This window comes from Botryllus schlosseri, chromosome 12 (assembly GCF_051294905.1).
Source record: "Botryllus schlosseri isolate E-star chromosome 12, Bs_hap1, whole genome shotgun sequence".
Lineage (NCBI taxonomy): Eukaryota > Metazoa > Chordata > Ascidiacea > Stolidobranchia > Styelidae > Botryllus > Botryllus schlosseri.
Window position 1 is genome coordinate 21,930,699 of NC_137247.1, and position 72,089 is coordinate 22,002,787.

General features: G+C 40.5%; 3 protein-coding genes across 7 annotated transcripts in view; all 3 read left to right on the plus strand.

Annotated features, from left to right (window-relative positions):
- The first annotated feature begins 536 nt into the window (after nucleotides 1-536).
- Nucleotides 537-8,826, plus strand: LOC145452460 (uncharacterized). Of its 3 annotated transcripts, none has more exons than XM_080330642.1 (10): nucleotides 537-1,485; nucleotides 3,622-5,095; nucleotides 5,163-5,300; nucleotides 5,363-5,443; nucleotides 5,486-5,602; nucleotides 5,970-6,063; nucleotides 6,120-6,319; nucleotides 6,859-6,972; nucleotides 7,179-7,283; nucleotides 7,631-8,826. In XM_080330642.1, the coding sequence occupies exons 2-10, from the start codon at nucleotides 4,820-4,822 to the stop codon at nucleotides 7,943-7,945; spliced, it is 1,440 nt and encodes a 479-aa protein (XP_080186768.1). In that variant the 5' UTR covers nucleotides 537-1,485; nucleotides 3,622-4,819; the 3' UTR covers nucleotides 7,946-8,826. The 3 variants fall into 3 exon arrangements, with proteins under 3 accessions (XP_080186768.1, XP_080186769.1, XP_080186770.1); XM_080330643.1 differs by having other exon boundaries at nucleotides 5,498-5,602; XM_080330644.1 differs by having other exon boundaries at nucleotides 537-1,356; nucleotides 4,989-5,095.
- A 2,759-nt stretch (nucleotides 8,827-11,585) lies between these two features.
- Nucleotides 11,586-31,218, plus strand: LOC145452461 (microfibril-associated glycoprotein 4-like). Of its 3 annotated transcripts, none has more exons than XM_080330645.1 (6): nucleotides 11,586-12,444; nucleotides 23,205-23,267; nucleotides 25,108-25,262; nucleotides 25,325-25,421; nucleotides 26,594-26,690; nucleotides 29,496-31,218. In XM_080330645.1, exons 1-6 carry the CDS (start codon nucleotides 12,201-12,203, stop codon nucleotides 29,812-29,814), a joined length of 975 nt encoding a protein of 324 aa, XP_080186771.1. In that variant the 5' UTR covers nucleotides 11,586-12,200; the 3' UTR covers nucleotides 29,815-31,218. The 3 variants fall into 3 exon arrangements, with proteins under 3 accessions (XP_080186771.1, XP_080186772.1, XP_080186773.1); XM_080330646.1 differs by having other exon boundaries at nucleotides 25,334-25,421; XM_080330647.1 differs by lacking the exon at nucleotides 23,205-23,267 and having other exon boundaries at nucleotides 11,587-12,444.
- A 36,622-nt stretch (nucleotides 31,219-67,840) lies between these two features.
- The window catches only part of LOC145452156 (uncharacterized), a 10,774-nt gene continuing 6,525 nt past the window's right edge, over nucleotides 67,841-72,089 (plus strand). The window contains exons 1-2 of the mRNA XM_080330382.1: nucleotides 67,841-68,018; nucleotides 69,841-70,020. Coding sequence (XP_080186508.1) covers nucleotides 67,947-68,018; nucleotides 69,841-70,020 — 252 coding nt within the window. The 5' untranslated portion in view covers nucleotides 67,841-67,946. The remainder of the gene's footprint in view (nucleotides 68,019-69,840; nucleotides 70,021-72,089) is intronic.

Below are 72,089 nucleotides of genomic sequence, written 5' to 3' on the forward strand. Positions count from 1 at the left end.
ACTGCACTAATTCTCATTTTAATGTCTTGCTGTCAATTCTAATAATTTATTAATGTCTATACCAGTGCCGCCACTCAAATGTTTTGTTCTCTGTACACAATATTGTTAGGTCTTCAGCTTTCCAGGCAGAGTATCATTCCACTTTCTAGACTTGAGTATATATCTCTCCAACTAGCTGCCAAATAACTGATTCATTTGGATTGTTGAATTGATCATTTTGGACAGAATGTGAAGAAATTTTAGTCAAGAATTCTTTTTGTGTTAGTGGCTGTTTTCAAAGAGTGCTGAAGTAGTCATCGTTGATCTTGATAATCAAGTAGAAGTGACGATTGAAGTCAGTTCTCTAGTCATATAATATTAAAAAATATAATAATAAAACTTGAAAACTTGAGTGGAAATAGTTCAGAATCGAATCCATTTTAGTAAGTATGGGCGAAAAAAATGTAGGAGTCATTCGTTAGTCGCTACCTCTGCCATTTTCACAGTACGAATGTCTTAGCTATTAATCATTATTTTCATTTTATTTCTGCAGCGTGTTGAAAAAAATGGCCGCATGCTGGTTATTTAACTGGCTCATCAGAAGATGAAACCTGATGATAAGGACTGTTTTCACTTTCTTTCTAAAGACATTCGTTCGTTTGTTCGTTTTATTTTTTACAACGGCATTATTGCCAATTCGTTTGAAATTAAATTATCACAAATGTGATTGATATGTAGTAAATAATGTGGTGTGTGTACGCAGCCGTGATCAGGTTAAGCCCATAGTGGTAGAAAACAGGTTATTATATCAGGATCTTCTTCTTCTAACGTAGGATCTACATTCTACTCACCATGTTTAAAGGCTGTAGCATCTGCATAATATTTACATTATTGAAGGACATGGAAAAGACGTTGAATTGAGTCGACACAAAATCCCCCTTTCTACGACCTGCCGAGATCTAATATCTACTATATCGGCTCGGCTTTTCTACATCTTTGGTCTGCACTGTGTTTGCTGGGCTTTTCCAAACTACTGCAGCTAACTTTCAATATAATACTACACTATATTTCACAATCACTTTTAGTATCAGTAGGTTCGTGAAATACATAAGATTGTAGCACGTGAATGTGAGTTTAATTCGAAAGTTCTAATCACTACGCATATTTGCAGTATTTGAGGTGAATTGGTTAGACTTCCTAATTTTAATCAGCCACTCTCGTTACGGTACAGCGCGTTCGTAGTCCCTTTCTAAGCATTCGCGTTAGGCGATCGTCGGTGCACGTGGTAACTAAGCAGGCTTGGCGTAATGGACGGTCCTTTGAAGCAGTTTCTGTTGTTAAAAAGCGTGAAGGAACATCATATCCATATACTGGAAGGTACGGAAACACTTTGAATGTTACTGAATGTATTTAGCGTGAGAATACACGTAAACTGAGCTGGTTTTGACATTGCAGCATCATGAATATATGCATGTATGTTATACCATATTGCTATCTGCTATTCCAGTGTTTCCCAACCCCGAGTCCGCGGACTCATTTGAGTCCGCGGAAGGTCCTTGGTGAGTCCGCGAACACAGGAATTTTCAGTAACTTAATCGGCTCGGCACACTTTTTCTTCCACTTCCGATACGATTTCGGAACATGTAATTGACAGACCTACGGGGCTCGTTCACTTTCGGACCAAAGTCATTGCAGCCTTACGGAGAAAATAGCTTTTTGGTCCGAAAGTGAATGAGCCCCGTCCTGGTCCGGTTTCGTCCAATTCCGATTTGAGAATTAGGCCGAGTGATTTGCAAAATACCCATTTTGAAATGTTAGTAACCTTAATAGCTGTCATAGAAAATGCATAGATACCTCAAATATGTGACTGGCGGCACTCAACTTCAATAGTGCTTTCAGAACTACATTCATTGCAGTAGAATTTATTACCTCGGTGACTTTTCGGGTTTCCCTTATCAAGAATTACCGGCACCATAAAAAGGATAAAGAGTTTGTATACAATCTTTCAATATTCCATTAATATATTCCCCTAATTGTCTGTGTAACGTCTTCTGAGTATCGTATAATTTGATTCTCTATTATCCCTTTATTATGACTACCGGAGTACCGGTACAGCTGACTTTGGCCAGCTACCGTTCCTTTTTATCATTGCATTGTTACGTCATATTTCGCCAATTTGGATTTTGTTTGAATCTCTTTCTATATGCTTCTTATTGTGCCGTTACCTCTTGTTGATAAGGGGCATACGAAATTCCTGTAAGTTAATAAATTATACTGCAGTGAATGTAGTTTTGGAAGCAATATTAGAGATATACCTCAACAAGCGATGTTTGGCCACGTATATTTCAAACGCAAGAACAACGAAACAGCACCACTACAAATTGATCAGCATTCCAAGCATTATTGGTTCTCCTGATATTTTCTGTGTCTTGGGCAAACCAGTTGGTTGCACGTATCACAGGTAAAACGGGTATGCTTTGCACATCTGTCGCATCATCCTGGTTTGATACCAATCACGCCAGGTATAAAACGCCAATTATCGCCAACTGGAATTTTTCAAAATGCCCTACATTTATGTTCGAGGTATAGCCTATTGCTAAAATTGTCATAAGTAATTTTATCACGGTCATAAACTCTACAATTTTAGTCGGATTCACTTGAATTTAGTACGGCCGGACTCGGAATTTAATGCCGCGTGTTCACTATTAACAATTCACATACAGAATATGCCAGGTATAAACCCCTGGGACAGCTCTTTATACACTACACACGTATGCGGGACCGTAACTGCCGTACACCAAACCCCCATAATTGAGGGGGGGGACCTCGAAGGGGGGCCAAAATTATTCGTGAATTAACATAAATTATAGAGTGTTTTTTGAAAATTTATGCAACTTTTTAGAAAAATTATATTATTATATCATGTTCCGAAACGTCTCGCTCAGCTCGACCGATAAATCTGAATGCATGAGCAGAGATAGCATAAAAAATTTACTACTAGATGCAATCCCCGATCATGTCGACCGATTCAATCATGATTATGGAATATATTTTCACGCCTCGCGCGGTTTATTCGAAACAAAACGACTGAACGAACGGTGCAAAAATTTCGCCGAGAAGTAGCGGTAAAAACGTATCGGAAGGGGGGTCTGGGGGTGAAGCCCACCAGAAGGTAGGTTTAAGGCCTGTGTGGCCCAAGACCAACGTTTTGTTATTGAGGGGGGGCTGAAGAAGTGCTGTTACGGTCCTGCACGTAGGCACATTGCACAGGTTTCCGGTGCGATATACGCTGAGTGCTGGTGATTGATTATGGCGACTTGTTCACTTACAGACTATTTAGGAAATTACAAATAGTAGGGACATGTGCTAATCACAGAAACAATCTATAGTTGTCTAATATAAGTGGAAATCGAGATGTGGTCTGCATTACTGAAAAGTTGCTTGAATTGCAACGCCGACAGATGTGGAAAGACAGATTTAAGAAAGCTTCCTTGACTCAATTTTAGCTCATTTTTTGTTGATACCGTATTACACTCCCTTGGAAAAAAAATTCAGTAATATATAGCTTGAGTCCGCGGGTATACTGGCGAGCTTGAGATGAGTCCGCGGGTAAAAAAGGTTGAGAACCACTGTGCTATTCAGTAGCGGTCAATTTCACCGAATGTACTTAGTGTGAGAATACTTATAAACTGAGCTGGTTTTTACACTTTGACATTGCAACAGCGTGATACCGTATGTTATTTTATAAACGTGTAGTCAGGCTATTGCTTGCATGTTACGGTACCCCTTATTGATGTCTCCTATTCAGTAACGGTAAATGCTGCTTGATGTATTTAGCGTTAGAATACTGTTAGCTGGTTTTGACATTGAGACAGCATGGATATGCTATCCACGTTTCGGTATGCTGCAAATGTTTCGATAATCTACTGCTTGTGCTTGTATGTTATCTGATGGTATTCAGTAGCTGTAAATGTATATAGTGTGAGAATACTAAATAATCTGAGCTGGTTTTGACGTATTGACATTGTAACAGTCAGCGTCAATATGATATGTTTTGATAGGCTGTGCCTCTGTGTTATCCTTTTTGATAGCATTTATTCAGTAGTATAGGCCTACTACTAGGAAACTTTTAGGCTCGAGCATCCATCAATGAGATAGCATATTCCTCCCATCCATCCTGGTGGTAACGGGGGAGCCAGGTAAAGCCCCCAATATTAAAAACACATGCCTATGTATTAGTATTATCTGATGCTATAAGTTGCACCTCCGTTACTGCTATACGTTGCACCTCCGTTACTGCTATAAGAAGGATGGCATGAATGAGCAATCATATTGGTGAATGCTCGAGCCCCAAAGTTTAGGAAACCAGTACGGTACGATATTATTGTAGCACTACTAGTGACCTGCATTTGAACAATGCTGAAAATCCACTCGTTTATAAAATATAAAGGAGGATTGTTGTGGTCCATTGTAGACAATGACAACAGGGTAAACAAATGAGTAGCGGTATTGCTTCGCGTAGCTCGTTTAACGGTGGTGTTGCAACAATTTGAAGATGTACAGTACTATGTTTCGAGCAAATCTCAAAAATATTTTACATTGTAATATTTGTTTTAAGTGTAAGGTACTAGAACTAAATAATTCTCAGTTCATCTTGGAATCGTGATGGAATACGTCACTTTATTGTAGGCTTTGTGTCATTCAGGTGGGTAACATTTATGAAAACTAAATACACTGTAATGCATAGCAGGGGAGGGTACGCCTTTCAGCTCGTGGACCGCATTTAACATCTTGATCCATTTGCGGGGCGCACTTTATAAAATTATGGTGATAAACAAAAATGCAAACGTTGGTGGAATTTCATGAGCTGGTCAATCTTGATAGCTTGACCTTGGTTCGAAGGATTTCAGTGTGCAGTGGAATTAATTTGAAATGTCCCAGAGCAGCTTCAGAACGAACTGATTGTATTGTGACTATACATTTGCCTTATATTGCTCAATTTCTTTCAGAAAATGAGGTTGATTCTGCTGCGTTCAGTTTACTTCTTGAAAAGGATTTTTTTGATATGTTTGCTGGCAAAGTGGGTGTTGCACGAAAATTAATGGCCATACAGGAAGTATGATGCCTGCATATGTAGATAATTTGCACCGCCAATATTTGAAATCGTTTATCTTTCTTGACAGTCTTGGATTAGACTAAATATTGGCCCGTCTGATACTGAGTCGTTCGAAGTCTCTGGTTCTACTATGCCTGTGTCATCGAGCAATGCAGAGAGTGACATGACAAATGAAGAGAAGTCGTTGACAGAGGATTTTGTACCGGTGCGAACATCTTGATCGTAAAACAACATTTTAAGAATTAATCATGTCTGATCTGTTCTCAGGAGTTAAGAAGGGAGGATGCAATGTTTCCAAAATCGACCAGCATCTGTGAAGAGTTCGCTTCAGCTACAAATTTTGCGTGGGTATGTTGGTCCTTGATATAATCGACATGCTCGTCATGATAGCTTCAACTTCAGATATCTAACCAGCCAAGGTCAATACAACCTGAAGACATTGCTGTTGGCGACCAGTTGGAACATGATGATTTGGAATCTCGTACCAGCCACGACGAAGACAGTCAGGTTAATATTAATAACAAAAGCTGCATGGATGAATTTATATTATTGCCATGTTTTTTAGGAGACAGAGTCATCTGGTCCCCACGTACCTCGTAGAAAAAAATCATGCCTTTACCGAAATTCAGAATTTCTATAGAATCGGCATTGCGCAATGGTGACAGTACATATTGCTTGCATGCTGTCATTCACGAATGTGCTCATCATATACTACGCCACGGCGATATGAGTACTAATGATCAATATGCAGCCTCTTGCAGTAGATTATGCAAAACCTACCCCTGCCTCAAGTATCCGGGGAAACATGATTATGTAAGCCAAGCTACTTGATTTTATACATCGTTACCAATTGAGTAATGCATTATTTATACAGTCATACTTTTCGCATAAACTGTCACAAAGGATTCGGACGATTCGCCATGGCCGGAAAATAGATTCATCATCCGTTAACACCGGTGTACTTGACGGTAATGAGGTTGATTAACTTGCACTTATTTGTATTTATTGTATGAAAAAACTGCAGCCTCCACGAGCACCTTCACTGAGGAAGAGGCCGATGAGATTCTTCAATCGGAATTGAAAAAAACGAAATGTAATTGGCCAAAAATTATTGTGCTATTCAATCGTGTGCACTTCCGTCGTCGTAGACTGCTATCGGAAATAAAATCAAAGAGTGTCTGCTGTATTTTGAAGACGATCCCTACACTGAGTGATATCAGGCTGGTGAGTATTTTTTATCACATCATCAAGTATGGATGAGTGATGAGTGGTTCTCAGGTGCTGGACCGTGGCAAGTTTCCAGTCAGCAAGCGAAATGTATTAGGACAGTTCTTCCCAAAAATCTGAAAGGAGGCGCAAAGCTGCGGTAACCTGAAAAATTTTCTCGTGCATTGCGCAAATTCTCACCAAGTCATGGTTATTGCTCTGTGTATAGTCCTTTTTTCATATCTGAGAATTTGCTCGTCAGCGCTCATCAGTCATAATCTTTCATGCCATCAAACTTTCGTGGGAATTGTTAGCTTCCTGGTTGGATTTTGTGATTTGACAATGTGTGGTCTGCGAAATTTGTGTCAATCATAAAGGGGGCGCGTGTCTGAAAAAGCTTGAGAACCACTGTCTTAGAATTTATATCAATTCAAAAATGTTAAAAGTTAGACGCTTGTCCATTATTCAAGAAATGAAACATCAATTTTTGAATTGATTTTGAAGTCGGGAACAAACTGCCAACTCCACGATTAATTGCTTCAATTAATTTTATTCAGATAAGGGAGGAATTTAAAATGATGACAACAGTTACATTTACGTCAATGAAGGAAAATTACATTGAGATGCTCAGGACATTTGATAAAATGACACAAAGTAATTCCAATGAAGAGGTGAGATCTGTCGTTCATCTGTTTATTCGTCCCTATTCAAAACAACTGCAAAATTTTACAATTAAATTTCCACTTGTTATATATTGATCCCTAGCCTAAGTCATTTGTCAAGATAAGTCATCACATTACGCCCATGTATAAATTTGATATTACTATGTTTGTTGCCTAATGCTTTAAATCAAGATGCAGAAGAATGTTATTTTTAGGGAGATGAGGTTGATGAAGTGAACTGTCTGCTTCTGCTCCAAGCGAAGTTGAAAGACAACAGAATAAAAGTCAAGTCCCAAGTGGACGCCCTCTCACTGAGCCAGGTAATATTATCTTCAGTGTTGTGCACTATATTAATTTGATGCAGTATTTTTGCAATAATCATAGATGGAGTGCTAAATCCTCAATTTCCACTTGGCCGGATACGTATGCTTGTCAATCTCGATATCATATTATGGTTTCATTTTTGGACACTTTTACTACTTACTACTCCATCCCATATTATTACTGGTTGTAACATAAGTTATGTCCAAATGGCCATAGTTTACAGATCTGGCAGGCAGTGGTAGGATTTTACATATTTTTCAGACAGCGCATCTAATGTGATTCTATAAACTATTTCAAATAAGTTCAGTGTCAAATTTGTAATCGTTCTTCTCATTCTTTCAAGGCACACAATTTGAATTTGAGCAGCAAGAAGATGGAACCACCACACCTTATTTTTGCACGCCACGAATCGAGAAGTCACCAAGGCTGGGTAGTAGCTGATGGAAAGATTATAAAGTGCTTGGGAGAAGACGGTGTTTTCGGAATGGTCCTCGACCTTTTTGGCTTCTATTATGCCCTGGACTTGGCTTATCCGAAAGACTTCCAAATTTTGGGCTTTTTGCAGCAGATCGTTGTGAAGGATAGCAAAAATCCTTTTTATAAATCTGCCAAGTTTGTAGACTTTGAGAAACGCTTTCTTGATTTTTGTTTCAATTAAAAGTGATCAACATTACCCAGATACAGACTTGAACAACTAAATAATTCTTGTGTAATTGGGTGAAATTTCAGTAATTTAATTCTAATATAAATGCTACAGTAGAACTATATAGTACGAAACGAGCCAGGCCGATGTTTACGTGAAATCAGTAATTCCAATTTAATTAGACAAAAACTAGTGATAATTCTAATTTTGGTCCAATCTGGATACGACTGAAACTACAATTCTGATTTAACTCAAATTTGAAAAAAAATGTTGGTAGTTGTTGTAGTTGTAATTTCAATATAATTCAGCGAAATGCCTGTAATACAATATGGCTGTGAAATCTTTTATTGCTCTTATACGAATTCTAATCTAATTGTGCGGATTCCTGAAAATAACACGGGAGAACTGTATTGTGCGAAACAAGTCAGGCTTGGTGATCAGACATTTGCCGTACTCCGTACTAGAATGAACTCTGATTTGATATTATAGAGTGATTTACTGTCCGAGCTTTCTTGTAATTGGTAATTTTATATCTAATGCAATTTGGAAAAAAACTAGCTATACTTCTAATTTTAATATTGGTTGAAAAAAACTGAAGCTATTCTTTTATTTCAACTCTAATTAGGGAAAATCTTAGTTGATTTTTTAACTCTAATCTAACTTGATAAAGATGAGTATTTTCTAGTTGTTCAAGTCTGACCTGATGTATATACTTGTAATGTAACCACAAAATTTCTTTCAGGCCTGATTACCGGGCGGAATTTTTTTTATATGGTCAGGAAAAACCTGAATTTGTTTTAGTGTTAGTGATACAATTGTTAATAAGCTTACTTGTGGATTGCACACTGATAGTGCCTTGCTTTAAACTGATTCAATAAAATCTGAATTTATTTCGAGCCCTGTGTTTACGTGCCAGGTCAAGCGGCCATACAGTGAACACTTTTAGGATGAACACTTTTTAGGTCAACACTCTGAAATTGAACACTTTGCAACACTTATGGGCGTTCAATTTTTGGATCACGTTTCGTGTTCAATTTTCCGTGTTGAGCAACACTTCAGAATTTACAGTGTAGCTGGAACCAGGACCAAAACAGCAATTCGTCCCCCAGTCCAAACGTTGGTCTTCGGCCCCCGTAGGGTGGTAATCTCAAGTTGGAGATTGAATTTCGTCACGAAATTTAGTAATTGCAATATATCAGCCCACTATTAATTATAATCCTCTCTCAGCCCGCGATGGTCAGATATACCTGGTAGAGTTTATTTGTTTGAGGTGATCGTGGTGTTTGTCGACTACCACAGACAATTACACCAAGCCGATTTTATGCATTTTCGATTCCGTATCTGCCGACTTGTAGCACGGCCCACTTCTAAGCTTTTTGTAAGACACCGCTTACGTGGATGAGGCGGCGAGGAGGAACCTAGATAAACCTCCAACACTTAGGTAGGGGTTCCGAAGTCGACCTTGTTCAGACTCGAACCCGCAACCCATTGGTGTTGCAGCCGTCGTGGATTATATCAATGCGCTATCTTTAGGCTTACCATATTTCGGAAATGAAAAAAGAGGACACTTTTTCAGAAATTTCAGACATGCAAAACTGGAGGAGAATTCTCAAAAACCGGTAAATTTTTCCCACTTCATGATCGGTTGACTAAAAAAAAAAAAAAAAAAAGGTCATCACTTCAGCTCAGAGCTCAAAATCACGTTTTTCACTCCATATTGTCAAGTGGATGACTAAAAAAAAAAAAAAAAAAAAAAAAAAAGGTCTTCATTTCGCTCAGACCTGAAATCACCGCTTTTCCCTCCGAAATACCCGCCGGAGCTTCACTTCTGCGCTAATTTGCGGCATATCACTCGCAATTTCCTCTATATCTGACCTAAATTTTCAAAAAAGAGGACAAAATCTCAAAAAAGAGGACAAAAGGGCGTCTTCCGAGGACACTTTCAAAAAAGTCAAAAAAGAGGACAAATCCTCTTAAAAGAGGACGTATGGTAAGCCTAGCTATCTTGCCACACAATTACCTATCTGTAGAGCTGGGGGAACGTAATCCATAATTATGACCTCTGGTTTCTTGTTATAATTACTTTATTGTATGTTCTTAATTCGTGACCTCCGGTTTGTTATATAATCAAAAGATATTGTATTGGCTCAAACGTAGCAGACTAAAAGAAAAACTATCATGAGACGCATAAACAAATTGTCATGTCTTTATATCTGAATGCATGTCTAGCAACTCAAGTTGTAAATTACTATAGGGTCAGTGGCCACATTAACTACAATAGGACTTGAAAACATTTTCATCATGGTTAATAAGCATTCATTCAATGCGGCCGTTGAACTTAACAATCCAGTCAAATAATCTATTGGTTTGCTGGTCAGATAGCGTTGTAAAACGTGTTGTAACACCACCTGCACTTAATTAAGTCTGGTGATGAGCAGACTTAAATTTGAGTGCCGATCCAGACGCATTTGAGTGTGAGCAGACTTTTTGACGTGAGTTGAGTAACGAAATCGTTGCTGAGTAGAGAATCTCTACTCGACTCCAAAGGAATTGGTCTTCACCCTAAATTATAAACTCCAGATTCCAAGCAAAGCTAGTGAAATTTTTGAATATCAATTTTTTTGTTTGCCATAGATTGATTTTTTATTATTTTTGTTGGATTTTCCAACGTCAAGGGGAGCCGCAAGTTGGCTAGCTGAGAGACACATGTGGCTCTCGGACCCGCGGTTGGCAATCATTGATCTAGAGAGGATTTTCAAGTTAATTAGATCTCTCGGAAATACTCTATAACTTATGCTGGTTTACGAAATACTTTTTGAGTCCCCTTCGAGCTCGCTCTGCACCCTATTGCGAAATTGGGGGTGCGGCAGTTATGGCCCTATGGCAAGAATGCAAATCGTTTAGCGCGATAAATTGACCTCTATGAAAATGGGCAATGGATACATTATGACGTAACAAACAAATGACGCATCTTTTTAAAGGGAGTTTGTTATCTCATTAGGCCTTTTCAGCGCAATCCATATATTGTCTTCCAACATAGCTTCTAAGATGCAAAATAAATGTAATCGTGAGTAATCGTGATTACTTTTCCAATGTAATCGTAATCGTAATCGACTACTTCCTAATTTTGCTGTAATCGTAATCGTAATGGTAATCGCGTCATTCAGAAGTAATCGTAATCGCAATCGATTACATTCATGAAGTAATCACCCCATGTCTGGACTTGATGAATATACGATTGATGATCCCGCTTACCCACTTTAGTCATATTGCCATCATCCGTCCACGAGGCATTCCAAAGGAATTTACGTAGATGAATGATGAAAATTTGGCAGGGAAGGAACTTTTATAAATACCGCGACGTCTCGGATTCATTGTAACGCAGTTGACATTTGCTGCTCAGAAGAAATTTGCGTTGCTTTCACCCTACGGCTACGACATTATCGATGCTATTTTTGTGGTATGTAGCTCAGATCTGATAGCATGCTGTCTATAACCAAATTGTGATAAAGCCGGATGGTGGTTGCATATCAACTCGCAACGCCGTATCAAAACCGTAGTCATAAAACACTGGCCAAGTCGTCCAAATCCGAAATATAGAGTACATTGGGATAGTCAGTTGGATCACATTTAACGCATAATTCTACCAAAAAAATTAACTGTAATGTCACGCTATATTTGGAAGGAGGGAAATCTAAATAAAACTATAAACTGGTATTGATACACCGGAGGCTACAGAAAAAGAATGTGTTGTGTACCGTTAAGGAATGCCACGGAATATAATTTCTTGCCAAGCATATTAAGTGATGCGCTTGGTCTTGGGAGAGATTTGGATATTGAATTTCTACTAACTTCGAATTTTTATGAAACTTCTTCGATCCGTCATTTACCGAATATAGACACGGATTCTATCACTATAAAAACCAGATTTGGGCATGAAACTGAATTTATAAACATGTGATTATATCCTAACCTAGCTTGTGCATTTCAGGTAAAATGATGTATACCTATATTTGATGGAATTATTTGAAAGCGATGTGATTGAAGTATCCATTCATTAATTTAGGAAATTTAGAATTAGAGTTTTATATTAGTCTTGTAACTATTGTGACTTACTAATTTAAATCGAATCTGATAAAATCGTGTCAAAGCAGCGTTTCATCAGGCAGGGACATAGATTTGATTCATCAATCGCTGCAGCTTTAATGTAGATTGTAGACGTTTTGACACTCTTTGTACAGTCGATTGATTTGAACGCATTTCGGTGGTCATGAAGAGGAAGCGTGAAGTGTTTGTGATTTCAATAGTTGTCTTGGTCTCAGTCAATCAAAGCAAAGAAATATTATGCAAAGCGCGGACAGGATGCCAGTTGGCTAAATGCGATCCGGGTTATTCATTGGAAAGGTTGAACATCAATGAGTACCCACTCACTTGCATCCAGAAATCGGTTCAAGACAAAGCATCAACCGCTGAAATCGATGACTTGAAAAAGCAGCTGGAGCGTTTACGGACGAGTAAGCGACGAGATATCAGTTTTTATACATAGAATGCTTGTGAATGTTGACAAATTTTACGGCATTAGTTTTTAACAAGGACCTTGGTAGGTCCACGGTAGTGCAGAGCGGATCGACAAATTCTCTTGTCCGGATCTGGCCGCAACAGGAAAAGTACGGATCCGGATTCGATCCATCTCCGACTAAAATTGAAGAAACCCGGCAGGATATCAAATCCGGCTCCTGTCCATATTCCGCACTAGTCCACATACACACGCATAGCCAATACCGAAATCGCAAAGTAACTTTGACAAAATACATGGATCAATCACGGTACATGGCCGCCAGTCTCGTTGAGGTATATATTCTGAGTTTGCGGGCTTGCGATGATAATTGTCATTGGACATGGACAGTCACATTTATTTAAAGACATAGGCTAAATGACAAAGAGACTTATTTCAGTTACAAATGATTCAAATTGAGATAAAGGCAATTTCATCTGTGATACAATGCCGATGATGGTCATTTGACTGACAGTTAACTTAGGCTCGCTCTGGTGGGTCAATTTCATTTGAGTGACAATGCCTATGAGTCACCAGTCTAACAAATAGTTCAACTGTCAAGGTCAATGTCGTTTGAGGGACAGTTCCCACGAGGAACAATATTGATGGAGATATAGTTTGAGTGACAAATAATTCAACTTCATTATGGTTAATTTCATTAAACTGCGTTGCCTATGATGATACTGAGTTGAGTGACTTATTATTCCAGTATAAGGGGTTAAGGTTAGTGATGGCATCAGGCGTTAGACTCGATTCAACTATAACTTGGCAATGTTTCACTCGTCCATACTTTACTTCTGTCACGATTAAAACGGCTCATTTCAATACCCAATTGGATATATCACCGTTCTACAGCTGAATTGATCCCTAATTGTAACGACCAAAACGCCATGTTCGAATGTGTCACTAAAATGAAGAGTATTTATGTGACTCGAACTAGGTTCACTCTATCAGTCCTCATATATTACCATTTATTTTTGGTACTCAAGGATCACGATGATTGTATGATACTACATGATAATCAACCCACGGATTAGTGACAGTATTTTTTATTGCCGTCACGTAAAATTGTGTCTGCGGGAAATTTCTAGAACGAACATTTTCATACGCGAATGATATATTAACATCGAAGTTTTCCTCTCAACGCAAGATAGTCCAAATATCACAACTAAATCTACAGGAAACCTCTGCAGCCTTTAATTGCATATAAATATCCACCCTGGTACGGCTGTGTGATGACACAGAATATTTTAAATCTTGATGAGTGGTGGTGACGGTTTATCCCATGCCGTATTTGTTTGTGGCATTCATGGTGTTTGTCGACTACAATGGTAATCTACACTAGGCCGATATTACCTACTTTTTATTCCGTAGCTACCGATTTGTAGTACGGCCCACTTCTAGACATCGCTTACTCGGATGAATTAGCGAAGAGGAGCCTTGATAAACCTCCAACAGTTAGGTAAAAATTCTTGAGTCGAACTCATGCCGCGTTGTTGTAGTGTTGTTGTAGTGTTCCATCCTGATCCAAATATATATTCCAAGATTACAGTCCATCTCCATCTAGGACCAAAAAAACAGTTCAGAATCTAACGTCCAATTCTATGACTGAAAAACAATCACATATTACTGAGAATGATGAAACTCTGTGTAATAGAGCCTGCGTCTAAAATTCACAAAATGTATACCGTGACGAAATACAAAAAGAAGAGTGAACAATGAATTTACTATGAACGGTTACCGTAGGTTGCTGTTAGCCAGTAACGGTAGATGCGAAGCTATTACAGCGGGAAAATTATCAATGTATCAAGAATATATAAATTCTTTTTTCAAATCAAATGGATAACCTATGGGATATTAGACTTTTGTGAAATTAAAACGCTGCATCGCAAATTTGGCTAAATTCTTACCCGCGGAAGCGAAGGTATTGAAGTAAAAAATTTTGGAATGAAAATATGAATAGGCTTCTTGAACTTACGATATTAATCATAGCACTAGACTAGAACATTATTTTTCAAACCTACAATTTTCTATTTCAATGAATTCTCGTCGACCGGTTGGAATTGAACCACCAGCGTTTTAAGTCTGCCTAACTATATTACGAAATTCTTGCGTTGTACAATGCTTACACGGCTTTAATTGCAAGCATACATTTTTCAGTGAATCTCGAGGGCAAAATATCTGATGCAGGCACTCGACCAGGCTTGGCCCCGATCTAAATAATATTGACAATATCTTGTTCTTCAATGCCCCCTCCTTACCTAAACAGCTGTGAACAGTTTCAACAATTTATGATATGGACGCATCCAATAATTTATTTTTGGTTGCCACAGCAAGTACTACACTGTTGTGAAAAAGACTGTCGTTCTTCTAAGCTTTCCTCAGTTTCGTGATTTGCAGCTTGACAGTAAAGTTTAATATGGTTCCTCAAGAAGTGTGAAGTACCACTACACTCCCTCTATCATGCTGCAATGGCTCATCCCTCAACGTGCACAGTACCAACGTACGAAGTGCGTAGGGCAGGCTCCTGAAAGAAAAACAAAACTACTCCAAACATCGCTTTTGGGTTTAGCATGGGTCACTTTCACATAATCTTGAATCATTTTCAAACTACCGTATCTCGCACTCATACTGTGACTTCACAATGATATCGCCCTCGCACAACTATAATAAGTAAGACTTGAATTCCATACAACTTCAGCATTGCAAAACCTCATAATGGAAACCCTATCAAATATGTAAACGTTTCAGTATCAGTTTATTAATGTTTTCATAATTTAAAAAGACCGCAAAACTGCGATATAGTGAAAAGATAGGAAGGTTTCGAAACGTTAAGTCTCCCAGCAACGGTATATAAATCTTACATTTGACAACATCATCTGCCTGATTTATTTTTATTCTGATTTGGTGTAAAAACTATGAAATACTGCCACATACAGAAAAGGAGAACACCATCGACTCTATGATCGTGACATGGTTGCAAAATTGGAAGCTGCTCTCAAGCTCAGGTCAACAGTGTCGGTGGCTTTCGCCGGTCCGATCCGGACCCAACGAAAATAGCCAATAGTCCGTATCCTGCCCAATCCAGGACAAATCCAGTGCTCATGTCTGGTCCATATCAGTGATGAGCGAACTTGGAAATTTCTCAGTCCTGAAAATTTCCAATTCAGTCCAACTCCATCCAGATTCAAAAATGTTTCAAAATTTAAACTCAACTGTATTACTGAAAAAATGTATAATCACGTTACAGAGAATACTTAAACAGTTGGTTCGTGGTACAGAACTTGAAGATAGCTTTCAATACAACATCCATTGCAGTAAATTATTTATTGAACTCGAAGACTTTTCGGGTGCCTCTTTTCAAGAGTTAACGGCGCACTGAAGGGATTTAAGCAGAATGAAAAGCAAAACCAGAACGGCAAAGTATGACGCAACAATCAGAAATTACATACCATGAAGTCCGCAATAGGCCTTTTGCAGGACTTCGATCACGTGACTAGATACGCATAGCAACAACAAATTGGTTAGCAAGCTACTTTCTCGCGCACCTGCTTCAGTGCTAAATATCGCATAGTGTACTGTTGATATCTGGTTGTAAACGTTTCGGAAATTTGTTGTAGAAGTCATCAGAGATTTACCTATGCTAGATGTCAATCCTGTACAAAGCAAATAGAATGATATCGTCAGAATTACGCAGAAATCTGTCGTTAACGTAGCCGTATTTCGGATACAGTATATTATCGTTTTCGGGCTGTAAACGTTCACAAGTGTCATGGAGATGCGCAAGGATTCAAATATGTTGGATGTCTTTGATTCATGAACTATGTAAACTCCTTGCGTCAAAATGATCGACATTGTAGCCGTTATTTGGTAGTCAACTATGATTTTATGACACAAAATTCGACATTGCAGGACATTGACTGCGTGATATTTATTGCAGCATTAAGTTAGGTGTGGATAGTATACTATAGTTGTATTGTAGCGGTAGTTGGTAATCATTGCAGCATTTTGATGATTGCAATATATATAGGATACTGCTATTTTTAAGCCTAAGAGACAATGACTGCCAGTGCCAGTACGTTGATGTGTTATGAATTCATGCAATGTGCTACATACCATATATATATCAAATATCCTAAGCTATTGTATGACTTCTCAGTTAAACAATTCAAAATATTTAGACCTCTACACCTAAATTACAAGTTATTGATCATTCTGCCATGCTGTCAAGTGCCACTACCCGAAGGAAAATGATCATCAGCTCCAATTGAGGGTGAAACAAACTGTCCCGGGGCCTGGATTACTTGATTGATTGCCTGGATTGGATTACTTCACTCTATGGCACAGGGCAAATATCTTGAGTTTCAAGACATATGGCTATACCACATGCATACGGATTAATGATCTGATGGATTATCCCAAGAGAGCCGAACATAGGCAACTAAGAAATTGACGATGCCCTCGTCAAGAATTCAGCCTGGAGCCAATTATTATCACCACATAAAATTTGGTTATGCGGTGGAAGGCAGCGTGGTTTCATGCCAACAGAAAATATCAGCAAATGATCTGACCACTGACTAACTGTCCTGAACTTCTTTCCCGATGTTGATGTCTGCTTTGAAAATGATATTTCATTTGTGTACAGCAAGACAAGCGCTCTTCCGTGGATGCCATGAATATGTCTAGACAAGTGGCTATGGAGGTAGAGGAAAATACATAGGTATAACAGTCTCGGCAGTTATTGAACTTGATAAGGTTAACATCCATTTTTCTTCAACTATTTCTTATGCTCTGGGTATCGAATACACAAAAATAATAATAAATCGATCTTCTTTGCAAGTTTATTTGTAAATTCAATGAATCAAAGAATATCATAAGTTCAGAATATTACGGAGTCAATGCGAAAGAAACAATGTTAGTCGTCTTTAGAGGATGTTTCTGAGTTGGTTGAGCCAATACACAGAGGGGGTCAGCAACGAAGTACTATTTTACATGAGTACTAGCGTCATTATGAGTTTAGGCTACTTCCACTTCTACTTGACACTTTTTAGGTAGTACTTTTTTGTCAGGTTTGGGATTTTGTCAACTAGAAAGTAGCTTTGGCGCATGATTGCATCCCCTTCAAGCGTGAGGTTGTCATAACAACTGGGCAAAATAGCCCCAGTACCACGGTAACTAAATTAATTTTTGAAAATTGCACCTATTTGTAGTGTTATTACGCTTTTGCGTTGATCAAGAAGATGCAACATGCAATGTTTACAGTTGTCACATGGCATCAATTTCTAAAACTAAGTGACACTCAACCAAATCTACTTCATGTAACGAATTTCTTGACCGCTTTTCAGAAATTCATTTCTACTTCCACTTGAAGTACTTTGGACATGTCCTGTAAGTAATTAGTGCTACTTGTACTGGAGTATAAATTAAGGCATTACTTCTACTCGGTTCCCAACAATGACCACGTTGACCACGTCTGGGTATAGGATGACCGATCTTGTCACTGCGTTTGAGCTGCTCTAAGAGTTATGTGATAGTTACTTCCTTTAGTTCGCTAAATATCGCACATATGTGACATCAACTATAATTTATCAAAATCTAGCGTGATTTGCCAAATCCACTTCAATCGCAGTTGCGAAGTAGTGGTAATAAAATTGGCATTGTATAAGGCAAAAATAAAGTGCACTGATTTGCTTAGTCTTGACGGCAGGTTCTCCCAAATGATACTTCCGATGTGTTCAGCGACATTTGTTTCATAGCAGCACGCCAGCACCCAAACCAGCAGACAGTATATCCTGATCCTTGCGGGTCCCGGCTGCTTCAGCCATATCTTCCATCCAAAATCAGGCTCCACAACAGACAAATAGTACTGCTTGAACTAACAAATACTCTTACCAGAATATAAGCCAATCGCTTTACTTCAAATTCATAAATTTAAGTACATATGATCAGAGTTGAGTACCGTAATACGACTACGTTACCGATGGATTTCTGCGTAATTCTGACGACATCATTCTAAATGCTTTGTACAGGATTGACATCTAGCATAGGTGAATCTCTGATGACTTCTACAACAAATTTCCGAAACGTTTACAACCAGAAATCAACAGTACACTATCCGATATTTAGCACTGAAGCAGGTGCGCGAGAAAGTAGCTTGCTAACCAATTTGTTGTTGCTATGCGTATCTAGTCACGTGATCGAAGTCCTGCAAAAGGCCTATTACATGACATTGCATACTTCATGTTATGTAATTTCTGATTGTTGCGTCATACTTTGCCGTTCTGGTTTTGCTTTTCATTCTGCTTAAATCCCTTCAGTGTGTCGTTAACTCTTGAAAAGAGGCACCCGAAAATTATTCGACTTCAATAAATAATTTACTGCAATGGATGTTGTATCGAAAGCTACTTACAGAGAATAATTGAACTTCATGTAATAGAACCCGGGCCTGAAATACACAACATTTACGCTTATGCAGGTCTTCAGTATGCCTACTATACACATCACAGTAATATTAATTCGGCGTTAGAGCAATAAGAAAGCTGATCAAAAGTAGTAAAACTGCTTGTCCAAACGCGAATAATCACATTCACAACATGTACATATATTGTTAATGTCTAAAGAGAAATAGTGAACTACTCAAAAAACGTGTCTTTGTTCTCGCTATGGATGGTGTGAACGTGAGTTTCCCGTTCGCGTGCTGTGAGTGAACGCCAGAAATTTAAAGGTTCACGTTTACAAACGAACCTTGGTGCGCTCTGCACTGTGATTCGTTTTCATTATTACAATTTGCACGTCATTACAACATCTTTGGTTGAAATTTATTGCATTTCAACTGCTGGCCACTCTATGCATGACGCTGGCAGCATGAAAAAATCAACCCTAAACGAGCATTCACTTCGATAATTTCAAAAAGTTTACTTGTTTTGTTACATAAGTTTCCTCGAAATATCCAGCATTCCGTTTGTGAATATTTAGTGACTCTGTGCTCTTAGCTTGACTCGCGACACCACAACAACAAGAGCTAAATACGCTACGTGTAGTAGGTAGTCAGCCATTGATGCTCATTCAACCAATCAATGAAATTGATGTCGCTGTCTGATGTAAAAAATCTAGCAAGCGTGCGGGGTCAATCTTGATTTCATCATATGTTTATTGTATCATAAAAACCAAATCATACGACTTGGGTGTTGTGTTGGCTACGGTATAACTTGTTTATGGTGTAATATCGGTAGCAAGTATATAAAACCCTTTCTACACTCTGCTCAATATCAATAGTCAGACGCCGTATACATTATCCGGTCTGGTCTAGACTGTTAACGCGTAAGCTTATATTCCCTTGCAAGTTCTCGTCGAAATAGGTGGCGAAAGATGAAAGATATTGATTTTGGATTATTATATTATATGTGATTGTCCCATATTTATTACATTTGGCGTCATTTGAAACGTCAGTATGTAAGCTACACCAGCATTGTGGCATTATGTAACTCGAGTCATCGCTAGGTATCGTGTAGGTGTACATTAATATAGGCCAGTAGTTCTCAACCTTATTTTAGAAATGCCCCCTTTATGATAGTGAAAAATTTTGAGCCACTCCCCCCCCCCTCTATCGTCATATCACAATATCCAACCGGGATGCTAGCAACCCCAGCAGATTGTTGGATGGCATGGAAGGTTATGACTGCTGATGAGAGAATTCAAAAATATGAAATTAGGTCTATATAGAGAGAAACACGCTTGAATCGGAGGCAAATCGCGCAGTGCGAAAAATTTTTTTTGTCGCGGACCGCTTATTCACGCCCCGCTGCAGATGCTTTCACGCCCCCAGGTTGAGAACCACTGATATGGGCTATCACTTCACTGAAATGTAGGATTGGAATTAGCAATACGATGTCACGTGACGTCTTGAGGTTCACGTTCGCTTTCACACAGAACCTTTCAAGAAGGTTGGCGTTCACGCGAACCTGAACCTTATATAGGTTCACACCAACCATAGTATTTCCATCAACAATTCTATACGCCGTTGGTTACCGTTAACCCAGGGGTGGGCAATTATTTTCCTCCGCGGGCCAAATGAGAAGTGGGAAATACGTTGGCGGGCCGAGTGAAAAAATTTAGCTATGTTCTCCAGGGTGTTTTAATTTTATTCCTAAATCACATTGTTGATAAATGCTGCTCAGTGAATGTGTTGATATTAGGTAATGAGAAAGTGACTGTTAATTAAAAAATATCTATTTGCCGTCATGATTCGAAACAATGTTAAACATGATACTAACTCTCTTTAAACCCCTATCCACGTTCTTCTATTAATACTCTAAAACAGTGGTTATCAAACTTTTTAGGCACGCCACCCTTTATGATAATGAACAATTTCGCGCCCGCTTATCATGATATCACAAAGTACTAAAAAGTGCAACCAGAATGCCAGCAATCCCAACGGATAGTTTGATGACATTGAAGATTATGGCTGTTAATGAGAGAATTCTGAAATATTAAAGTCGGACAATACACAGAGCAACAAAAGCTGAGGATATATCGCGCGGAGCGCGAAAATTTTTTTCAATAAACTTCGGCTGCGCGCCACACTTCTGATGCTTTCACGTCACCGCGTTCGAGAACCACTGCAATGAAGTGTATATGCAATAGTACAAAGCTTATTTTCCTGGTCGTTGCCTTCCGAGCAGTGTGCAGCCTAAATAGCATATTGAGCGGTGCTTGCGGTTTTTCTGAATTCCGCCCTCCCTTGGCCGCGTGTTTCGTGTTTTTGTCATAAGACCGACTGTAATTGAAATCCCTAATCTCGGCGACATGTCCGGCAAAAACTGAAAGGACGGGTTTACCGCTGACTCCAGTATACGAATACTTAGTACTCTATATTCTAAACCTAAACCATTATTTGAATTTCAGTTGTCGGCTTTCTTTTTTTGGCTTGCCCGTTACTCCTTTATGGCTGATAGATATGATGAGTCATATAGTAATCGCGAGCATTGATGGACTTGTTTTACGAATTAGGGATTTGGAAACGTATCACGTAATAAATTAAAACACATACCGTATGATGCGTAATGCGACAATGGCAACACGTTGCTACATTGCCTTTATTTTGAATCTGGAGTACGCATGTGAGGTCCGTACGCAGCGTAATCGTGTCATATTGCTGAACATGCTACAAAGTAAACGAAATTCCTGTTCGTTTGATACAGCCTATGGTTTTAGTCATTCAAAAAGCATGTTTTGCTTTGAATTCCAAGCAACCTTTCGCGGGCCGCACAGAATAGCTTCGCGGGCCGCATTTGGCCCGCGGGCCGCACTTTGCCCAGGTCTGCGTTAACCAGTGACTGTGCGCTAAACCTTTGTCACATTTGTCAACACTGACGTGCGACGCGTCTTCGCTATGATTGGGTTTCATGAAAACTATGAAAGACTACCACAGTGCTAGGCTTTAGAAAAAAGGAGACCACTATCCACTATGTGATGGTCGGATTCGCTAGGGTTACCGTACGTCCTCTTTTCAGAGGATTTGTCCTTTTTTTGGACTTTTTTGAAAGTGTCCCCGGAGGACGCCCAAATGTATGGCAGAATCGACTCAGATACATTAATTGAGCACTGACGTAACGCTCCGCCGGGTATGTCGGGAGCTGGGCCGGAAAGTTGCCTTTTTTTAGTTAACCACTTTATAATGTGAGGATTTTCCTCCGGTTTTGCAAGTCTGAAAATTATGAAAAAGTGTCCTTATTTCAGATTTTTATAACATGGTAACCCTAATATTCGAAAAATCACTGTCTGCTGTCAGCTGAACAACGTTTGTGGTATTTGCAATGGTTCTGGCGTTACATAATAAAAACTTCGTGGAGTAACATCTTTTCTCCTCGTCTCTCCGATCGTCTCGCGATTCTGGTTGTGAAGCCAGCGTACCCCAGTCCGGATTTTTCCATGCTAGAAGTCCAAGTCCAACTGAATCCTAATTCTTTTCAAAAAATGTGAATCCGAGCCGATCCGGATCCAACGAAAATGACTTATAGTCCGGATCCTGTCTAATCTAAGTCCAGTCTAATGCTCATCCGAGTCGGGTACTTGTTACTGAGACTACTTTAAATACATACAGTATCTCGCCGGCTATCAGACAGTCATCGAGCATGTCCACATTCAAGTCGAAATACAAGCAATTTCTGCTGTATGATTACTAGTTACGCCCACCATTTACCGGACCACGACCTGATATATCGATCTCGTCTTCCGTCACTTGACACTTTATATTATCTTTTTTTTTACATTCATTCAGTGTGCATGCTTCCTCATCTTTATATCGCCTAGGCCCAGGTGGCTTTCTGATCTTAAGACTATACTCCTAGTCGTTTCGACATCTTCTTATCATTCATTGTATTGCAGTCTTGTGATGTTTTGAAGTGATGAACTTTTATGAATAAACTTGAACTGGAACTTGAACATTGTCAGGGCAATTTCAAGTTAAATCAATCCAGGAAACAGGATTTAGTCTGCACCCAGTTTCAGATTTCGCTGATAATTGTTTCCAAATTGTGACATTAATTACATTGTGGGGTCTCGCTGGGCAGTTATCAATAAATTATGAAATAAGTTTTCAAGTTATCGCACGATAGAAACAAGCTTTTTATGCCCACTCAACCTTGAAATTTAGGGGCTTTTTGGGCAGATTTGAATCAGTGTTTAAATGAGCTAATGCGACACTATATCGATATTCAGATATGGGTGCTAGCAATTCCGAAATAAACAAGCTGAAGAAAAGCAACGCGGAGTTACTGGCAGGTATTTCGAATGTATTAGGCCTTTTTCCTTGCATGATAATATCGCGAGAACAATATATGTGCTTTCTTCCGTCAGCAATTTGCCATGGATCGGTGATAAATAACTTTATATTACTGTATATTCTATTTCTAGGTTATTTACTTCTATCACATAGGAGCTAGCGATATGTTATGGAGTTCACGGTTGATGAAGCACTGACAACTGTAACAACCGAAAAGGGTAGCTTATCCGATTGGCTACTTCTTGTTCCATATCTCATGAGTACAGCGATTTTTTTGACCTAAAATCAGAAGATTTTGGACCTGAAAATCAATATTTTGACATTTTTCGACTTTAAAAACATAATTTTGATTAAATATTTACCTATCGTATGCAAATGAGTTGTTTTCATACATAATGCTAGAATAGTACTACTTATTTTCATTTCTGGTTGGATATGTCTGTCTTTGCGACTCAAGAACTGACAAATTTCCAGGGTTGTAACCAAGTCACAAGGCTCCGAGTCACAAGTCAATCTCACTTTTATAGTATTGACTCGAGTCAAGTCGAGTCATTTCAATTCAACACCGAGTCAAGTCCGAGCCCAAGTCAGCGAGCAGAGTGCCGAGTCCGAGTCATGGAATTATGAGTCGAGTCCGAGTCCAAGTCATTGTGTTGACTGCTCAGTTTCCATTTGAAGTCTTGGTAAACCCACTTTTTATAACTCTGTTTGGTGATATCGAATGGTTCGCTTTTATAATACACCAATTTTCCTCACCTTTAGCAGTTTATGGTCGCATTTTCAAGTACCAGTACCAACAGACGAAATCACAATAGTGTGTTGGCTTCGGAATTACAATGAAATGTAGGTCTTCGCCGTCTGAGTTTCGAGTCAATGACTTGGTTCGAGTCATGCGCAATGACTCGAGTCCAAGTCGAGTCAATACACAGAATGACTCGAGTCGAGTCGAGTCATGTCCGTATTTTGAATAAATGACTCGAGTCAAGTCGAGTCATCAGAAAATCGTGACTCGAGTCATTACAACCCTCCAAATTTCTGCATAAAAAAACTTTATATTAACGAAATCTGGCCCTGTGAAGAATTCCAGTAGTAACATCTCGTACTATGGTGAAAATATTTAAAAAGAAATGTAGTACAACGAAAGAAACTTTCCTACATTCTCGGGTAGAAAGCTTCTGTCCTTACCAAGTATCTTGCTGAGAATGGAGAAAAAACAATCAACAACAGCAGTTGTTGGCTGACAACACTGAATTTGTGCGTACACTGCTGGTGACACACCGTGTTGCTTTATTCTGATAATGGTGGCTACATCACAAGTTTGATCATGCGCTTCCTCATAAAATAAGCATGCTATACCCACGCAGTCTTACTGCAGTTAGGATACTGCGGTATGTTGAGCATAACACCATGTCAACCTTTTTGTTTCATTTGAGTGTTCATAATTCTCAATGAGGAGACAATGGGCCATCTACAACGGTGGGCCTATAAAGTAGACTACAAGCTGTAAAATGTTAAATGATCAGTTCACCGACAGTGCAAAATCTACGAAACAAACAAAATACTGGTTGCAAATTTTTTTCGACTTAGCAAACAATATGGACATTTTTTGACCTAACGCTATAATTTTTACAAAATGTTGACTTTTTGGCTTGTCAAAAAAAATCACCCCACTCATAAGAATTCCTCATACGCAGGTTACTTGAGTCAGTACGACATATTCATAATTGAATGTCTATATTGAAATACATGTAGCCTAGTCGTTCGGTCGTTATTCATTGCAGTTACACACATAACAGTGCTGATTCATCGAGTGACTATAGCATATTCCATGATTTCTAGCTCTTCATATGTTCATCGGGAGAAGTTGTCATGGCGTTAAATTAGAATCAGCCTTGGCACGGAATGACTCTGGTGGTGTGATCGACATGTATATACCCACAATTGGAATCAGAGGTGTATTTTGTGACGTAACTGATGAAGGTGGAAACTGGACTGTAAGTTGAAACACCGAGGGGCCTATTGGTAGGAAATATGTTATTTTTTCGATTCCAAAAAGGTCTTCCAGCGAAGAATGAATGCAGACGTGGAATTCTTCCGAGGTTGGGATGATTACGTGAAAGGATTCGGTGACTTGCAAGGAGATTTTTGGTTAGGTAGGAATATCCACTATATATTTCAATTGTTCGCTGTTGATATATAACTTTCATTACTGTACATTGCCGACATGAGGTGATTACTTCATGAATGAACCGAAAAGTAACTTAGTGGTATTCAGTCAGATAGCGAAACCTACGACCAAACGGCTGCAAGTGGATTAAATTCAAGTGAACATTAGAAATATTGAATATTATGTACATGTTATGCAAGTGATTATTTGTAGATATTACTCATTTCGTCGGTCTCGTCGTAATCACAATAAAAATCCATACCACGATTATTTTAGAGTAAGCAATTAGGTTTCCCATCCCTGGCGTAACCACAAGTCACGAGAAAATTATGAGATCGTCATTCCTTGAGTCACCATCGGTGCGAGGGAAACATTCGTGAAGGGTATATGATTTGAACAAAAATCAAAATGAGAAAATTAATGCTGCTAGAATAAATTGTGAAGTTACAGATATATACTAAAATATGTTGAAAAATTAGAGATCAGACCATGGGTTCCCAGTATGTGAGTCATGGCCCCCTAGAGGGGGTCAATAGTCGTTTCTAGGTCAGACATATACATTAGGAAATTATCATTTCCAATTCTACTTTACTATAACAAAAAAAACATCATGTCTTTGCTTCTGAAGACAAAGCTGCATAACATCTTAGATTTTCCATATGACTTGCGAATGGCTCTTTCCATCACCAAATCAGCAGATAAGACATTTTCCGAGCAGAAACAATCTCACATTATACTGAAGTTGTAATTAGTAATTAATTCTCAATCACATTTATTGAATGCTATGTCCATAACATTTTATTATACTAACCACCGAACACTGATTGAACTATTTCTTAAATTATAATTATACTTCAGCTTCCAAATCATCTCATAAGTTTAAGTAAGTCATTGATTTTTCAAAATTTACAAAGGGGCCATGGAATAAAAAAAGTTTGGAACCCCTGTTCTAGACCGGTTGACAGCAATTCGGGTGCGCATTGTTATACAATGTAGTATATAGGATAAGCATCTTTTAATTGGGAAATATTGTATCCTGTCTCATCAACATATGAGGCAGGTGATTGGGCAGTCGATAAAGACGAAGTCCTGTCAAATTTCGAACGAATCCATCGTCTCATGTTTGGTAGTGATTACTTACATCACACTTTCGTTCAGGGCTCGAAGCATTGCATCAGATGACAAGAGAAGGAAACTATGAGATGAAAATTAGCATGATCGAGAAAGACGGAAATCGATATTTTGCCAAGTACAGGTACAGATTGTGTATATTCGAATGTTGGTATATTTCATAGATTACATAATATACAATGACTTGAATGCAGTAGGAATGTTTTGGATTTCCATTCGGACACGGCGGGTGTCTGTATGATATTATTTTATCGTGAAGCGTTGTCGAGAGCATTATTTGTCACTCAGTTTTGCACACTTCTGATATAATTTTATTCAATGTAGAAGTTGAGTATACTGGAGGGAATTTTTTTATAAAGAGGAAAAATTACCTACAGGTTTGCTCAAAAATTGCAGTTTCCATAGTTTGGTTATATAGTACAAAGCAAATAAAAATTAGTTAATGATGCAAAAATTAATATTTGTTAAGTTACATAATGGAATGGATTAAAATGAAATGCGTAGAGATCACCACTCAAACGACTCAGTATCAGGACAACATTATGCTAATCAAGGATGGAAAAATTGAGGTCACTAAACATTTACCGCTGAGTCACGGAGGGCATCGATAATAACACTGGTCAACACCATTTTTGTTGACTTTGATCAGGCAATTGTTTTTGACTAACGTTTGGGCGCTGAATTAAAAAATGACTTCCATTTTTCTCTATCACGTCAATTGTTTGGGTTAGGTAGCCTACACACCACATTGTCTCATAACCCACATAATAGCACTATTTTTAATATTTTTTGCTTATTGTATAAAACGTTTCAAAAACCACAAGCAGTCGAAGGTAAATCAATGGACTTCAAATAAACATTTACACTGCTTTATTTAGTTGATTTAAACTGATATTGCTTCTATACATGACGAATAAAGTGCGAGTTTCAGGGTCCAAATTTACGCTAATAACCTATTATTCTGTAGGTTGTCTAGTTTAATACTTGAGTAACAGTCAGCTAACATATGTAAGCTCTAATCTACTCTGGTATCATACCCCCATCATCTTCAGGTGTTGGGGAACATTTTCTCCTTATCCATCTCTGACTATGTCAAAGTTTTTAGGGAAATTATTAAGATATTTTAGCTTTTTGGAATGTCTGCTGTTCGACATAAATATATGGCAGTGACACCTGTGTATCAGGGTTGCATGTGCATCCTTATCGTCTAACCACTACAAAACACAATATTTCAAAGCTGACACATATGATTTATTCAAGCTCGTGAACTTGCAACAATTCAATGTTTCTGTATTACTGCCAATGTTTCTGTATTATTCACGAATACTGAGTGTGCAATTGTTACTGCACCTAAGACTTTGCCATTTTGGAGAATGGCACACTTTAGGATCCTTTTTGAGCCACCTCTGGTATTTGCTATTCACTTAACTTGAAAATCGGGATTCCCAACTCCTCCGATAATCCATGGTAACAGTATCATGCCATGCCATACGGCAATACACAGAGCTACCGAAAGTAGGCCAACGAATAGAAGGCTGTTTCTCCTGATCGAAAGTGAGATACCTTCTCTACCTTGCTAAGTAATCTTTTCTCACTTCATAAGGATGTTAAAAGCTCCGAAGAAGGCTATTCCAAGTCCCAAAGCTTATGTAAGCTCCGAAGAAGGCTATTCCAAGTCCCAAAGCTTATGTCAGATCAATAACTCGTGTTAAAGGACGACTTTACTTTCTGAATCAACTTCGATTTCAAAATTTTCATCATTTGGGCTGCTATCCGTAAGATCTTCATCTTGATCAAAATTATCAAGCGTATAGTTGTTTCAGGTGACACTGAATAAGCTGGAAGTGGCATTGGACCTATTGCTGATAGTAAATGTCATGTTTATTTTTTGCCATATCCTGCAGTTTGAATCAAATATATCTGTGTGAAATATCCTCTGCTAATTGCATCCTATAACCAAAAATGGGTGACAAGTGACAACATCGGGCTGGATCGATACCAGTACCTTTTCTTACATAATTCAATCGAGCTCTTGACTATATAACTTATTATATGTTAAAAGTGTGGATTTTTAGAAGATATGGAGAAGTAATATGGGTAAATTCGTGAAAATTCGCATATTTTGGGCGTATGTCATAGAGCAAAAAGATGACGTGATAGAAGAAAACCAGTGGCATTTTTGGAATCAGCACCTCAAACTTAGCCTAAGTCAAGTGCCAAATCAAAGTCAACAAACTTTCCGTTCAAAATTGTTGCCCAGTGTAATCGTAGACTGTGAAAGGATATCCTACTCCGGTCATGCCATCGCTAAGTTGTACCTTTTATTCACACAGCTCGATAATTTTTCTCCATAATACTGATTATTATACCAATGATGGTCCGCAGGCATATGAACATTAGATTCTTGAATATTATACGTTCAACAATCAACGTCAGGTTTCGGCTACAGGTGGGCTGTATATTTACCAAGGATATAAAACATATTTCACCTATAAAACGGAGTCACCGAGCGTAGAAGTTTGGGAAACATTTCTTCCAACGATCGGTCCGCTTCAGCATTATTACGAAATAAATTTGACTGCTTTGATTAGAGGAATTTAATACGGTGACATTGGATTTATCTGTAAACAATGTTGATTTCTCGAGCTAGTTTCAATTTCCTAAACTATCGATCCTTAAACTCGATTGCGAGTTGTAAGTACGCTCGACTGGTTCAAAACCAATGGGTTGCCCGACTCGAGACAGTGCCATAAGTCGTACCCCCCCCCCAACAGTAGACGCCTTTGCTATTTTAGCCTCCTTGATTCTCAAAATCGCGCACTTTGGGAACCACTGGTTTAGTCGAACTACAGCAGCGGAAAAATTTCGGAAAACAATTTACTTCACGATTATCTTTTTTTAACCCTCGAGCCCATTCTTATTCATTCAGCAATTTTCGAATTGGACCCCATTACGACAAATACAGATTGACCATATCCGGTTACTCGGGAAATGCACATCGAGACTCTCTCAAAAGGCACAACAACCGACAGTTCACAACGAAAGATGCGGATCACGATGATCGCCCGTATAATTGCGCTTCTCACTTCGAAGGAGCATGGTGGTATGACACCTGCCTCGATACCAATCTGAACGGAAACTTCAATAAATCAGATGGCCAGGGAGTTTGGTGGCGTATCCGAGGTGGTTCATTTCGTCACATACGCCATTTGCGATATACAGAGATGAAGTTTCGAAGAAGATTTTGAAAAGAAGGATCGAGTAAAAAAAACTAAAATTCCTATTTTTGCAGCTATTTGATTGCGATCGTTGTTTGTTTGTTTGTTTTGGGGTATTCATGGTGTTTTCGACTACTATGGTCATTTACACCAGGCCGATATTCTTCTTATTTTCCGTATCTGCCGTCTTATAGCACGGCCCACCTCTAGGCTTTTGTAAGACACCGCTAACGCGGATGAGGTGGCGAGGTAAACCTCCAACACTTAGATATCGGAATTCGGAAGTCGACCTCGGTCCCCATTGGTGTTGCAGCCGCGGATTATACCACTGCGCTATCTCGCCACGCAGCGATCGATGTTAATACCATTAAAGGTTGATTGTTTAGTTCAGCTCAGATGTGCCCGAGTTCTGTAATGGTTCACGCTACAATGATAGAACTGAATAGTCTCGTGTCTTGCTTCGTGTAAAAGGCTATAATCAAATTCTGAATCATGAACTAATATATGATGTACATCGGTCTGTTGGTCACGCTCATGACTCTAACCATATACTCTGGACTGGGATTAGTATAGGATTAGGAATTGAAGCTTAGGATTTGAATTTGAAAGGACAGCTTCTGGACTATGGTTTATTTTCGTTGGATCCGGATCGGACAAGACTGTGAATTTGGAAGAAAAAAAGGATCCGGTTGGACTTGGACGTTTAGCATGCCGAGGTCTGGACACTGGTACGCGGGCTTCGTAAACAAAATGGCAGAGCGCAGTGTTGGGATGACTCGAGTCATGACTTGATCACTTGACTTGAGTCAGACTCGAGTCACCTTTTTCGTATGACTTGACTTGACTCGAGTCACTTTGCTAAAATGACTTGACTTGACTTGACTCGGCGTATCAGAAATGTGGATTGACTCGTGACTCGGAGCAAAATTCACGAGTCAATTTCAAGTCATCAAGTAAAAATCACTTTATTTTGCATCTTGCATTTTGTTCGGATTGTTCGCCAAACTTTTGTGTAACCCATGAGAGCGACCGATCATTAATTACTGAGCCTCCAATATTCACTCACAAACGAAGTGATCGAAGATACAGATTACGTTGTCGTAAACTAGCATTAAAGTAATTTAAAAGCAAAATATATATTTGTGTTCTCTGTTCTTACCTTAACCGAACCTCTTGTTTGATTGAAATTGTAATCGAATATAGTTTAAATAATCCTCAACCGTTGGCGCGGACTCGAATTGTATCATATCAATATGTATAAATGGGTACTGTATTGCATCTTCTCAATTCGTTTCTCAATTCTCTATCATGGCTGGTAACTATAAAATGAGGCTATGCAATTACATACGTAGCTGAACAGTTCTACGTTTATGTGAGCGACACAACCCCTTATTGGATGTATATTAAACTCTATATTCGTTCATCGGTACAGAATCAATGACTAATCAATCTGTTATTCAGAGACCTAGCGAAATGCAATGACGTAATCATGCTTCATACTTCTAAAAGGCAACTTGACTTGAATTTTGACTTGACTCGTGACTTGACTTGACTTGACTCGACTTGACTCGAGTCACCTCAAAAAATCAACTGACTTGACTTGACTCGAGTCACCTTCGAAAATCGATTGACTTGACTTGACTCGAGTCAAAATGTGCAATGACTCGAAATGACTCGTGACTCGTGGGTAGTGACTTGATCCCAACACTGGCAGAGAGGCGGTGCAGCAGGTTCTCATTTTGCAAATGACACGATCATAGAGTCGATGGCGGTCTCTTTTTTGCATGTGGCAGTATTTCATAGTTGTCATACCAAATTATAGTGTCGATGGGTCATAAATAGGGCTGGGCAAAATCGAGTACCTTAGTGATTCGATTCTGAATCATGTATTACGCTTCGAGTTGAGTCGAGTATTCGAGTATCACTCATGATGACGTCACAACGCAAATTATTATGTCAAAGTTCAAATTTGCACCTTTTATGGCACCACAAAGAACATAATGCCTGTTATCCGTCACATTAAAGATGCCTTGGTATTTTGTCGACCATACCGATTTCATTGCGCTTGTTGACAATGTTGTTAGATGATCATAACTTCGGAAATGTGTTATTTCCTGTAACGTTCGTAGATTTGTACTATGTCTGGTATGTTGCGAGACGACCAACCAAGGTTTCAGTGGAAAATAGTATCAAAACTATAATTCTCGGAAGTAAATTAACTTTCAGTTGCGAGGAGCGTCTAATTTAGGTACTCGAAAAAATGTTCTTTCACTACTCGACTCGAATCATGAAGATTAATACTCGATTCAGATTCGAGTACTCGAATCATTGTGCCCAGCCCTAGTCATAAATCAGGCCGAAGATGTTAACTAACGTAACGAAAATAAATACCGTTGGTGGTAGGCTAAACGTGAACACATTGGAGCGTTTCCGTTAAGAGGTTTTGCAATGCTGAAATTGTTGTACGAAGGCGATATCATTTTGGAATCCGAACTGAACAGTATTGGTGCGAGATACAGGGTTTTGAACATGATTGAAGGTGGAAATTATGTGAAAGTGACCAATGCTATGTCCAGAAGCGATGTAGGAGTAGTCATATCTTTGAAGAGCTTCTTGGAGGTACAGAACTTCCGTATACAATTCCAGAGTATATTCATATTGAAATGAAACCCGAATATTTTCGGCTGACACTCGTCAGGGGTAATCGTCAGCAACTAGTAGAGAATTCAAAAGACCAGCGTATATCAACAATCGTAACACAAATTATGACGTCACCAGCACGAAATGTCGAATACGAGAGCGTTCAATGTACTGTCTTAGATGATACACGAACTCTTTTTGTTGACACAGCCTTGGCTAGTGTATTTTTATAAAAATCGACTCCGAGGCACTCAAATGAAAGTGTGATCGACACTTTCGAAGTATGCGAAATCTGTCGTCTCGATAATTTTTCGCACTGGCGGGATTATTAAAAAGTGTTTGCCAATTGCAGAATTTATGGCCTTTGATTGGTCCGCGTCAATCTTGAGCGGATGAGTTAAAGGTGAGTTTTTCACCGAGCGTGTTCTAATAAATCCAGGGACATGCTGATTTATGCATTCCTGCAAGCGCTTTGCCGTTCTTCCCACGTAGCCACAATCACAATGACACTTGAATTCGTAAAATACATTGCTCCGTTGAAGTGCGGGAAGCACGTCTTTACGTGTTGCAGGGAGCAGTTGCGTTGTCGTGAAATAGTATTATGTGAAATAGTATTATATCTAGTTATGACACAGCAATCAGCGTAGAAATCATGATAAAGTGACACGCAGATGTTACTGGGAATATAATTGCCTTAATAAAATGATGATGAGATGTAGGCTATATTTACCCGATGGTCTTAGGCTGGTGGTCGCAGGGACGTTGGTAGAATAAATAAATTTATATATTTATTTCGTAGTATTGTAAAATGAACATTGTGATCATATCAATCCTCTGAATGCTTAAGTAATATGTCCAGTACGCTTGAATTCCAAATAGAGTCATCATTACCACGATGAAGACGGCCAGTAACGATAAGATCATTTTCAATCTTGCACTGAGTTTCGAAATCCCTGTAGACCGATCGTTCTAATTAAATTAAGGTCACAATTATTATCATAAATTTCATTTTATTTTGAACTCCGAGCTGTGCCCGATACTGGCAACGCTTTTCAGCGACTAATGGGGCTAGCAAGGTGCATTACTAGCTGAAAGATCATTTAACACTTGATCTTGTGGAGAGTCCTACGCTGTTTTCTATGCGTCTCGGTCTTGGCATTGTTTGGGCCATTTCACATCAAAGCAATATGCCCATTCATATCAGCTGGTTCTCTCTCGATGGAATGCTGTTGCCACCCTCAAAGTCATTTTAACTAGTGACGAATAGTGTTGTTGGGTAGGCTACGGGATGATATCTTATTTTAAAACATCAACTACAATATATTTAAACTGTAGTCCATTTCAGCATTTCAAAATTGTTTTCTTCGCCTTGTTGTGAAATCTCAAATCAAGTGGCTGGCCGCAAAATATGACCTCACGGGCACGTGTTGGTGACCCCTGATCTGTATCATCTGCTATCGGCTCAACGAATTATTTGATATATTGATAGACCTAGGTTCTGTAGTTTCCGGTATTCACATCTTTTGTTTGAATTTTATCGTGTTTCGCTCGAGATTTCCTAATATTGATTGGTGATGAGTGTCCGGTCCTAGCATACAGAGCAGCTATAATTTAGAAACCTTTATCATTCCAATTTTCCGTTCTCTTTCCATCTCCTGAATTCGAGTGCTCGATATGTCCCTTTCCAGGGTCGCATGTGGTCGCTATGTCGGTCGTGTTTATTTCATAGTGATTCATTTCTTCCTTATCAAACAGAATGTACTCTTACGTCGGCAGACTATGCACTAGTTTTTAGAATCCTCTAGTTTGCTTCTAAATTCATAGTAGAAAAAACAAAGATGAGTAGTCTTCATACTAGCGACTACCCTGTATGTTATTTAGAAACTGAATTTCTCAATCACTGATGAATGTAGCGCTCTCAGTTCCTTAGTTTTTATTGAGTCATCTTGCAATACATTTCCCATAATAAATACTTCTACTTATATTGAGGATATATTCCACATATATGCATAAGTTGTAAATGTACAAAATGATGGACACACAGTTCTCATTTATATATATATTTTTCAAACAGTCGCATCTAATGTAGTTGTGACTGAAAATAGAATTCATAAATTTATGTGGCCAATGTTAACTATTTGATTGTACACTAGGCTATCTTCAAATTCGACCACTACATTGTTTACGGTATGGGCAACCTGGTATGTAACTGTAGATCGTATATATCAGTGGCTCTAAACCGCCGGTCCGCCTAGTATTTTATATCCCAATTGCAAACTGCAAGAAGTTGGTTGCTAGTCCATTATTTAAATAAATAGAAATAATTTTATAAATTTCTGTGGAAGATATTTTTGTATGGTGTCGCAATAGAGTGTTCATATTCTACTTTGGCAAAACCTCACAATGGTGCAAGTGTTAAAAGAAACTGTTTACAGTGGTTCGTAACCTTTTTCGACTCATCGCTCCCTTATTACACTCGATACAAAGAATGTTATTCTACGGAGACGGTTTAGACAAACGGGTTTCCGTTGGGTTGACCTTCGTTTTAGTCAAATTACGCGTAATATGCAGAGTAAGCCGTCGTCACGTGTATTTTTTAACCGTGTAAAATAAACATTTTTCACTGGGGTTGTAATATTTTCGCCCCCGATCGCCAATTTTGGTATTTTCGCCTCCTTGATTCTCAAAATCGCTAACTGGAGGGCAATATTACCCACGTTGGAAACCAATCATTCACAATTAGTTTATTAGTGTTTAACAGGACTTGATGAGCTTCGACTTGCAGAAACATCAGTATAAATATCTAATCGTCAAAAGACATCATTAAATAAAGTTTGTTTGCAATATTACATTCAAATTGCATGCATTTTACGTATAGTTAAATTTAGGTTGTATTTCCCTTATCAAAGCCCGACAGTCCGCAACATTTCTTTCGAAGTTTTACTATCTGCGAGATCGAAAAAGTTGAGAATCGCTGGTATAAATATCAATAGACCGATTGGAGAAGTAATCACTGAGTCGTTTTCGCCTTTCATCGTTAGATACACAACGTCAAGTAGCAGCAAATAGATAAGTGACGGGCCATTGTATATCAAAAGATCATCTCGACTCATTAACGACAGTTCCGCTGCCTACTCAGGCCGAAGGATTGCCGATGCAGGCATGAAAGTAGACTTAAGGCTACCATATTTCTGTGATCCAAATTCCAGACACTCTTTAGCACCCACTAGTGGATTTCAAAATGAGTTATGAGCACATTGTCTGTAAATATGACGTCACACTGGCAAAGATTTGCCTATAGACCAGAGACGGTCACGAACCATGTTCAGGAGTATGTGGCTGTGCGTTGTGTAACCGGGACCGAAACCACATTTTTCAGCCCCTTTCTTCCAAAATAAACAATGATTTTGCGCCCACCATAGGGTAATCGATGCAATTTCTGTGGGGCTTGCTATATGCATATGGTTTCAATATGCATCTAATCATTAAATATTTTGAATTACTGCTGTCAATAATAACATCCAATCAATGTTCCCTCTAATTTTTCGCGAGTCTGCGCAAACATGCCAACTCACTGCGCAGGCCCTTGGACAACAGTGCGCAGCCAGGCCCCCAATATTGTGATAAGCAGAACTTCTGGGGGGCTTCGCCCCCCAGACCCCCCTCAGGCTATACGCTGTTTCCCGTTACTTATCCGCTTCATTGGGGCTGCGTTTACTGAATCACCTTTTCTCGGTAAGTATGATCGGGAATTGCCTATATGTTCCTATCAATTGTGATCCTCTCTCTGCTCACGTAATCTGATTTACCGGTAGAGCTGCGGGATGTGTTTTTGAAAAGGTAGGACCCCCCTATAATAATTTAACATCTCCCGGTGTATATACCCGTTGGCAGGAACGAAACAACACTTCGTTAGCCCCCCCCCCCATCCCCAAAAAACTTGAGTCTTGGGCTCCCATAGGGTGATAAACTGCCCCACCCCCAGTACATTGTTCGCTCGCCACGAAATTATAGTTGTACTGTTTAGTGAGCCAGCGCGAAGCGCGAAAATTTTCGATAATTCATGATAAAATCGGTCAATAAAATCGGGAAATGCATATTTTTTGCTATCAATTCCTTGTCCTCTCTGCTCACGTATAATCAGATTTACCGGTAGAGCTGAGTGAGGTGTCTTTGAAACTGCAGAGCCCGTAAATAATAATTGGACATCTTCGGGCGGGCGGACCCGTTGGTATGACTTCGTTATATGATGTTATTTCGTGTCCTCCTGTCTGTTATATTAAAAAATATGGAACCGCCCAAACGTACTAAACTGAAATATCACGCGATTTCGGATTGGTCGCATGTTACATGGCCTAAAACTTTATATGTCTTAGTGCGTCGTGGCGCGGTAATGGCCAACGCCGATATGCCCATTTCTATAAATCTAGCGTATTTTTATTGGGGGAAGATTACCCAATAATCAAGATATTTGGCGACTTGAAATCGCACGCGGTGCGAAAAATTTTTGAAAAAGTTGCAGAAATTTTTGAAACATACCCTGTAATTTATGCTAATTCACGAAATAATTATGGGCCCCCTTCGAGCTCACCCCCCCCCCCCGGGTGCGGCAGTTACGGCCCTGCGACTACGAAGTGGGAACAATGTACCATTTTCAGTATTTTCCTCCGGTATTGCAAAAGTATCCTCTTTTCAGATTTCCAAAATGTGGTAATATAACCTTATATCGACAGAAAACTCCCGTTCAAACGAATTGAATAATATCAAATTTTTAAGCTGATGTAATTCAACGCCCTACAGAGAGAGAGAGAGAGAGAGAGAGAGAAAGATATGATATTCTTTTTCGCCTGCACCATCGAGATGCTTTGACGACGGAGTTGCGATACGGCCCCATGAGGTCATCTAGTCTGCGCGCAGGTTTTTTTCTCCTCCATGCTATCCGTGATTGCTGAGCGCCTAGCAGCGGATACCAATTTTCGAGTCTTTGGTATGACCCGGCCGGGGATCGAACCCACGACCTACCGCTCGACCTACCATTACACTATCTCGCTCGGTGCACAGACAGTGCACAGTTGCAGCGTTTCTCGATCAACGTTTGCAAGGGGATGGATTTTTTAACTATGTTGGTGCTTGTACTTGCATATTCTGCATATTATCCTATCTCACCATACGTGATCAGATTTGCTTGATGGAAGTGATGACTTCGAAAATTCACGGCATGTAATTGTACGGTAAATCTTACGCAATGTTCATGCCACACGGAGAAGACTATTCGTTAGTTTCTCGCAGATTAACTTCACGCTAGCCCATTGTTATTTAGTTAAACCATGTTATTTCGCCATTTCCAGAAAAGATTGTGCTACTGAAATGATATCAGTATCGCTCACGCGTACGAGACCATACTAAAAAAAAATCTCTATCGTGAGGCGCACGTCATTGCAAATTATCATTTCTTCACAGAGCGCAATATTTACCTTCACTGGCCGCACTTGTACCTCGGTTTCAGACTTCACCGATAACACTATTGGCCCCTGGCAATGTTCCCTCTGATTTTTCACGACTCACGAGTCTGCGCGCTTGCACGGTCACTTGGAGAACAACAAGAAAAACAAGAAAAAAAGTCATTCCTACGGATTTTTTGTGCGCAGCCAAGATTTTCTGTGCGCAGAGACCGGTTCAGCACTGCGCATTTGCGCACGTGCGCAGCTTAGAGGGAACATTGCATCCAATGCTTTTTAACCTTTTATGGTCGCGACTCCATCTTCAATTTGAAAATGTTCCGTGGCCCAGATCAAAATTTCACGAGCTGATTACTAAAAGAAGTCAGCACCTTTGCCCGGACTTACTCACGAGCTATTTCTGGAGCTGATTACATTCAACATCAACATCTTCACGAACCCCAGAATAAAGGCAAGCGACCCCACGTTTGGGACCACTATCTTAGAATAAAGAATTTAAAAGGCCTTAACCATCTCTAGGAATGCCGGTATCCTATAATTGCGATTACAATTAGACTTATTTCAGTAAATCAAGGTTACTTATATTTTATCGCAGTTTTTGGGATGGTGGTAATAGTTCAAGATTAAAAACAATAAACGTGATAGTAAATCGCGCGCAGCGCGAAGAAAAATATCATGTAGCATATATATTCCCACAAATAATGTTATTATGTTGATTTACGAAAAAATTATGAGCCAACGTCAAACCTTCAAAATTTCGGACATGTCCGGTAAATTCCGGACGTATGGCAACCCTAGACTTGTAGAGCGAGCTGTGAGTCGACTGTTATCCAAACTGATAGGGCATAATGGAATTAATTCAAATCTGTATAAACCCATCGTAAGCAATTAATGCGACGTGGTTGCAACATTCGTTTGCGCGAATATTTAAACTCGACAATCAGTAGATATGCTACTGACCGGATATACCAAACGATTAGAAATGCCGACAGCTTTACGCACTTAATTGAACAAAATTACCGAAATTAGTATCATAACATAAAAATATTCCGACCTGGATATTAATATTGGTGGAATCTTGTATAATGACAAGGTTTGAAGTCTTCTGAACAGCGAAATGGCGAGATATCGTGCCGGGTTTTATCATAATCCGCACATGCGTTGTCGACGTCGCATGTTGCACTTTGTAACGACCTTATAGTTTATACATGGGATGCAAATGAATGGAAAAGGACGAACATTTGTGTTTATGGAAGTTGAGTCCGCGAAAATTTCATTTTTGAAACCGTTTCCGGGAGCAAAAAGGATTGCCAACCCTTATAGAAGAGGACTGTTAAACTGTTAATTCAGTCGTCCAGTCTGACTAGAAAATGATCTATACATCGTATTAAACGTGACTAATACTGCATGAAAATACAAATTCTGAAGTACGATCAATGATCAAATTGATAATTTTCCACCTTATTTATAGACGCATTTGCATTGATTCAAAGAAGAACGCTCGAGCGTCCTTATTATTTACCATCATGACAGTATTCGATTTCCGCACAACTCTCAGAAGTCTCGTATTTTCCTATTGCATGAAGGTATTGTGGACACGGAAATTAGTACAATTCATTTCAGCTCGTTGTTGTTAGCAGGGCATGGTATGGTATGGTATGGAACGAGGATTTTCCATACTCCATATTTGCCTTACTCTCTCCATACCATACTTGCAATTTTCCATACCATACCAACATTGTTCCATACCATACTTGATACATATTCCATACTTTCAAATACTTCGATATCATAAGTATAGTACATTTTCTATCACCGGTATTATTGATATTTCGGATCTAATTATTGCTTAAATTAGCCATGATGCGAGTCTAATTCCTAGTAATAGTTTTACGGAGTCTGTTTTGGTGAGGTTTAGTTCATGGTGGTGAGCAGGGCCGTAACTGTCGCACCCCAACCCCCACCCTCAATTACGGGGGGGGGCGAGCTTAAAGGGACCCAAAATATTTTCGTGAATTAGCATTAATTACAGAGTATTTTTTTGAAAATGCAACTTCGACGCGATTTCACGTTGCCCAGTATTTTGATTTTGGGGTAGCCTACTCTTTGCCCAAGAAAAAATACGCAAGATTTATAGAAATGGGCATATAGGCGTTGGCCATTACCGAGCCACGATGTACCAAGACATTTAAAGTTTTAGGCCATGTAACAATTGTAACATGCGACTCCAAGAAGTGTGGCCGAACGATTGACAGCGAGAAAACCTTGACCAAAAAGGACTGCCCTTGCGCTGATCGAAAACTTTGTTATATATACAAAATACACGCCGAATGTTCCTGTCTTGGCCATCTGAACCTCTCAAGACAAATACCATCCCGCAGGGAATAATTATATACCAATTTGAAATCGTGTGCGTCTTTTAGCTTAGTAGCCTGCGTTTGAGCAATTCTATATTTTTGATATAGCAGACAGGAGGTCACGAAATAACATCATGTTACGGAGTTATACCAACGGGCCCTACAGTTTCCATAACATCTCCCTCAGCTCTATCGGTAAATCTGATTATGCGTGAGTAGAGAGGTCAAGAAATTGACAGCAATATACATGCAATTCCCGATCTTATTGACCGATTTTATCATGAATTATCGAAAATTTTTGCGCTTGGTGCTAGCTCAATAAACAGTACGGCTAATTACGTATCAAAAGCGAACAACGTGATTGGAGGTAGGTTTATCACCCTATGGGAGCCCAAGACCCAAGTTTTTGGGGGCCTGACGAAGTTCTGTTTCGTTCCTGTCAACGGGTATACGCCCGAAGATGTTTAATTATTATTGAGGGGTCCTACCTTTTCAAACACACCTCACTCAGCTCTACCTGTAAATCTGATTACGTGAGCATATAGAGGATAAAAATTTATATCAATATGTATGCAATTCTCAATCATAACTTGGAATGATCTCCCTGCAGAGCTGATACCAATACCGCCATGGCAGTTTGAAACAAATATAAAAATTATCTACTCCAAACGTACTGTTGATTATTTTTCTTTTATACAATGCTTGTTCTAATGTATTCCTTTATTACACCTTTATTAAAGCTTAATATCGTGTCGTTAGTCATATATTTACTGAATGTTGATTGTGTATATGTGTGTGATTTAATATATATGTTTCACGTAATTATTTATATATGCATCAAACACTCCAAACGGGTGGCGACTGACTCTGAAGGCCTAACGGCCCCTCGTCGTCTCCCAGTCTATACCGCAATTTGTTTCGTATACTTCTTTATTTATTGATGTGACGAATAAAAGACTATCTATCTATCTATGTATATTGACCGATTCAATCATGAATTATAGAAATTTTTCGCGCTTGGCGCGTGCAGGGTGGAAAAGCTGACGCAGCTAACGACCCCAATGTAGATAAGCAGCGATAGACAGTGTATAGCCTGATGGGGGTAAGTTCGGTCTATCATCATATGGGGGGGGGGCTGACGAAGTGCTGTTACGGCCCCGGTGGTGAGGTGACGTGTGCGTCTACTTTACACCGTCGGCTAGCAAAATGAGCTAGCCAGCGGATTGTTATCTAGGACCCTCCATAAGAATATCGTCGCATTTCCGACACATTGGCATGAGGCACATGCAAGTGTGAAGTATATATTCGCAAGATAATTTATAATATAGGCGCACACATCAAATATTCCATCTGCAGGCGATCAATACTGCAGTGATCTGCGTGATTTTTAGTACAGTATTTGGTTGGGGTTAGCGTGGCGATAATTTCAAACTATATCTACCCCACTCCCTGATCTTAATCCTAATGCGAGAGCGTTTGAAATATGACCAATAAGATATCTCGGTATGTAAATAGCGTAAGTGTGGCGGACATGGTTTCAGAAGAAATGTAATTATCAATCACATTGAGCTATTAGTACATTGCAGCATGATTGCTCGTAAGCTGTTGTCACTCCAGGAATGAGGTAGTTGGAGTAGCCTACATTACCAATTATTGCGCAACATGATTGTCCTGACTTAGACCCAATATCCAATGACCAGGAACGCAGAACGCTGAGTCCAATACTACTTTAATATTAGCGAGACGTACAACTAACAGCAACTCGGCAAATAAGGAATGACCATACCCACGACAGCGGGTGCAATATAAGGCAGCGTAATGATTACATCAACAATAATTACTAACACCACAATGATAGACTATGCTCGGAGACGTCGTGTCTAGATTCGATAGAATATGGGATCAACATTAATGTTGTCATTATTACATCATAAAATAATGTCATTCCAAGTACTCCTAAATCCGCTGCACAAGCGTGCATTTGTTCCTATACACAGCGTTCAATAGTTCACACATAAACGATTGTATTTCGTGAACAGCGAACAGCGTACGCCTCATGAAGCTCGCACAGATCACAATAAAATGTATAAAATACCTAAGTATGGAAGTATGGAAATGTCGTTCCATACCATAGATTAAAATCTTCCATTCCATACCATAGTTGCATTGTTCCATATTCCATACCAAAATATCGATCCATACCATACCCTACTTCCATACCATACCATACCATACCATGCCCTGGTTGTTAGGAGACATCCCATAATTGAAAAAATGTCAGTGCAAAAATATTATAAAGTATTATAGGTAATGATTTCGTTTAGTCACGTAAAGCAATATTTGGTCGGCAAGGCAACTCAACAATTCTGTCCTGTATAAATGTTAAATCCCACATGCCTAAAATGTGTCAAAATATACAGTGAATGATTAAAAGGCGCGTGGAGTTTCCTGCGACTAAATACGATACAAAACTCAGTAATATGGGTAGTAAAAATGGGGGCGGTTGTAAGATCTGATGTGCTTTTATTACAAATAGTTTTTCTGTCGAGAATTTGACAAATTATCGTTGTAGCTACGGCCGATGCTAACATGACACAACCGGACTAGTGGTGGCGCGTTACAATTTGTGCGTTGGCTACAGAATGAAGAAAAACGATTGGTGTAGGAGAGAATCAACGCACCATCATGCAATAGCGAATTATGGTTATCGCAACTCATGACTCGTATGACAACTGCATAATCGCCGTCGCAACGCTTAAGAGCAAGTTACCCATATCGTTTATATCTGCAACTGCCGAGTTTCTACACCTTTCCACGTTCAGTGAAGGTTCAGATCAAAATTTCAAAATTGATCTTTTATCGAAAGACGTGTGTCGTTGCCTTACTGGGGACCTTCGAGTGGATAAATTTACAACATTGAGCATTGTTTTTTAACCGGTCCTCGCAATTGCAATCATTTTGAAACCGGTCCACAGAGCAAAAACAGTTGTAGGCCCCCGTTGTATGTTTTGATGCCATACATGCAGGCTGTAGGATAGTATATTTGTGTGTAAGGTTTAATATGGAGCTCATCCGCCGGTGTGATACTTACGAATATTTGACACATTTCCTTACTCCATCTCAATATCCCATGTCAATTCGAAACGCAAAATCCATCGATGTTTGCAATATGTGGTACATATTCTGCAGTCCCGTAATTGAGAAGTAATGTAAACATTCCAATTTCCCGATTCCAAATTCCAAATAATCTCTCACATTTATAGCTTTCAATTTCAGCTGAAACAGAAAAGACATGTTCAAATAGGACTTGCATTGAAAACAAAAATCAATTTAAAACAAACAAAAATATATGACGGAAGCAATGTACCCTCTAAGCTGCGCATGCGCGTAATTGCTGCGCAGTGCTGACACGGTCTTTGCGCACAGGAAATCCAAGTTAAGCACAATATATCCGAAGTGATGACCTTTAATTTTTAGTTGTTGGTGAGTTGGTGAGTGTGCACAGACTCGTCAAAAATTGGAGGGAACATTGGACGGAAGAAGTCGTGATTGAATGAATTTCGTTGTTCGTCGTAAGTTCCCGCCGCTTAGAAGCAAATATGAGACAGTATCAGGATGACTCGAGTCCACTTTTTCATACGCCATTGAGTTGACTTGAGTCACTTTGCAAAAATGACTTGACTCGGGCCTCGGCGCTTCAGACTCGTTACTGGGAGCAAAATTTACGAGTCAATTTCAGGTTATCAAGTAAATGTTTTCGATTATATTACTGTATCTTGTGTGTGTTCAGATTGATATTCCATTTGTTACATCACAAATAATTGGCAGAAATCGAAATTATCACAGCTTACTTTGTCGTAGTAGTAGTAGTAGTAGATTAATGCGATAGCAACGTATATTTGTTAGACGGTTTATTGCCTACGTTGCGTAGTACTAACTTTGACCATCCCTCTTGTTTGATTTATATCGAACGAATATAGTTCATGCGATTTATATTTTCACGGATGTGTAGATGGGTTGGTAGTCTATCGTACCATATCAATTTGTTCCAACCACTCGAGGCTTCCTTTTCAATGCTCAATTTTGGCTGATAATAACATACTGTATCATGTAGCTATACAGTTACCCACGTCTTTTATTAGTAATTCTTCGTGTGTGTGAGTGATAAAACGCATTTTGCATGCATATTCAACTTTATGTTCGTTATTTGATAATATATAAATGCCGATTAATATGTCTTTTACGCAGCTAACAACATTCGAGTGGTGAACGTCGTCGAGGAAGGACGTCAAATTCTAATCAACGGAACGTACGACTGCTGCGACATCGACCAGAGATTTACGTCTCTAAACCAGGTGTAGTCGTAATATTTGTTGTTATAACAGTATAGTGAATATAGAAATATTTCTTCAACTGATATATTTGGCATCAGATGCCTAGCGTGAGCGGCGGACAAAAGCGTTCCGCTAGCGATGTTTTAGAAGGTCCTGCGTCCAAAGGGATGGCTAGTGATACTGTAGTCGCGGAAGTAAATTTGGCTGCAGTGGTCAAAGGAATAACGAAACCTTTACGTCAATATAACCCGATTACCATTAACAACGGGCTTCATCGTGTACTTGGGGGGTCTTATAGTGAAATCAAAGTTTTGCCATCGGGTGATTTGTGGGTTAAGTGCAGCAATGCCAAACAGCTATCCAATCTCCTGGCTTGCAATAATCTTGGAGATAACGACAAAAAAGTGGAAGTTCGCGCCGATCTCCATAAAGTGAGAGCGCCAGAGGTTCGTGGAGTTATTGCTAATGTACCCTTGGATATGTCAGACGACGATTTGAAACAGATCTTGAGTGATCAACGCGTAGTGTACGTGCGCCGGTTTTCGTATAGATCCGACGGAGAATCAAAGCCTAGTAGATCTGTGTTCCTTTGCTTTGGTTCAACCATACTACCGCCTATAGTCAATATCGGATTTCTTAGATTTAGAACACGTCCGTATAACCCTCCCCCGACCCGTTGCTTCAATTGTAATCGTTATGGTCATAAGTCCAAACACTGTCGTAGTGCTCAGCGATGTACCAGATGTGGGATGAGGCATGTAGACAAGAAATGTTCAAATGAACCTTATTGCGTTAATTGCGGAGCGGCTCATTCGGCGAGTTACGGCGGATGCACACGGTACAAACAAGAGGCGAAGATAAACGCAATAATGACTGATCAAAAAATCAATTATTGGCAGGCGAGACAGCTGCATCTGCGAGAAGCACAGGCTCCTGATATCCAATCGCATTCCGAATTTCCTACTTTGCCGGGATCAGTGTATGAACCTAATAAGAATTTTCATCGCGCGAGTGCTTCAACCTCGAACATATCGAGCGCTCCGAAATCGCCCCATACTGTCATGAATAAAAGCTCCGCACCTTCACCTCTCGCGGTCACTAGCGACGGAAACATCACGATTCCCTTGGCAACATTTTTCAACTTTATAGCCGAGGTTATGAAGAACACGCTACTATCTATGGCGGATGGAAAAGCTCCACAGATTGACGCAATTATCGCTCAGTCCGCCTGAGAAAATTTCGGTATACCGATGCCCACGCCAGTTCACAATGTCGATGAAGGTCAAACCAATAACACTGCCATATCGTCACCTGCTAGCCCGCAAATTGCAATGCGACAGCCTCAAGAAGTACAGAGATTTGTTCCTAACGAGTCCACGTCATCGCGAACAACGACCATGCACTCTCCAGCCGCAGAGGAAATAAATAGTGAATGCATGGACCTCAGTATGAGCAACATGACAGAAAACACTGCGAGTACCAGTCAACGGACGCCCTCTTCTCTTTAATACAATGGAATTGTAGGGGAATATACCGCAAAATCAACGAGTTTAAGCATTTCATCGAAACTACGAACCCGAAACCAGATATCATTGCGTTACAAGAGACTCATCTTGTATCCAAATACACGCCGAAGATTACTAATTACAATTTATTGAGGAAAGACCGAAATATCCACGGTGGAGGAATTTGTTTCTTTATTAAGTGTGGGATAAATTTCAGCGAGATAAACATCGGAGACATTGATCCAGTAGAAGCGTTAGCTATCCAAGTAAGCGATATTTCTATTATGAACGTCTACATTCCTCCGAATCGAGTTGTATCACGACCAGTCATGCAACGCTGTTTCTCGGGACGTAGCGCGAAAAGTATCATCGTTGGCGATATCAACGCGCACCACACGCTATGGAGCGCCTCTTTTTCAAACCGGAACGGACGACATCTATATCATATCATAGATGATATGGAACTTGTTGTCAACAATACGACGGTACCTACGCGATTGAACCTATCGAGACCGAACCCTGGTTCCACGTCTCTGTTAGATCTTACCATATGCTCGAAAGACGTCAGTCACAAGATATCAACCTATGTGACGGATAAACTATTGGGAAGCGATCATTATATAATAACTAGTGAATCCAACTTCCACGTGAAGTGTCAAGAGACCCACGTCTTGTCTTGGTCATTCCGAAATGCAAATTGGGTCAGATTTAAAGACAATGCACTTGCACACACATATTTTTCATCCGCTTCTGACGGGCCTGATGCATTGTCTATTGACGCAGGAACTAACGCGATCATTAAAGCGGCCACTGAAACTATCCCGCTGACTAAACCGTCATCAAAAAGGACATGCGTTCCTTGGTGGAATAAGGAATGTTCAAAAGCTACGCGTCTCAAAAGGGTGGCGTACTTGAAAATGAAAAGAACTTTCCGCGAGACGGAAATAATTAATTTCCGAAGGCAACGGGCCTTAGCAAGGAAGACGATACTCTCAGCCAAACGAGACTTCTGGCGGAAGTTTTGCGACGGACTCACGAACAACTCGAAATTGACAGAAGTCTGGAGGACCATTCGATCAATGTCGGGCTCGAAAACATGGAGTCACATTCAATCACTTGACTCCTCCAATGGAATACTGACTGAAGACATCGACAAAGCAAATGAGCTCGCTCGCCACTTTGCATCAGCCAGTAGCAACCGTAACCTTGATCCTTCACACATTCTCAGAAGGTGCGAGGTTGAAAGGGAAGTTCGGTGTGCATTGCACGAAAACATGATAGACGGTGAAGATATTAATTCTTCCTTCACTTGGGAAGAGTTCCAAAAAATCCTGAAGCCTAGAAAAAACACATCTCCAGGCCAAGACAGACTATGCTCGAAGATGATATTGAATTTGGACACAGATTGCTTAGTTAAACTGCTCGAATCAATAAACAAATGTTGGGCATCTCAACGGTGCCCAGACTCTTGGAGACACTCCATAATCATTCCTCCGCCAAAACAGGGTAAACCAACCAACGCGTCGTCGTCGTACCGACCAATCTCCCTTACCAGCAACCTTTGCAAAATTATGGAAAGACTTGTAGCAAATAGGTTGAATTGGTGGCTCACAGATCGAAATTTTTTCAACATCAATCAAAGTGGTTTCCGACCAGGAAGATCCACCACTGACTGTATTATGTCTCTTCACGATGAGGTATACAAGTCAATTTGGAACAAGAGATCAGTATTAGCTGTATTTGTCGACTTTGAGAAGGCGTACCATATGGTTTGGAGGGAAGGAGTGATTTTCAAATTGCAAAGGCTTGGGCTATCTGGTCACATAATTAATTGGATATACTCTTTCCTTAGCAGACGCACTTTCCAAGTTCGCGTTGGTACCACGTTGTCTGATACGTTTGAATTAGAAAATGGCACACCCCAAGGAAGCGTAATTAGCCCGTTGCTGTTCACAATCATGATAAACGATCTTCCTGATGTTATTGCATCGAGTGCCAACTTGTTTGCCGACGATGTCTGTTTATGGGAGTCGGATTTACAAATCTCGGAACTCGCTAGTAAAATTCAAAATTCACTTGACGGTGTTTCGGAATGGTGCATACGGAGGGGTTTCAAAGTTAACATTAAGAAATCCGGGGCAGTATTTTTCACCCGGCGGAGAAAAACCCCTGAAATAAATTTACGGCTATGCGACTCTCCCGTGCAAGTTCAAGCGGAATATAAATACTTGGGGGTAATCTTTGACTCCAAACTTAATTACCGAAGCCATTCCCGAATGGTGGTTGAAAAATGCACTAAGCGCCTAAACCTTCTTCGCTCTTTAGCAGGTACATCCTGGGGTGCTTCAAAACAGTGCCTGCTAGCTCTTTACAGGTCCTTGATTAGATCAGTTATTGAATACGGACAAGAAGCTTATTTATTCTCTCCAAATTACGTAATGAGATCTATACAAACGATCCAGAATGCCGCGCTCAGGATATGCAGCGGTGCTATGCATAGTACCCCTATCTATGCGCTGCAGCACTCCTGCAGGGAACAACCCGTAAAAATTAGACAGTTGTATTCCTGCCTAAAATCTCGCTGTAACATTAGAGCAAGAGACAATCACCCCTGCCGTAACATGATAATTCAATCATGGCATGAAATTTTTCCGGACTCTCAGCAATTCATCACATTCAATATGTTGAGTAAACTTCGGTGGCTAGATGAGCTACATCTTCACCGCATACAATCCCCGCCTAATCCCCCGTGGGATGATATTTATATATGTGTGGACGACAGTTTGTATTTGCAAATTGTCAATTTACACCACCCTATTGCCATTGAACTAACTTGCAACCAGTACATTAATGAAAAATATAGGAACCACACAAGGATCTACAGTGACGGCTCTAAAAACGACCACGGATGTGGCGCAGGATTCTTTGTCGAGAGTGTTAAGTACTCTTTTAATGTCGCTCTCCCACAACAAGTGTCCGTATTTACTGCGGAGCTTGTCGGGATATTAAAGGGTCTTTTGTGGGCTGAAAACAATCTTCGCCCACAGTGTGAATTAGTTTTTTTTTCAGACAGTCTGAGTGCCATTTGGGCCATAGCCAATCGTCAGTATGAGAATTTTTTAATCACTCAAATTATTCTGTCTTGCAGAAATCTGTCGCGGAGCAACATAATTACGCATATAATATGGATTCTCGGGCACAGAGGAGTGGGGCAAAACGAGCAGGCTGATCAGCTAGCCAGAAACGCAGCGTGCCCAACGTCAGCTCGTGAGGTCGAACAAATCTCGCTGTCAATCAAGGAAGTACGACTGCAAATCGCCAAACACTGTGAGCAAAGATGGAATGATGAATTCCAGGACTCAGATGAATATTCGCAATATCGCGAAATATTTGCTTCGCAAACAATCATGCCAAGCTGCAGCATATCTTCACGAAAAATCTCATCAATTCTCATAAGATTGCAAACGGGCCACTGCAGACTCCACTGGCACCTTCGCAGAATCGGGTGTCATGACACGGGTTTATGCGATGCGTGCGATATCGACGAGACGGTCGACCACTTTTTAATTGATTGCGAACGCTACTCGACCCACCGCGATCACTTGAAGACGACAGCGGCAAATCTAGGCATACGGTTTCAGCTCACAAAACTGTTATCAGATCCACGGATTTTACTGCCAGTGGCTGAATTCGTTATCCTCACCGGCAGAAAGTTGTGACCCTAATGGATTATCAGACTCTTGAGACCTGGTGTAAAAGGCCATAGTAGCCGAACACCATATGTACAATACTAACAACAACAACAACGCAGCTAACAAAATGTAATGACTTTGAATCATCACTCCTACTGGGAAAATCCAATTTGACTTGATTTGTGACTTAACTTGTAACTAGGGTCGGGCACAATGATTCGAGTACTCGAATCTGAATCGAGTAATAATTTTAACGATTCGAGTCGAGTAGTAAAAGAAGATTTTTTCGAGTACTGAAATTATGCGCTTCGCGCCACAGAAAGTTAATTTACCAACGAAAATTATAGTTTCGATACTAATTTTCACTGTTGAAGCCTTGAAACCTTGAGTGGCGGTATCGTAGCATACGAAACATATAGCACAAAGCTACGAAGGAAACTGGACGTAGCACATTTCCAAAGTCATGATTAGCCCACAGCATTGTCACCAAGTGGAATGAAATCGGATGGTCAAAAAAAATACCGAAGTATCATTTATTAGATGTATAAGAGGCATTATATTCTTTATGGTGGCATAAACGGTACATATTTGAACTTTGACGTATTACATTCCGTTATGACGTCATAATGAGTGATACTCGATTACTCGACTCGAATCGAAGCATATTACGTGATTCAGAATCAAATCACTCAGGTACTCGATTTTGCCCAGCCCTACTTGTAACTTGAATTGACTTGACTCGAGTCACCTCCTAAAACGAGTGACTTGACTTGACTCGAGTCAAAATGTGCAATGAGATGACTCGTGACTCAAAGGCAGTGATTTGATCCCAACACTGGTACGAGATGACTTACGGATTCACTTATACTATGAACAATAGCACTATGACTAGGCATAGCATTTGTGGCTATTGCATCGCTACAAAAGACCGTCTCGGTTCTTCATCTAACTATAGATTAATAACCCACGGATACGTAACTCCCGCAAAACCCGCTTTTACGCTCGGGCAAGCAGTCTCTCTTATTGCTGAGCAATCTAAAAGCAGCATAATTTGTAGTGCTATGACTAGCGACCAGAGCGCTGAAATTTAATAAAACAGGTTTTAATCGAAAGCTACTGTTACACTGATTCCGATAATGCAAATTCAAATTATTATATTCATTGTGTTGGGGCGCTGCCATTGTTGAACCATAGCCGATTTTCAGACTTTGCGGGCTGTTTAGGGGTGGTTCCATTGCACTGACAAGATTTTAATTTGTATTTATGAAATCAGTGCGATAGTAGCTTTCGATTAAGATCAATGATATTAAATTTCATCGTTCTGGTCGCTAGCTACAGCACCACCAATTACGCTACTTTTAGATTACTCGCAGCAACACGAGACACTGCTTGCCCAAGCGTAACCACCAGGAGTTGAGTATCTATTTGTAGGTTAGTAATCTATAATCCAACACTTCGCTAACAGTTTCCCATAGTCCGTAGCACCCACGTTCACTCTCAGCACCCTCTCTTCTCCCAGCGCTCCCAATCGCCCAATTTGTTGCTAGCGCCACCTTCGAGGTATCACACACCCCCAACGGGATGCTGGCACCTACTTTAGGAACCACTTGTATCGACGAATTTCGATCGAATCATTTCAACATTTGATTTCCGCACAGCGCTCGGAAAGCAAGTGAAAAACGGTCCATTAAATATATTTATCGACTGAAGCTACTGATGACACGGAAATCAAAGCGTGTCAGTGCATCGTGTTGTTGTTTGGATAAGGAATGAGACATTTGGCGATTCAAAAAGTTTGTTAAATCGTTTTTCAAAGAATATTATACTATTTCTCTTTACTCGTGCCAAAAACAATACTTGGTCAGAGTGCCGGCAAGTCAACAATTCTGCCCATTGACAACATCCACCCTCCATATCGAAGCGAAAGTATAATCCGGACTACGCGAGGTAGCTGCAATTCATCGCGATGGAACGTGGAGTAGAATATTAGGCAGAACGTGGCACCTTGGTCGGAGCCATGCAGAGAAGAATCTTCATCACTTATTAGGAGGGAGAGTACGCGGACGGGTTATCTGTTGTCTGTCATGATGGCCACCAAGTCTCAGAACTGGACTCGTCTAATTGATTCAGGATATGCTCCCCCATGTGCTGTGACTAATAACATGCCCATATTATGGCTGGATATACGAAGATAGCTTGCGAGCCGCACTGATCAAATGATTCAAGATATTACCTCAAAATCCATGCCCTTCTTTTTCATTTGAATTCTTTATTACCAAGTCTATATACACAATAGCATACTAGATTAGGCCTCCTCAGAGGGTTTCTATTCTAATAACACCTTAATTCGACAACAATGGAATTGGCAATAACACGATGATTCGGCGATTTGGCGGTTGAAAACAGTTAAAAACCGATAGAACAGTGTCTGTAACGGTGATATAAATTTGCATATGATATGCCCCCTTTGTTGTAGTCGTATATCTATATACTGGCGACAACTTTGATCTTGCGATTTGTAGAAAGCAAGAGATTCAACCGTAAATGTGGGGGATGAAACTTGCTTCATTACTATTAAATCGCAATTCGGTTTCTCTCGAAACCGGAGACACTTTGAGTCCGAAGTCATGCAGCTGTGCGGCTGGAGAAATTTGAATTATATTTACCGATAGCTATTATATACTCAATGTAACGTCCATGCAGCGATTTTGGACTGGCGTTTTCGCACCTGCGAATAACTACTTTTGGTCATATAAACGAGGTAAAATTGTGCCTCGACCTCAATGGAATTAGATTAGAACTGAGCTCATCCATTTGGCGTATCCGTAGAATGCTAATTGTCTGGTTAAACTGACCGTGGCAACTTCCCCGCAATAAACGTTTCACCTCGCATGAACTTTTATTCAACTGTGCGCCACGATCAGCAGTTTCAATCAGACGATGAGCATTCCCCCGTGTACAACAACTTTATGATCTCCGCCAGCTTAGGGAACTCTTGGTGTTCCCGGAAATGCCGGTTAAAAACCACTGCCCGAAACAAAGAATCAGAAGCATGCCACTTAGCCAGCCGACATTTTATTCTTTATTCAAAACATCAACAAAACCATTAAAAACAGCCAGTCTTGAAATGCCGTAATCGTCAGTCAACCGCGACCGTGCGCAGGAAAGGCAAGACAAATACCACGAGACAATCAAGGAGCAAACTGGATGTCGAATCCTTCTCGAGTCATCCTTTTCGTGGTGTATGCCAACGCCTTGCAAGCGTGATCAAGGCATCTGCGCGCGTTGAACACTTTCAGATTCTCCAAAGCGCGTCTCCGATAGAGGAGATGAGAAGGGTTTAACCCGCCGTTCAGAAACGGGTGTTCCATCGCCTCTGCCACAGTAGCTCTCGAGTACGGGTTCTTGTGTATGAGCCTCTTCATCAAATCCATAGCGTCAATATCCAAGTCGTCTCTGATTTCGTTGCGGGGGAAGAGCTTATTGTCGAACTTGTAATCGTTCGTCACAAACGGATGACGACCAATCAGCAGGATATAAAGGATGATTCCGCAGCCCCACAGATCCACCGGCTTGCCGTATTTATCATGGTGGATGTACTCCGGTGCTCTGTAACCAAACGTTCCGATATTCCCGATGTAGTCTCCGTCGAGACCTTGGGCTTCTACCGCAAAAACAAAGCCCGTAATCTTCACCACTGTTTGCCCGCCCGTGTGTGCGAAACATAAATTGTTGGGGTTGATGTCTCTGTGTATAATATTTCGGTGGTGGCAGTATCGTATCCCGTCTAGTATCTGGTAGTAGTAAGGCTTAATGTCTACGACGCTGTAGTCTCCCTTATTGGCGATGTCTCGCAGGAAATCACCGCCCGGCATGAACTCAAACACCAGATGCCGAATGTTCCCTTCCGGTAGGTAGGCGGCCAAGCAAGCCACGTTGACGTGATGAAGTTTGGAACAGATCTTCACCTCGTTTTGAAGCTTTTCGATCTCGCCCCTATCCATCTCGTTCACGTCGAAAATGTTGACGACGTACTCTCGCTTGTTTGTCTTGTGTCGGCATTTGCACATCTGGTTGAACTGACCTTGAAGCAATGTCTCTGTGATATCATACTGGTCCCTGAATGTTTGCTTCGCCTTCCTGTCCATCTTAATAAAAACTGTCACGTCACCGCGATCGCAAAGCAGAAGTGTCTCATTTTAACAGAACACGTCGCCGCTCAACCCGTAATGATTACAGGCCAGGCAGAAACGGTGGTTTTAATCAATCAATTGTCTTGCCAAATCGCCCTCTCTTGACTATGCTCTTGGCTACCTCTAATTTATATGAACGAAAAGAGGAAGCTTCGGCAGAAATAAATAAAACACTACAAAACTGCCACCATCAAGTAAAAATGAAGACAAAGTCGCTACCGCTCTACATGAATCGTATTCTTTAATCAAAGAAAGACTCGAATGGAATACAAAACCGTATAATGCAGCAACGAAACAAAAACGCAACCAACAAGGTATGCTGCTAACATGTAGCCTACTGGCGATATAATATTGTCAACATTCTTTTCACGGTAAATGTAGTTATATATATATATCGGCTTTCAATTAAATAAAAGGGCAAAAGAAAACAGGAAACAAAGGAACATCAAGATATCAGTTTTGGGCCCTTATCAAGCGCCTCCAGCGTGAGCGGTCGTGGGCGTCTTCGAGCGATAGCCCGCGTTGCGCTAGCTCGGTCTCTATTGTTGAGCGTCATGTGGTTCTATTCCAGCCACCTCTGCGCCATGGCTCTGTCGGAATGTGGTTGATGATGACGGCGGCTGGTTGATCGTCTTGATGCCGCACTAGATGACCGATTAAGCGTAAGCGTCGTTCAGCAGCCAGCAAACGGCATGGGGCTGTTTTTGTGAGTTTGCGAAGAGCATTGGTGGATATGTGCTCCAGGTGGTGGATGCCGAGTGCGTAGCGGAGGAGTGCATCGTAGTTGGCGTTGAGTGTCTTAGCCAGCTTTTCTGTCAGCGTGAGTGCTTCTATTCCGTAAAGAAGAACCTGCTCGACAGGGGCACGGAAAATGCGGGTCTTGAGTTGAGGTGAGGCACTTGAGTGAAAGAGGCAATGTAGCCGTCTTGCCGCGCCCCAGGCCTTTGCTCGCCTCGCCTTCAGTGCTTTTCCAGAGTCCGCGACGTCAATACCGAGGTATATAAAACTCTTGACATTCTTGAGCCTGACTTCTCCCAGTTGAATTGGTGTCGCGTTCTCCGGCAGAGCTGGTATGGCCAGAACCTCAGTCTTCTTGGCATTGATCTGGAGGCCAATAAGAGCGGCGGTGGCCTCTAGTTGGTTGATGAGGCGCTGTGCCGACGCGGTATTCGGGGCAAGCAAAGCGAGGTCGTCCGCGTAGGCAAGAATACCTACGTGGATAGCCTCGCGAGTCGTACGCGTACGCGTTCCTTGCCGTTGCCGCCATTCAAAGAAGTCCGAGTTGTCCGGGAAGGCCGTTCGTACCACGAAGTCAAGCAGTTCACCAATCTACTCGACCGCTGCGACCTCATTCCTCTCAACGCCAACTTCTCTATGAAGCCGAAACGCAGGACAACATTTGACGGTATGCGCCAACGCAAGACACGGCTGGATTATATCTGCTGCAAAGCTCCCGCACGGCGCCACTTCACGAACTGCCGAACGGTGCGCATGCTAACGATGAGGAGTGACCATCGAATGGTGTTGGCCACGCTTCGTGAAAGCCTCCCGTTCGTCCCGAAGCGTACACCGAACGAGCCCCTACCAAATTGGCTTGATCTCAAGGACGCAAACAAGATGAAAGACTTTACCATGCACACAGTCGACGCCCTCGAGATCCAAAATACTATACCGACCGCCTTTGCGCCACTTGTGGCAGCAGTCAAGAACGCAGCCCGTGAAACGCTCGGTGAGGCACAAAGCAAGTCACGGCCAAAATTAGCCTGGGAGTCCGACCCAGCGGTGCTCACTGCACGCCAGAACCTCAAGACTCTCAGACGTGCCGCGTACACCTCTGGAACACTGGACGCACATAGCGATGCTAACGAGGCCGCTCTGCACTTGACTAACGTTTACAACACTGTTCGCAAGGAACGAGTCGAAGCTATTGCTCTTTCCGTGGAAAACGAGTTGGAAGCAGGCCGGTCAAGAGCAGCCTGGAAAGCCATCGGTGAACTAGTTGGCTCCAAGAGGACCCGCGTGAAGGCCTGTACGCAAGACCTCGCATCACACTTCGAGACCCTCTTATCTGCACCTTCACCGGACATCGATGTGCTCATTGCACCGCCTTCATTAGCAGCAATTCCTCTCGCGATCAATACAAACCTGATCACGCTAGCTGAGCTCAGGATAGCCATGCGTGATGTACCAAAATTCAAGGCCACCGGTACGGACGGCATCCCAACGGCTGCGTACACCTCGGGCGTTGCACCTCTTCTCCTCGACGTCATGAACGGTGTCCTCGAAGGCGGCCCGAGTGGCTCGAGAGCGAAATCGTGCCTATCTACAAGAAAGGCGCTGCGAGTGACCCAGCGAATTACAGAGGCATCTCTCTCATGCAGACCGCGGCCAAGCTGTTCGACCGAGTAGGCTACTGCTCCTTCGCATACGTGAGCAAGTATCTACCAAGCTCCTGAATGTCCAGAATGGATTTCGACCATCCCGCGGTACAACAGAGCATATCCTGGCACTGCGCACAATCATTGACACCTGCCGCTCACACAAAAAGAATGTTGTGGCTGTCTTTGTTGACTTTGCGAAAGCCTTCGACTCGGTCTCGCGCCCAGCCATGGCGAAGATCCTCAGATTCTATGGAATTCCTGAGGTGATAAGGTACGCCATTATGGCCCTCTACATTGACACACGAGCGCGAGTCCGAACAGACGACGGTGACACCTTGGCACCATTCTTGTTCGTGATAAATGTAGTTATGGTACCCAACACCAGCTGTCGTGGGAATCGAACGGGAGTTTGTTATTTTTCATAAAGCGATCTCCTGCGTTACGTACACATCAGAAAACGAAGTCGTCAGGACTTGAAGTCGCGTAGCTTTTCGATCATGATTCGCCCGAGGCAAATCGACGCGCCCCCATTTCCTGACGGCTGTCTTAACAGAAAAAAAACATGGTTGATTTCAAGGATGGTGGTGGTGGCGCGCAGGAGAGCATCGGTTCGGAGGACGCCAGAATGGAAACATGACAGTTGTTGCTGCATAAGCACCTTATCTTGGTTTAAAAGACATATGGTTGCTGTGCTATAAGATTTGCCCTATACATCAACCTGATTAACTTAATATTAAGCAATGACGATCCACCCGTTGCATCGAATGTTATATCGACGGGTGCGACAACCTTTTGCAGTCAGATCGAACAACATAGGCTACACGTAGTAGCCTTTTTCGTCGTGGTACACCCTTTCAACCTATTCGAAACTATTACACCCCTGACCAGATAACTTACCGATTTCGTATAGTAGTCTAAGTCTAATGAACGGGTGTTCCACTTCCTTGTTATTCACGGCCGTGCTTTCATTCCATATATAGCATACTACCGCAGTCCGACGGAGAGTCGTGTTGCTTGGCCCATCTGAACGACATATCATCATGTTAAATTGGTAACTACTTCGCACCGGGGAGGGCGCTTTTGGTGTTCTGCTTGTGTAAATTATAGCAGCGGAACACCCCCGCTGGTTTACTATCTATTCACCACAATCGCGAGTATCGATGTTATCCAAAGTTATCCGGACTTCCATTCTAGTCGCGCGGAGCGGAAAAATTTTTGCATCTAGGAAATTTATTTCGTCGATAATATTGGTTGTTTCATGAATTACTGTCAGGTATTAATCCACTCTTCGCCCGCATGATCAGATTAAACGATAGAGGTGCTGGGCACCAAATTAATGATGGTGCATCTTCTGGTTTTTGTTAAATCCCTTTGGTGATACTTGCTATTTTTTGATCTCCCATCAGGATAGTAGGCATAGTTGAAAGATATAGTGGAAACGGCAAAACGTTCGAGGGAAACGTTAATTTGTGAGACGCACAAAATTCTGACTTATTATTTCCTTATGGGGTGCATCATTTTCCTTTGGGGTTCGCATTTGTGCGGTGGGACTGAGATCACACTATATGATATTGAAAACGATAAATACAAGTCACCCGGAATCACGCCAATCATGAAAAATATTTGGGAAGTTAAAATCTCACAAAGATTTGAGGTCCAATCCGATCATTCAAATTGCATATTAACGGTCGCCAACACACGCCAATTTAATAGTGTGTTGAGGTCCACCTAATACAGTGATCGGGAACCTATGGCTCGCGAGCCATATATGGCTTTTTTGGGTATAAGATATGGCTCTTTGATAAATTTTTAAATGTATACCTTATTAATCAATATTGCAGCAGCTTGATAATAAATTTTCAAGACGGTGAGAATAATTATTCTCGAGGCAGCACAAACATGTCTTTGAGAGGTCAAGACAGTGGGGTATCCAGGATTAGGGGCACGTGCCACCCTCTTTTCAAAATCGCCAAATTCAAGTTGCTGTCGCACCTGCTACTAACACCGCTCGCGAATTCGATCTACCAACCATCGCGTGCCTAGAAATCTTGGATTGTGCGTTACATGAATTGACGAAAGAAAATAGCAGACATGGCGACACTTGTAGGACAATGCAGTATTTAAATACACAATGTCTTCCTGATCTACACCGAAAGATAAAATGCCATGGAAGTGACATTCACAATTACAAACTCAAATTAAAAACAACGCCATACCTATCCATTTTCTTGATTGGATATTAGCTTTCTAGCACCGCCCTAAAAATGTAGATGTGTAACGCAACGTTACGTTACGCTGAATATTTTAGGAGTCTATCAATACTTACATTTTCAAAATCAGCGCGACAATTACATTTGATTAATATCAATGAATATAACTTCTAAGCTATTTGCGATGAGTTTCGCTGTCACAGGTGATGCTTGGCCTGTCTGTGCCTCATCTGAATCTTACCTCTCCTATCGCGCTTTATTTTCGAATAAAAAATTTGAAAATACCGTTATTTTGGGAATAAAAATGTTCAAAATCCAGTCATCCATAAACATCGATAGAAGGGTTCACAACATTACCTCACTCATCCCCGCCTCACTTGCCTACCCTAACCCCACGACACTGACGTATCACACGGCTGGTAAATACTGCTGTAGTGATCAATGATCATATTTAGCTTCACCTGCTCATAATATGGGCAGAAAAATATGGGTCACACTACGAATCCCATATATTATTGCAGAGGTCTCAAAGTCAAATGTGCTCGCGGGCCATTTTTCCAGTTTTGACGACGCCACGGGCCGCAGCATTTATAGTAGGGTTACCATACGTATTTTTTTAAGAGGATTTGTCCTAGTTTTTGACATTTTTGAAAGTGTCCTCGGAGGACGCCCGTTTGTCCTCTTTTTTGAGAATTTTGGTCATATTTATAGCAAAACCCGACTAAGATGCCGTAAATTAGCACCAATGTGACGCTCCGGCTGAGTGGAAAGTTGACCTTAATTTATAGGGGTATTCTATGTCTTTCCAAGTAGGCCTTATTTTGCGGGAATGAATTGTCCTATTGAAAGTGAGCCGATCAAGCAGCTTGACAGTAAACACGCATTGTCAAAATGTGATTTACTCTTGTATAAATTTAGGCCTGACACGAAAAGAATCATCACATTTATAACTATTTGAAAAGAATTGTTGTTGTACTTGATATATAATTATAAGATATAGACACCATATGGGCGGACATATGTATGATGCCATAATAAAAGCTATAGGTTATAATTTTGCAGCTACTATGAATATTTTGAATTTAACAGATTGATGATAGAGACTGATCTGAAATCAAAACATTTTTAGGTTGGGCATTGTAATTGTACCGGTAATTTCAATCCAGGATTCGGGTATACTTTTGATAAGTAGGCTATTAATCTCATGGCCAAATATCTTCAAATATAGGAGCAGAAAAAATATAAATATAATATAAATATATTAATGAATGTGTCCTAGTGATTGAAATGTCGGAACGCTGAACGGCCCATTGTTGTTACATCGTTGGCGCGTACCACTACGGTACTCGGTACCTTTAGGTTTAAGTGGCTTTGATAACATGGTTTAGCGACCAAAGATGTAACGAACAGATTGCCAATGGTTGCCATAACTACTCGCTTAGTCAGCGAAATACGATGCTGCGACCATCTGATCTAATACTATATTTCCCCCTAAGGGGCGCTGACAAATTTGAAGGGGGCGGAAATGTTCAGGGGGCGATATGGGGGGCGCTGGGCTCAGGGGGGCAATACGGGGGGGCGCTGAAGAAAAATGACTTCACAGTAGGAGGTGTGGTGGTAGTCGGACATATCCTTAATGAGTATTCAGAGCAAATTAACGTTCCACAAAACATGTCAAATCCCGAAATGTTTGTTCGCGCTACAGGACGATGTTTGCTACATATGTTTTCATAAATGTGGTGTGTTATTATAAGTCATGTAAAATGAATTGCGCATACTTTAAAATCGCCAATTTCCCGTTAAAACACTGCCATCACGCTTGTTAGGGTTATTTTCAACAAAATGTTTCGAACTATGTATTATATCCTGCAGCACAGAGCGTGGGGAAATCGAAAAAGGAGGCACTTTACTATATATCACTTTTGAGAGTGAGAGCCCCTTGTACATAAAATATGTTTTGAAGCTTTGTGCACTAAATGAATATGCATAACTAACTATACTTGTATTTGAGAGCTACAAAATTCAATCGTCAAAATATTTCTTCATCGTACCAAAAAGGTTCATACCATCTAGTGTTGTGGTCCACAACCTCACATGAACGTTGTATAATATAAGTTGCTTTGTTTGGAATACAATCATGTTAAAATTATTAACAGGGTACAGTATTAAATTCAATATGAGCAGATATATGCATCCCATTCTCAGTTGACTTACTTAGTCTCACAAAGCACTAAAACAAAATCCAATACCATTGATTTCCCCCTATTGCCAATCGCAGATGTAAATTTGTGACGGTTCGAACCACATGGTATGAGACCGTACCCGATTGTTGGTATAACAACTTTGATTTGATCCCGAATATACCACTTACAATTATTATATGATTAATTATAGTCGAGTGGTTCTCGAGCGCGATTAAAGCGCGAAATATTTCCAATACTAAATTCCCCCCAAAACCGACTGGACTTTTACCTCTTACCAGGACCGAAACTACTGCAACCCTAACTCTCAATCGGAGAACGGGTGAGCTCGAAGGGTGCTATAAATTATTTCGGTGAATGAAGATAAATTCCACATGTTTTGACGACTCCCCCACGAAAAAAATCGCAAATTCATTGAAAATAGAAATAGGCATTTCGGCGTCGGCCATTACCACGCCACGATGCACGAAGACATATGAAGTTTCGGCCAATATGGGACTCCAAGAAGTGTGCCAAAAAGATCGTCAGCGAGAAAACCTTAGCCGAAGAGGATTGCCCTTATGTTGACCGTAAACATCGATGTAAATAAGTCTAATTGTCCATAGGTGCTTAAATCGCTCGTGCCGAATTATCATGTCGTCGCAATGTGCACCCCAAAGGACAAATAACATCCATCAGAGAAAAAAATATTTACCAGTGAAGAAATAGCAATTTTGAATCGTGTGGTTACTTTAGTTTAATATGTGTATGTGTTTCAATATCTTTTGACTATATAGCTGACAAGAGGTGACAAAATAACAACACGAAACGAAGTAGTTGTACCAACGGGCACGCCCGAATATGTTTAATTAATAATTACGTGGCCTTCATGTTCCAAGACAACAGCACACTGGTAAATTTGATTACGTGGGCTGAGAGGATAAAAAGTTTATAGCGACATATATATGCAACTACCACCTATTCTTTCAAGCATTATACAAAATTTTGGCGCCTAGGGCGACCACGCCACACAAGCTTTGCTGACCATCGAAATCACGCAACAGGGTTCTTGGGGACGAAGCCCCCAGAAGTTTGGTTTATCACGCTATGGTGCGCAAGATAATCGCTTTTAGGGGTGCTCACAAACTTCCTTTACGGCCCTCTCTCTTACCCATTGTTTTTTTTATTACAGTCCTTACAATATGGGGTGTGTGGGGGCGCTAGAGCCCAATAATATTTGAAAGGGGGCGCTGGAGGAAAAAAGGTTAGGAACCACTGGTTTAACGGCTGCATGCGACCGTACGTCTTCAGGCTGGCCAACTCTAGCCTGTTGAAATATAGAGGAACAATCCTGCAACGTATTGTAAATGCCAAATACTAATCAGGGCTCGAGGGTACCGGACCACCATCAAGCACAGTGGTTCTCAAACTCGACCCTTCTCAATATCCTGGCTACGCCCGTGCAATGATGTGCACTGCGCTATTTATAAGCATCTCGCAGAGTACCAATATTTCTGAGCTCTCGCGGTAGTTTCCTCAAGAATCATAATGGACAGATATCGCAAGCGGAACTCATGTTAACTCCATCCTGTTCTACGCCAAAAGGAACCAATATCAACGTTTGAATAACGAGGAAATCTAAGATTTGCTTGTGATATCACATAAAAAAATGTAACTTAAAAGCTACGTACAGCTGATAATGAACATTGTACGACATTGCACACCCCTTCAACATGTTCTGAAGCATAAAGATGCCTGTTTATTCCAATAGCTAGTCATCGGTGCATTTTAATACGGATCCGGTACACCCCTGTGCACTCCAACTGCGTGGTAACCCCTTTGACAATTTTGGTACACCCAAGGGCAGTGGTTGTCAACCTTTTTGTCTTCGCGGATCCCCTTTGGACCGCCACATTCCCCACACAGTTTTAGTTTAAATTTGGCTCAATTTTCATGCAAGTGTCATCTTTCTTATCTAAATATAAACTGTATGCTGCTGATAAACAGCAAAATGACTTTTCTTGAAAATACCATCATATTATTTATGTAGAAATTCGGAAGTATTTTAGTATTTAAAAGCGAACCCTGTAGATTCATTTCTTGATATACGCGGTATAGTGCCTTGAAAATCCGCGCCGTCGATTTGATATGAAGGAGCGCCGAAAATGCCGCTTCACAAATACACGAATGTAGTAATATCGCGTGGCGCTTCTGGCGAAACCTTTAGGTATGATCGCAACATATATGCACCGAAATGGAGAAACAGATCTTTATTGCACTGAGAACGCTCAGCCTATAGTCATCCACCAGCTCATCCAGATCCTAACACCAAGAACGCAAATAGAAGGAATCGCGAAAGCGCCGAATCCGACGAAATTATATTACCCTCCAGAAAGGCTGTGAGCCTGTCGATTGCCGAACCAATGAAATCGAGCTGCTGCTTGAGCTGCAAGAAGCCAATAACCTTGCCTGACGATCGAAACATCTACGATTGTCTGTACTGTGGCATGGAACACTCAGTGATACGCTCTTTTTGCGATAGGACAGAACAATTTTACGGAAGCAATAAGATCAAATGCCCGATGTGCAGCGGAGAAGGGTTCATTGCGAAATGTTGCTACAACCTTTAAAGAAAACGGAAATGAAAGTTCCTAACAAGAACAATGGATCGACTGACAGTGATAACGCTTAACGTAATACGGCCTACATAACAACACGAAAAGATCCCTGGTATTTGATCATGTCAAGAAATCAAATGCAGATGTAGGCCTATGTTTTATACAAGAAACCCACACTACCCTAGAAACAGAATTGATTTGGGAAAAAGAGTGGAATGGCAGATCCTTTTGGAACTCGTACGATGAAAATTCCGCAGGCACTGCGATACTGCTGAGCCCGGGAAGGTCTGATATAAGAATAACTGGAACACATAAAGACCCAGAAGGCAGAATAATCAACATTGACACAATAATAGGAATCGTCAAGTTACAACTGACAAACATATATGCACATACTGATAGCGCAAAGAAAGAACCACAATTCTATAGGATGGCTGGATGCACATTCAAATCATCAAATAAGATCATAGAGAGACTTCAACTCCGTTGAAGAACCAGAGATTGACAAGATCAACACGGTTCCGTTGAAAGACAAAAAAGATACGGAGGCCATAAAAGAAAGCTTGAAAATAATGAAGGATGCCTTCAGAAGTCTGTACCGAACAAAAAAAGAATTTACCTACAAGTACAGCGGTGGACAATCACGACTCGACCGAATATACGTGTCCGAATCCATCACCTAGAAATCGTGCGAGCATAGATCATGCCCATACTACGACCACGATGCAGTCCTCCTGAAAACAGTAATACAAGAACGCGAAATCGGAGAAAAGATTTGGACGAACAACACCATGATATATCAAGAAGACCGCTTCCAAAATGAACTGGCATCAAGATGGGAGAAATGGCAAACCTTACACCCTATTTTATGTCAAACGAAAGTAGAGCGGTGGCTAGCGATTAAAGACAAAATCAAAACAATTGCGATAAAACAAGTGAATCGATTGAGAAAAGAGAAAGGCATAAAGCTCGAGACCGAGCTGGAGAATCTGAATAAAATAAGAAAAGAGATTGGCGAAGGGAAACCCCTTCTGGATGAATGCCGCCGTGCAAAAAAGAAATTTGTAATCTGAAGCTGAAAGCCTTCAAAAGCTTCAACTCCAAGTCAAAATTGAAAACGAAAACTGCATTGACAAAATACCGTCTCTACTATTTGAGAATGTAAGGGAAAGAAGAGAGCCCGCATACATAAACGAGCTTGCGGACACAGACGGCATGAAGACGATCGATTATGCCAAGAAACGAGTGATAGCAGCCAAGTTCTACCGAGATCTGTTCAAAAACATACCGATCGATAAGAAATGCTCCGAGGACTTTCTCGCCCACGTCAATGCAACTCTACTCGACGAACAGGTCAGTGGACTAGACTCTGAAGTCACCCTAGCAGAGGTCCAAATGGCGGTTTTCAGTCAACATAAGTGCCGTATGCCCGGACCAGACGGGCTTAGTGCTGAATTTTACCAATGGAATTGGGACACAATCAAATATGATTTGGTAGAGATTTTCAACGAACTGTATGGGGGAAATGAGATCAATCAGAAAATCAGTGAAGGCATTGTAAAAGTAATCCATAAAACGGGACACAAATCCAATCTAAAAAATTATTGGCCAATCACGTTGCCGAATGTGGATTTCAAGATCCTAAGTATAAGATAATAACTATTCGAAACCAGGAATTTCTTTCAAAAATTTCTCCTGAACATCAATACGTCAACCAGCCCAACAAAATAGAGGATTTGAACCTGCTACTCAGAGAGATTTCCGAAAAACATGAAGGAACGAAAAAAAGGGACAATTGTATCTGTTGACTTCAAGAAATCCTACGATTCAATTTTGCACGAATTCATGCTAAGTGTTCTAACGACAATAGGTTTCGTAACCAATGCCATAACGTACATTGGAAATGTGTACAAAAATAGCACAGCACGAATATCCATCAATGGTCGAATCGGCGACACGATCGAAATAGGAAGAGGAGTTAAACAAGGTGATCCTATTTCAATGATATTATTTACCCTGACCACGGAACCTCTTCTCCAGGTACTGAATAAGAAAACCGTTGGATATAAATTGTCAGGGATGAGGAAAGAAATCTTAACACCAGCCCAAGCCGACGGCATTACCTTGACTACTTCGTGCAGAGCAGGTGCTGAATACTGCATCGGAATCATCAACAAATTCACGCGAGCAAGAAACCTAGAGATGAACGACGAAAAAACGAAAGGGATACAATTTGAACCAGATAACAGCACGCCAGGGTCTAACTTAAGGTGGGTTGACAACATAAAAATAATGGGGATTTCGATAACCAAAGGCAAAAACATTAAACAATGGAGATCACTCTACGATGATGCTGCTGAAATATGCCGAAAAACCAAAGACTTGAAGATGAGGATCGACGAAAAGGTAATTGTGTTTCGAACAAAAATACTCCCTAAATTTCTCTACCTAGGCACTATTGAACCGATGCCGCGCGAGATAAGAAGCAAGCTCAAAAAACTAATCATGAAGACGCTTTTCGACAACTACGCCAGATTTGAATATGAAACGATCATCAAAGACAAGATCGCAGGCGGACTTGACCTCTTAGACATCCCAACTAAGCTCGACCTACAGTTCATAAAACCGGTGATCAATTTCTTGAAAACATCGGAGAGCGATAACAACGACTGGACAAAAAGGTTAGAACAAAAGACTGCAATAACCTTTTCAAAGTTCCTAGATTACAGATTGAACAACGCAAGACCGCACGCCTTCGAGCCGCTGCAACACTGGAAATCGATGCTGCAAGTTGCAGGAAACTACCAAATAACGAAAGAAGAGAAACAAAAAGAAAGCCTAAGAGCAATTTACAAGACGATAATAACTCGAAAAAGAAGCCAAGATCCAGCACCCGTTTGGGTTAACTGGAAGAATGCAAACAGCAACACGTTTAGACCCACAGAAAGAAACTTTAATTGGGAAGTTGGGCATAACACCGTATATACAAAAGACAGAATGTACGAAAGACTTGGCACGCACAGTTCGGAATATGAATTCTGTAACACTGGTATCGAAAACATCAGACACCTCCTTGTCAGATGTCATGTCACCAAAGCAATTATATCCCAACTACTGCAAGCCTGGGATAAAGCGGCAAACAAATCTTCAACGCAGCCTTCAGAAAAGCTAATCGTAGGGCTAAATTTGGCTGAAAGCGCCAAAGAAGATGCACTGCTTCAAATAATTACAATTTTCAAGCAAGCAGTTTGGAGAATGCGAAACATACGCGTGAACGAGGGAGCTCAGCCGAGTGTCCTCTGGCTGAAAAAGTCCATCACTTTACGAAAACAAAACAAAATCAATCAACAGAAAGATATACTTGGGCCGATCACCACTGAAACACTGGCGCAAATAAAACGAGCCTTTGTAGAACTAACCTAAAAACGATCACGCTCCGTAATTTTCATGAAAATTTAATTTACAGTCAATAATGTTATTAAATGCCTTTGTAACAATATGTTTCATGATGATGCTAGTCCGTTAAAAGTTTAAGAAACGTCTCTTTATTTTCAATTATACGAAAGATGCCTTTCCAAAGATGAAAACAACATTGACGGGATTATAGTAGGCCTACTTGCAATTAATGAAGACATTCTTTCAAGTTTGTGCTGTATGTAATGTTACTTACGTGCAATTGTACGATGAAACATGTGTTGCATCATTTAGCTTTCATGATGATGTTAAATCTTACATCGTGTAAGAAACGTCTCTTTTTGATTTCAAATAAACGAAAGATGCCTTCGACAAACACTGAGACGAGACGAACCGATGATGCGGACGAACCAAACTGAAAGAATTTCATTTCTAAAATTATTGCTATTTTATGTTCACATGGCTGAATAGAAATCACAAAAACGGATTAAGTGTTATAGCCATCGAGGCGATTTAAAACTGGGCCCTCATTTTTAAGACATTTCTCATACCAATGAGGTACTCCAGAGACCGTGTCGCTGTATCAGAATCTAATATTATGGATGGCAGTTCTTCTCAGCGCGGGTAGCGTAGGCTACAATACGAATATCGATTATTTTTATCACGGTCAATCCTTCATTACAAGTGTCGGTGCGATGTCATCCAAAGTCAATAGCTCTAATTCCCTAAATTTTTGATTGATTAGGAGGTTCTTCCGGGAGGTCTTATCCTGTGGGGTGATGATTTCGATGACGCTGAATTTGAATCATCTGTCTCTTATGTCACTAGCGCAATATCTCATTACAGTATAAGTGTTGGCGCGACGAGTCCAATGAATTGTAGACATGCCTTGTAAATGAAATGTGTAAACATAATAATGATATATTTGTTTGTTCGTCATACCAGGTGCTAACATCATAACGGAAGCCGTATAGTTGATAAATAAAAGCAGCGCCATATCACCGTACGCAACTGGATATTACATGTGATTTGATACTGTAGAATCAACATGATGTTATTTGGAATCGACTTTTGTACTCAAACAGTTCCAATTCACAGTTGCCGGGATTCAGCTGGAGCCTAAGCATAAGTTGCGAACGCGGTTGCTGATCGAAGATTAGGATAAAGCGGCAGTTCAACATGGAAAGGGTTCGTCATGACCATACGCTGCTCGTCTCAAAATCGAAAAAGCGATGGATGATGACATTGGCAGTGAGTATATATATACGCGGCAAAAGTAATCTCGTTATTTTGCATATAACGAAATGGTCGCCATTGATTTTCGTATGTACTACACAGTAAAAATTTGGGGTTCACCTAATGCTTGCAATAGCGTACGGGTTCACCAAGAGATTAACGGTTAAAAACCACTGGTATGGGGTACAAACCAGGTCAACAGTACTTCCTCGTACAGCATCTTGCTTTCACACGCATTACAGTGGGCGGAAACAAGTCAAGTACGTTAATTCCTATGTTGAAGTGTCCTAAGGGGTGGAGTAGGCTACGTTCTGTTATTGTGACTCACCTTCAGAGGCTCGAAAATTCTGGTACAAGTCAACGGAGCTAAAGATAATCCAATGAGATCTCTTACCGGTCGGCAACCTTCCATATACAGCGTGCCAAATATGAAAATATTACCAAGTCACGCTCCAAACATTTTTATTTTAAATGACGGCTCGTAATAGTCCAGTACACCCAGAGGTTGAACACACCTAAACTAAAAGATGCCAACTGCTAATTTATAACTTTATCTCATAATTGTGAATGCGGTGGGTCTGTTTTCTGTACATCATGCGTATTTTATTTATATTGAAATACGTATTTTTTAAGATAAATAAAACTGCGCAAAAATACTCTATACTTTTTGCAATTTACAAAATAATATTGGACCACTTTCGAGCATTCGTACACCCAGTTAAAGAGTGTATAGCAGTGGTCGGGAACCTATGCCTCTTCTGGGTATAAGATATGGCTCTTTGCCAAATATTTATTTTTGTACTGAATTGATTAATATTCCAGCGACTTGTTGGTGAATTTTCATCACTGCCTTTTTACCAAATCATAAAATTTAAGTTACTGTCACGCCGGCGGTCAATACCACTCGCAAATTCTATGTACTCGACTCGAAATCTTGAATTTTGCGACACGTTGATTAATCAAAGAGCATAGCGGGCATGGTGATTGGTGACGTCCATTTCAAAACGCAGTCTTCAAATACACCTTGTCTTCCTGATCGAAGGCGAATTACAAACAACTCTAATTACAAAAAACGCCATATAGCTATCCGATTTCATGATTGTAGCTCTGTAGTACCGGCGATAAAATGCATGCGTGCAGCACAACGTTATGTTACCGCCGAACCTTGACAATTTAGAAGTCGATAAGTATTTAAATTTTCGTAATCAGTGTGACAGTTACATTCGATTAATATCAGTTATAATAAAGCTACTTACGATGAATTGCGTTATCAATGGTGAGGCTTGGCCCGTCTGTACCTTACCTCTCGTTTCGAGTTTCATTTTCGAAGAAAATACATACCAGTTTTCACAGATAAAATATGGCGCAAACGAAGAATTCCATGTAGTGAGTTCGAATTACTGCTACCATGACGTGACGACTTTTCAATTGTGACGTAACAGTTGATTAGCATGTATGGTTCTTTGGGAGTTGAGGTGGAAAAAATAGGGCCAACATGACTCTTCGGACATAAAAGGTTCCCGACCACTGGTGTATAGTATTGGTCGAATCATTTGGCGTGCCATAAGAAACACCACGTTGCCACGCTTGCCAAGAGTTGCCGACCCTCTATATAATGGTTCAAGTAGACCAAATCACTGGTTCTCACCAATAAGAAAGGGTGTGAAACCACCATCTCGTACCGGAATGAGGCGATGGCATGATTTGGACGCTATATACGTTGTGGTGCAAATATGGTAAACGAACGCAAACATGTCTTCACATTGTAATGGCGAACCATAACATGCGGATGCCATTTGATGCCATGTGTCTCTTATTCATGTATATTTGCATTCAGATTTTCGAAATTGTATTGGGTGTTCTTGCAATAGGAACATGCATTCCCACCCTAATACTCTCAGTTTCTGGAGTTCGAGACAGTTACTACTATTACGGAGAAGACTATTACCCGTATTATTTTTGGAACGGACTCTACATGTTTTCCTTCACCTCCCAAGGAATATGGAATGGTTCCTTTGTGAGTATGGTGGATTGTATCTCGGTAAGAGGAAGGACAACGCATTTTGTTCTACCAAAGCAGTAGTTGAGAAATTTATAGGCGATTCAGAAGTTGATAATTTGAAGACTTGTCACAATGGATTCGAACCATTCACATTTCTTATACCCCGAGTGATATCGTCCGGTCTGGTAATTTTAGGCAGTTACTCAATTCAAGTCAATTCTTTCGGAAATCGTATCCCGAGTCATCCTAACAAAGCAAATGGGGACTGCAGCAACTTGTTGGCGTGTAATTCCACTCATTACATCAGGGTTGGGCAAACTGCCACCCGTGAAAACATTTTGTGCGGCCCACGAAAGCCCAAATAAAGTTATAAAAGATATTATTAAAATGCATAGTAAAAATTAAATTGCTGCAGCGACTTGATGAAGGCTTCTCTTGATATATTTCACCATGATATTGATAAGAAATAGTCTTTCTACGGCAGGGGTCGGCAACCTTTTGCTTGTCGCGGGCCAAATTTCGGGTGTACAACTTCTTGGCGGGCCGGAATTTTTCTTAGTACTATATTTTACGCTCACTTCGGTATATTATCCTACATTGCTGCAATCTCAATCATACCAATCAGAAGACCCATGTATTTACACTTCAACAACACAAAATAAATGTGACAACTGACGCAGCTTGCTTTGTGAAAGGTTTTCAACTTCTGGTAACAAGTCAGATGAAACAAGAGTCAGACCCTATTCAAAATGGACGTCCGAAATACGTGATCTTAGCTTGGTCTTCGTGAATTCCATTGTTCAAAACTATTGTTCACATGCGTAAGTGCTTCCAAAAATCGATGCAATTTCTTTTGCATTGTGGGTCAAGCTGGGATAAAGGCCAATTTCATGAACGTACTTTGTCAAAGTCATGCAGCGATATGCTCTTTGTATGAGATTTGTCATTCAATTCAGCTGCATCGCATTTCAGGAAGGCCCATTTGAAATTTTCAGGCAATGTTATTGGCGTCCACATTAAACGGAGTACTGAATAGTCAGAATTCATTTTGTAGAGAAGGAATGTGGGAAAAGCGGGTGAATATTCAGTAGTTAAATTTCGTATCACAGTTACAAATGCTGTTGTGTTGGTACTAGGTTTTCTCTCCTCCAGTATAGGAAAGTGAGCATAATTTTCTTTGTACTGTTGACATTTCAAGAGTCACAGATTTGTTTTGAATGAGCCTCAACATCTCATGTATTTAATAGTTTTCCCCCTGAAGTTACAAATTCAATTTGTTCAGATGTGACGTTAAATGTACCAGGAAAGCAAGATGAGATACCCATTTTCGATTACAAGATTATGAGTCGGCGATAGTTGTGTTTTCGAGGAAAGTTGCTATTTCATTTCTCAGTTTATACACTCGTGTAAGCATAGCTGCTCGAATTAATGCGCGAACATGACAGATATACGCCTACACGACATCGCCATATTGATTCTCTGCTTGTAGTAATATCTGGCGTAACTGATTCAGTTAATGAGACAAAAATCATATTAACAGTTTTCATCATTGTGGCCAAAACACTATTCAGGTTTGTTGTCTTGGCACACAATGCCTTCAGGAAAATTAAACTATAGATAGGCTAACTAACATACGGATACTAGTTATCTATAATTGAACAGTTTGAGGTTCCGTCATTGCGTCTGAGATATTCCAAGCGTTTATGAAGCAAAGGAAGGACACCTTTATTGTCACACCCCATTAGAGTGGTAAACCCTTTAAAAAGGTATGGAACAACTTCAGTTGCGAGATACACCCGATTGATAAGCATTGATCCAGTCTAGTCTATCTCCATCTCCTACTTAAACCACCTTCGTTTTATGGCGTAACAATAGACTAATACGATGTAGGCTACAATTATATCGTAGCAATGCCGCATTTTGTTCATGCAGTGTTGCACTGCAGATTGAAACTCATTATGATACGGCGGGTCGTATTCTTGTGATAACTAATTATTATGTCGCGGGCAGGACGATTTCGCTTGGCGGGCCGGATCCGGCCCGCGGGCCGTAGGTTGCCGACCCTTGTTCTATGGTATTTTTTT

Bases quoted from the DNA above. Each gene is read 5' to 3' on its own strand.
- LOC145452461 (XM_080330645.1), top strand. From the start codon at position 12,201: ATGAAGAGGAAGCGTGAAGTGTTTGTGATTTCAATAGTTGTCTTGGTC. The intron at 12,445-23,204 runs GTAAGCGACGAG...ATCGATATTCAG, and splicing joins GCTGGAGCGTTTACGGACGA to ATATGGGTGCTAGCAATTCC. The intron at 25,422-26,593 runs GTAGGAATATCC...ACTTTCGTTCAG, and splicing joins GCAAGGAGATTTTTGGTTAG to GGCTCGAAGCATTGCATCAG.
- LOC145452460 (XM_080330642.1), top strand. From the start codon at position 4,820: ATGCAAACGTTGGTGGAATTTCATGAGCTGGTCAATCTTGATAGCTTG. The intron at 5,096-5,162 runs GTATGATGCCTG...CTTTCTTGACAG, and splicing joins AATTAATGGCCATACAGGAA to TCTTGGATTAGACTAAATAT. The intron at 5,301-5,362 runs GTGCGAACATCT...ATCTGTTCTCAG, and splicing joins TGACAGAGGATTTTGTACCG to GAGTTAAGAAGGGAGGATGC.